The sequence below is a fragment of the Patiria miniata genome, unplaced genomic scaffold (assembly GCF_015706575.1).
Source record: "Patiria miniata isolate m_02_andy unplaced genomic scaffold, ASM1570657v1 HiC_scaffold_24, whole genome shotgun sequence".
NCBI lineage: Eukaryota > Metazoa > Echinodermata > Asteroidea > Valvatida > Asterinidae > Patiria > Patiria miniata.
Window position 1 is genome coordinate 11,757,355 of NW_024037063.1, and position 60,948 is coordinate 11,818,302.

Sequence of the window (60,948 nt, forward strand, 5' to 3'; positions counted from 1 at the left end):
GGTCATCATATACACCAATATTTAGGCGATTCCGACAAACTTCGCCACAGACATCTATTCAAAATACAGTTTTGAAAATTTTCAACCTGCCGCTAGAGGGCGCTCGAAGATTGCATGACATCATCGGTAGATGATTTGAAGAATACTATCAGCCAAGAGACTAACACAGTTAAAACCAAGTTCATATCTATTACCACTTTTAAATAATAAGCCACTTCCGGTTTGAGCCTTTTTCGACCGGAAGCAAGGGTCACGTGATTTTACACACACTGAATGAAATAAAGACCTCAACCTACTCTACCACTTGCCAGCAACAGAATGCTGCGGACGCGTACGGTTGATTTCTTATGCATTTTTAAATATTAAAATTGTCACAATTTAATTGCCTATAAATAAACACCGGATGACGTCATCATGACGTCATCATTACACAATGTTGTTTGAATTAGGGTCTTTGCTTGGACAAAGATTGGTGTAAATGAATTACTGGCAAAGTGTCGAAAATGCCCTCTGAAAATTGACACTTTTTTAAAATTTCTGTGTACAAAGTCTATGGGAAAAATTAAATATTCAAAATTCTATAATAAATCACATGATGACGTCAGCATGACGAAAAGTTTCAGTGCACATCTTCAGATGGTGGTCTAAGTGTGTGCCGGGTTTGAAGTCGATCGGATTTGAAAAAAAGCCAAAAGTGACTTGTAGAACGAAAACACGTGTTATCCTATGAGAAAAAAGTCAAGAAAGAAAAAAACTAGAGGTTTATGTCTGTTCAATCAACAGAACATAAGGCTTTTTCGCATTGTTGATTGTTGTTGTTGATTGTTGATTGTTGATTGTTGATTGTTGATGTTGATGTTGATTGTTGATTGTTGATGTTGATTGTTAACGTTGATTGTTGATGTTGATTATTGATGTCGATTGTTGATGATGTTTCTGATGATGATTGTTTAGTTGGTTATTGATGTTGATTGTTGATGAATGTTGATGTTAATTGTTAATTGTTGATTGTTGATTGTTAATGTTGATGTTGATGTTGATTGATGATTAGTTGATGCAGATTGTTGATGTTGATGTTAATTGTTGATGTTGATGATGTTGTTGTTGAATGTTGATGTTAATTTTTGATATTGATCTTTGATGTTGATGTTGTTGATGATTGTTGAAGTTGATTGTTGATGTTGATTATTTATGTCGATTGTTGATGATGTTTCTTGATGTTGATTGTTGATGTTGGTTATTGGTGTTGATTGTTGATGATTGTTGATGTTAATTGTTAATTGTTGATTTTGATTGTTGATTGTTGATTGTTGATGTTGATGTCGGTTTGATGATTATTGATAGTTGATAGCTGATGCTTTTGGTGTTGATTGTTGATTTTGACTGTTGATTTTGATTTTTGATTTGTTATTGTTGATTAGTTGATGGTGATTGTTCAGTGATGTTGATGTTATGTTTATATGTGTTTTCAACTATCACATTTTTGATGACGTCAGGATGACGTCACATTCTTTTCATAATTTCGTGTATATACGTATTCCCTGTCAAACCAAATACAAAAAGAATTTTGAATTTTGCATGTCGCGTTCGTGTGATATGGCTTAAAGGGTCCAACAACTCATAAAATCATATAAAATCGTATGATGACGTCATTATGACGTCATTTCAATTTGTACCTATAACACATCCCGGTCTACCTACATACCGAGTTTCAATCCAATCAGACTTACTGTGCTGTAGATATTGGGCTTTGAATTATGAACTATAAGATGACGTCACGTGACCCATGATGACGTCATTATATCAATACTTGGCGGTGCTCATTATTCTTTTGTGGATTTAGCCTGTACCAAGTTTGAAGCGACTTGGATGAATAAAAGTGTTAAATTTCGTAATCAGAATAAAATAGTAAATATTAAAAAAATCGTTAAAAAACTGTCGATGACGTCATCGTTACGTCATTTCATATTTTGTGCACTGGTACAATTATCTACCCACCCACCAAGTTTCAGTAAGATCGGACATTCCCTTATATGTGTTTTACAAAATCGCATTTTTGATGACGTCATCATGACGTCACACATTTTTCAAAATTTTGTGCATATACCTATTGCTTAACAAACCTAATACAAAAAGAATTTTGAATTTAGAATATTGCATTCGTGAGATATGGCTTCAAGGTCCAAAACGTCAAAAATCGATATAAAATCACACGATGACGTCATGATGACGTCACCTCAATTTTTATCTATAACACATTCCGGTCTACCAACATACCGAGTTTCAACCCAATCCGACTAATAGTTCTTTAGATATAGGGTCCTAGAGTTTGCACATTTCAGATGACGTCACGTGGCCCATGATGACGTCATGATGACGTCACTTTTCCATGCACGAGTTCACTGTGGGTTCTGACTCTGTGCCAAGTTTCATTAAGATTGAAGTATGTTCAGGGTCAAAAGTGGGGTCCAGAATGAAACATGTGCAAAGTCAATGGGATTTGGGATAGAAGAACAAGAAGAAGAAGTAAGAAAAAAAAAAATCAGAACAAAAACAAAGGCTTTTTCGCTGATGGCGAAAAAGCCAATAACAGAAACAAGAGCTGTTTCGGTGTGTACACCGAAACAGCTAACAAAGAAGCCAAAAAAAAAATCTTAACGAAAACAAAGGCAAAGGTGCAGAAACAGCCAACTAGAAGTTGCAGGAACAAACACACGGTGTTGGGCCATAGATGACCACAAACTTTGCATGAAACGGCCCTCTTAAGAAAGTGGCTAATTTCACTCACCATTTTGGACCTCTGTTGAAAGCCCCTGGGGAGCCCTTATGTAAACCAAACTCCCCTCCCTGCTCCACAGTCCAAGCGAGATAATGACTTGTGGTTAAATGAAATACCACCTGTTAGCCACACTGCTTTCTGGAACTTTACCTTCTGGTGAATTGCAGTTTTATGCTAGCATAACAGGAACAGATCGTTCTCAGCCTCTTATTCACATATTTTCACATTTCAACATATAGAACAAGTTAACATTTCAGGTACGTCATTATGATAATACTTTTGTTGGCCGACAGATTAAATTTAGCAACCAAATATTATTGCTTGAAATCTCACAGGCAGAGTGACCTTCGCTCCTTTTAGTAACCAATTATAGGATAAGTGCTTATAAATATCTTAATCCCCTTGGGCAGGCTCCCCAAAATGGGTTTGTCCCAAACCGAGTTGCCTATATGGTTGGTCGGGTTGGTCTTAGGAGGAGTGTTCACGTCATGCCACACATATCAACTCAAAATATGCATGTTTAAATCAATGTTTGACTTTTTCAACATGCCGCCAGAGGGCGCTCTAACATTTGACGTCACCTGTAAAATTGTTGTACAGTACTGCCTAGGCAGACGCTCACATCGTTGAGAGCAAGTTCGCATCTTCCGCCAATTTCAAATAATAAGTCAAGTGATTTTGCACTTAAAACCAAAAATGAAACCCTGCAATATTGTATCGATTGCCATGAAAAACAAAAATCAAATCTGTAGCAGTTGATTTTATATTGATTTCAATATGATACTTGATATGATACTTGATGACGTCATTGTGACGTTTTTACCAGAAAGTGCAAGAGCTATTCCAAATGTGCTATAAATAGCCAAATCTTGAATATATCTATCACCGTTGATTTTTTTTTTTGGCAATTTTTAAGGTTTAAAGGTCTTTTTGTTGTCACTTCCGATCTGATGACGTAATCAATTTCTTTTTGCATATACATTAATTTTGAAGCGAATACCGCAAATTTCGCCACAGACATCAAGTAAAAATGCGTTTTTGACGTTTTTTAACCTGCCGCCAGAGGGCGCTCCAACTCTTCATGGCGTCACCCATTATTTTTTTTGAAAGGTCGATCAAGGCAGACACCAACATCTTTGAAAGCAAGTTCATATCTTTTTCCACCTTCAAATTATTAGGCACTTCCGGTTTCGACCGGAAGGAAGGGTCACGTGATTTGACGCGCACAGGATAAAAGGAAGAGCATGTATTATCATGTCGATTTCCACAAAGTTGAAGTTGCGGTCTTTCACGGTTGATTTAATATTGAATTAAATTTATTAAATTTTCAACTGACGTCACGTGACCCACGATGATGTCATGATGACGTATTTACAAAAAATGCACCTCTGCAGTGGGTTGGCCATTCGTGTATTGACAATTCAAGTTTATATCACTTTCCATTTTGACAAACAGTTCTGCAGAAGCATTGTGTCTTGGAGAAAAAAAACCCATCGAACCCTTACCAAAATAATAGGTTTTGGGCTAAAGCCCAACACCTAACTATAGGTGTATGTCTGTTTGAAAACAGAACACAGGGCTTGTTCGCGTGTTACAAATATTTATGTTTGCCCTTCAATGACGTCATCTTTACCATACTTGTTTATGCATCACTGTGGTCTTGGTTTATATTAAGTTAAGAAGTCAATCCGATGAAAGGAAGTGTTAAATTTTGAAAGCAGCATAAAATTGTATATACTAAAAAGTCAAATTAAATCAAACGATGACGTCATGGTAAAGTCATTTCGGATTTTGCATACTAGTGCCATCTTGTTATCCACCAAGTTTCATGACGATCGGAGTTTCTCTTATATGTGTTTTCTAAAATCTCATTTTTGATGACGTCATGAGGACGTCACACATTTTTCAACGAACGAACCAAAAACAAAAAAGAATTATGAATTTTGCATGTTGCATTCGTGAGAAATGGCTTCAAGGTCCAAAAAATTAAATATTCACATAAAATCGCATGATGACGTCATCATGACGTCACCTCATTTTATTTTACCTATAACACAATCTGGTCTACCCACATACCAAGTTCCAACCCAATCGGACTAGCAGTTCTGTAAATATAGGACTTCAAAATATGCAAGTTTGTGTTGATGTCACTTGACCCATGACGACGTATTCATGACGTCAATCTTCGGGACACAACTTTGCCATAAGGACAATGAATATGCTTCTTAGTTGACTAATATATGACAAACTTTAATGCCGAAAGTGACGTGCACTAAAATCGTGTACAAAGTCTATGGGGTTTTTGGAATAAAAAGAAGAAAGAAACGACTGATGAACAAGTGTGAAACCAATCGGAAATGTACTTCAGGAGATATAAGGCTTTGAAGTTTGCACCTTTAATGCCATGTCACGTGACACCTGATGACGTCATTATTTCAATGTTGTTGTTAGACCCTCTCTTGCTGGTGGACTAAGAGTGTTCACCCAATATAATATAGTCAGTCACACGAATAATAATGCCAAGGACAGACTGTTGTAAAAACATGTACAAAACCTACGGGGAAAAATAAAATATTAAAAAATTAATAAGAAATAACAGGGTGACGTCATTAAACCGTCATCAATTTTGCGTCAATTTTCTATCAGGGTCTTTGTTGTCTGTAACTTTGATGACGATTCAAGATTGTTAAGTTAGGAAATAGTGCCTTGAAAACATGTACAAAGTCAACGGGCTTTAAAATCCCATGCAGAAAAACTGCACCTTTGAATTCAAGTCGCGTGATATCCGTGTAAACTGAAAAATTGTTATGAAATATTACTTGATATTTTGACTCTTGGGTATATTTGTAATCGAACAAAAGGAAAAATTTAGTCTGATTTCTCTTTCCTTCACAAACTAATTCCCGGATGAAGTTGAGAACCTCTCAGCAAGATCGATAACAGTGTTGTATAAAAAAACGTGTACAAAACCTATGGGAAAAAATTAAATTTGCAAAAATCAATACAAAAATTAAGTGATGACGTCATCATGACGTCATAGTCTTGGCATTATTTTTGTATGAGGGTCTTCCTTGGCTGTAACTTTGATGACGATTCCAGATCGTCAAGTTCTAAAAATGGTGGCTTGAAAACGTCTACAAAGTCAATGGGCTAAAAATCCCACTGCAGAAAAACCGCACCTTTAAGTACGTTATTTGCCCTTTAAACTTAAACATCTTTATAAAATATTACCTGATATTCTGACTCTTGGGAATATTTTCAATCAAATGACAGAGCGTAACAATTACGATTTCTCTTTCCTTCTCATAGTAATTCGCGGCCAAAATTCAGAACTACTCAGTAAGATATATCAGTGTTGTGTTAGGAAAATACTTGTGGAGAAAGCTGTGTACAAACTCTTTTATTAGAAAAATTTATTATTCGTCAATCCATAATAAATCACTTGATGACGTCATCATGACGTCATCACATTGCTAACATCTTTGTTGTTGTAACTTTGATGACGAGCAGAGTTTGCGAAGTTTCCAAAATAGTGTCTTAAATCTGTGTACAAAGTCAATGGGCAAAAATATGTATTCAAAAATCTATAATAAAATATTAACAAAACGAAAGGCTTTTCCGCACTTTGTGGAAAAGCTAAAAAAAAATGACAATAAAAAGAAAGGCTTTTTCGCAAATTGCGAAAAAGCCATACAAAATCAAAACAAAAAGAAAGGCTATTTCGCAAATTTGAGAAAAAGCCAAAAAATCTGAACAAAAAAAATCTTAACGAAAACAAGATCTGTTTCGGTGTTTTACACCGAAACTTTGTTTCGGCTTACACCGAAACAGCTAAAGAAACAAAAATGAGAACAAAAATTGGCTTTTTCGCTACTATGCGGAAAAGCCAAATGGGAAAAAAAATCGGAACAAATCAATGTTTAAAAAAGAAATAGTCCATTGACTTTGTGCACGTCATTTCTGGCCTCCACTTTTAGCATTTATCTTGTCATACATTATTCAAAATCAGCATAGGCATAGTCCCTATGACAAAGATGTGTCCCGAAGATTGACGTCATGGTGACGACATCATGAGTCACGTGACGTCATCATTCATGTGCATATTACAAAGTCCTATATCTACATATTACAAAGTCCTATATCTACAAAACTGTCAATTTCATTGCGCTTCCCAAATTTAACAGTTCCTTTCATTGGATTGACTTCAACCTTTGTACCAACCAAGACAACAATGCAAAAATGTGCATTGACAAGTGACATCATGATAACGTCATCATGGGTCACGTGACGTCATCTTAAACGTACAAACTTGAAGACCCCATATCTAAAGAACTTTTAGTCTTGGTATGTAGGTAGATCGGGAAGTGTTATAGGTAAAAAATGAGGTGACGTCATAGTGACGTACTCGTGTGATTATAAATCTGTTTTGAAGTTTTGAAGATTATCACCATATCTCACGAACCCAACATGCTTAATTCAAAGTTTGTTTTGTATTAGGTTTGTTATGTAATAGGTATCTGCACAATTATTTTGGAAAAATGTGTGACGTCACGATGACGTCATCAGAAACGCGATTTTTAAAAAGCTTATAAGGGTAAGTCTGATTGTCTTGAAACTTGGTTGATAAGTAGATACCGTTAAAAAGTATGCAAAATCTGTAGTGACTTCATAATGATTCATCACCATGCTGATGTTGTCATAGTAGGATATGTGACGTCACCAAATGCCGAATCCAAAGTGATGTCAACATGACGCTATCAACTAATCTCTATACATTTTATATCTGTTAGCTATACTAGCTCAATATAACTTTTTCTTAACTTTAAACCAAAAAATAATTTTCATGACTCCATATTAGCAAAAAAAAGCATAAAGTCATACAAAATAAAATCAGCAGAATAGCCCTATGTTCTGTTTTCAAACATAGATCTCTCGTCTTCTTTCTTCTTTTTGTCGGAAGAAAATCCCATAGACTTTGTACACGTCTTTTCTAGCCTTCACTTTTGCCATTCATCCTTGTCATACATCCTTCAAAGTTACCATATGCATAGTCCCTATACAGCAAGAATGTGTCCCGCAGAGTGACGTCATGTTGACGTCATTAAGGGTCACGTGACGTCACCTTAACAATTTCTAGATTTAATTATGAAAATCCATACTATAATTCCAGGAATCTGTGTGTATGTCTGTCTGTCTGTCTGTCTGTTGATTATCTCCAGAACTGGGCACTATATGAAGTTGAAAACCAGCGAGCGTGTTGCTCGGCACCCCAGAATGTGCAGTGTCAAGTTTGTAGTTGTTTAGACGAGCGGTTCTCAAAAAAGTTGCAAATAAGCAGTATTTTTTGCGGGCAAACGTGCCAGAACACCGCGCATTTTTGTTCTTTTCAATTGTTTACGTCATGTTTAAGCTAAAGCGCGCGCGCTCTATATGACGCAAACAATGCACGTGCATTAAGGGCGATACCATTGTCCAGTATGGGTGAATAACACTGCATACCATGTTTCCGTATATATACACGTACGTGGTGGCGGCACGGGTACGTTATTTTTGCAGTCGACTAAGCGACAATTGTAGGCGGTCGACTGAGCAACCTTACTGTGGGGCAATACCATTATCCAGCAGGGGCGAATATCTGCGCTATTTTTGCAGCTTTTTCGAGAACCACTCGCTCAAACAACTTCAACCTTGGCACGAGCAGTTCTCCATTGGTGTCCTCCATCGTTTGCATTGGTGCCCTCCATCACTTGCCTTTGTGTAATTTTCCCATTCCTTGGTGCTCATTGGGAATTTGAGTCACGTGACGTCATCATTCATGTGCATATTACAAAATCCTATATCTACAAAAATGTCTGTCCGATTGTGTTGATATTTGATTTGTAGGTAGGCTGATGGGGTGTGTTATAGATCAAAATTGAGGTGACATCATGTAACGTTGTGTGTCATCGTGTGATTTTATATGATTACGAATTTTGGACCAGTAAGTTGAGGTGGTGCGGCAATCGAGATCGCTGTTGTAGCTACCACAGAAAAATTTGGGAAAAAAGCTTGACGCACATGATTAAAATCGACCCGCACGCTGACCAGAGATCGATATTTTTTTGCCTTATTTGAAAAGCTGTAGAAAATTATATCCATTTGTTCATGAACATCTAATTGCACAACAAAAGATGATACGCACCTTTAAATTAGCATACTTTAATTTAGCCTTCTATACGGGTGCAACTACAATTTTGTTTTTTGGCCAACCGATGGACCCTAATTCAAACAAATGAGACCCATTATAAATAAAAAGGAAAGCCATAAGAATTATATTCGGTGTAGTCTGGTGCCCTTTTAACAATGCAAGTCAATATTTGATGTTTTAGAATGCGGTGTCCACCAAGAAAACGATAAAAAGTAATGAAATTCGTCGTGGGGTCAGATCGAAAAACAGACATTTGTTTAAAAAAGTTCAAATGCGATAATCGTATCCATCCAACATGCACTACTGAACTAAATATAATACTGAGTATATTAAAAGATGAGGGAAATAAAATGCTCAATGAATCACCGAGGGAAGCTCATTTTACTGCACAATGATCTTAAGCCCTAATTATTTGTTTTGTTTTGGGGTTTTTCACACCTCTCCCACAGTTTCTGCTGGATTTTAAGTGATAACTGATTATTTCATTCTAAAAACAACTAACTGTTCTTCTATTTGAGTTTAAAATTAGTTTAAAATTACGTGCACTTGTCCAAACTACCCATTCACAATATGATGGACCCAGTTTCGGCCAGACACTTGATGGGAAAACACTTCCAAAAAAAAACAACTCTGATTGAGACATTTATCGGTGTCTCAATTGAAACGAAAGTTACGATCACAAATTGAAGGATACCACTGTGGTGGTAGACATTAGAGAGAAAAACCTCCAATGCAGCCTCGTACGTAGCAATTGAATTATACATAGACTGAATGTAAATTCAGTAACGGCGCCATGCAGGGGGTGTGTGAACAGAGCCCCATTAGAAGATGGGACCAGTCACCCCACCCTCACCACACCCCAGTGGCCTGAAATGGAAATAGGTCTCTAAACTTCTTTTGTTTCTGAATTAGAAGACTGCTTTAACAACTATTACTCAAAACTATAAAACATGTACTCTTTAACGATAGTCTCGGGTCAGACTCGAGTTTGAATCCGGGTCAGATTTGACCTGACACTTTTTCCAGGTCAAAATTACTTTTCTCTTGGTAACCTTCCGGGTCATTTGACCTATAAAAAATTAAGTTCTGCACCTGGAAATCGGCATTTCAACCAACTTGAGTTACAGAAAAAGAAAGTAATGACCTAAATTGAATCAGAAAAACTGGTTTTTTTTCCCCAGGAGCTCTGAAAATATATGTTGTACCAACTGCGGATGGTCCGGACGTTTCTAGTGTGGAGCCGGTGCTCAATCTGGAAGGGGAACAGACGGATGGATTTACGTGGAAGGAGGCTGTGTTTAGCATCACTCAGGATGTGAACTTTTTTGTTGCCATCGAAGCTGTCAGAGGCAATGGTGTACGAGGAGATGTTGTGGTTTCAGAAGTCTCCATTTTGTACAGTGAGTTGTTTGTCTTTATACATATCGTCACCGTTTGAAAGAAGTGACGAATCTGTGTACACAGCTGCAATTGAGTTTTGCAGAAAAACATCGCAATTGAGTTTGAGTTCCGGAACAAGAATTGAAAAAAATATATAACAATAATGCAATAGCCCAGCAGTTAATTAGCTAAAAAAAACCTCTGTTTTCATTAAGCTATGTTTAAATGATAGACATTAAAGATATTCGTCACTTCTTTCAAAACGGAAATTGTACTTCGTCAAGAAATGTAGCATATTTTTGCACACACTCCCGCACGTATATAAAATTTATAAATTTATAACGCATATTCGTGAATATTAATCAAAACGCAAGTGGAGGCTACATAAATCTAAATATAGCACGTATGTAAAGTCAATGAGACTAAGTGATGACAGTTTCCTCACTTCGTCAAAAACAAAAACCTGAGGGTGTTGCACTTTCCTCACTTTGTTTAATTAGCACAATGAACGAACAATATGATTTTGTGTCTCAATCTTGGTTATTATGAGAACATCATAAAATGATCTCAGATTGCTTAAAATCTTGGTTTTTGACGGAACCGTCACTTCATCAAAACGGAGACGATATATGCAACTGTGAATATCAGCCAGATCAGTTATTGACTGGCCAGTCATCTGACAGGCCAATCAAATGGTTCAATGAATGCGCAGATCTAAAAATGGAGGAAAAATCTACAATAAAAAACAACAACAATGTTCTAAACAGAAGTAAACAGGAATACAAAATACACTAGAAATGTTACAACGAAATCGGTCCTTCAGTTCTTTATTAGATAATATAAAAAGCGCCTATGATGCGACGACACTTGACAAGTAATGACGTCATGGTGAGGTCACTTAACTTTTCATCTATAACACATCCAGACAGGTACATTTTTGGTTCATATAAAATTCCAACCAAATTCGACTTATGGTACTCTAGATATATAAACATTTGAAAGTGACATGTTAATGTGAGTCACATGACTTGGGATGATGTTATGATGACGTCACATACGATTTCATCTGTAACACATCACGTACATATCAAGTTACAACCACATTGGACCTATGGTTTTCTAGAAATAAGCTTCAAAAACCTTCTATAATGTCAGGTCACATGACACTTGATTACGTAATGATAACGTCATGTGAATGTTCATAGGTAGCACAAAGTGGGTGCGCCACTGCAAATTATGTATAGTATCTAGTCTGGTTAGATCTCATTAGCCCTCAACTTGAGAGATTTCCAAACCAAGAATAGTTTTAGTAACAATTGAAACAGAAGAGTAAGTTGTGATAGTGGATTTCTAATGTAAAGTCTATAAATTGACTAAATTTGTAACCTACCAACATTACAAAAATAGTCATAAAGTTGTAAATTTTGAAGACCCTAATTTCTGTTTCGTGGATTCTGATAGAGGAAGACATGCTCTATCAAGTCATTTTCATTTCGTTATTTTTCAGGATTGATACATTATTACAATGATTGGGTCAAAGGTCATGGTAATATTTTAAAGGTCATGTCGACTTACTTTACACAAAATTTAATTTTGGCAAAAGAGTTGATTCGAGCATTCGATTTTCAAATCAGATTTCCATATATTTGATAAAAACGGACATGGTTATGACATATTTGTACCAAAAGGGTGGTATTTAAAAATCGGAAGACCTCAGGTAAACAAAGTGCGTTTGGTCTGACATGGAATGACCCCTAGGCTTTAATCCTTTATGGGACTCAATTCAGGCTAGCTGCGACAAGTTCACTCTCACTTGTTTATCTAATTGATGTAAAGAGTGTGGAGTAATCAGCACGCATGTGCAGCTCATGTTAACCGGCATCAACAAAGTTATCAATGAAGACAGTATTCAGCCATTAATTGCGTGAGGGATGCATTGATAGATGATTTGTCCAGATGCAGAGAGAACAACGTTAATGGATCTTCCATGAAGGCAGCTTTGCAGCCAGGTTAGCAGCCGTCCAGATATCCCCATTGCATCTCAGATTGGCACAGGGTCCATTATGCCAGACTTATTAAATGTTTCTTTGACGTTCAGGACAACGACATGTACATCAACATTCTTATCCATGTAGGTTTTCCACGTCTGGGAAAGGATGGCGCCAAACTTCCTGTGTGCATGAAGGCGGTTCCAAAGCAGGTAACTTTGCAGTTGTTTATGGACTGCTGCTTTTATTACCTTGCTGGTGATGTTTAGCAGGAATATTGGGCGGTGATTAGAAGGATCAGCTCTTGAATCTCTCTTGTGTACTCTTGTGTACAATGGCTGTCCTCCATGGGTGCGTCTGCACAGCGGACTAACCACTTGTGCGCTGAATTCCTTCAAGCGCCTGGTTGGAGTCTGGTCAGGACCGGATGCTTTGTCTGGTTCAAGTTGCTATATCATCCTTCGGATGTCCTTGGACTTGAAAATTTTCTCAAGTTTATTGGTGTTGGTAAAAAACTGACTGGCTTCTACAAGTTGATCATCAGTATTTGATAGTCGGCACCTTTGTACAAATGCCTGGCAGAAAACATCAGTTTTGACCCTAGTTGTTGTGTATGCAACTCCATTGTTTTCGATGACAGGAATATCAGAGTGACCGTTCTTCGATGGAGGGAGAGAGAGAGAGAGAGACTTTACTGTGCTCCATTATTTCTTGCTGCTGATATCATTGTCAGTTTATCTGTTCTTAACTTGATGTCACAGGTTTTTTGTCTTGACTCTGTGTCTGATTATATGTTCGTCTTGTTGTGTAGCCTAAATCTCTGCATATTTTCAGGGGTGTAGCATATATTTAGCTGAAAGTAAGTGTAAACCTTTTTTTCTTCCTAAACGGGATATAAGCCTAATTCACTTCAAGAGCCATTATAAAATAGTATGTCAGAAACATTAACGTTCTGTATCGGCCAAACAACTGGCATATTTAACCTGTTGACGTATCATGTCTTTCTTTAAAACAATGCCAAACTTATCCTTTATTTTTAAGTTTCAAGTCGAATCATATTTTGCTGATTGATCAAGCCCTTTTGTTTGTTGGTAAATGCCCAATCAAGTGTAGTCGTCATTAAGTCATCATTATCGTTTTCGTTTAACAAAAATTCAGTTGGACCGCCAACCGGAATGGAACCAACACTAGACCCAACCACCACGACAGGGATAGCGACAACTACAGATCTTACAACCGAACCAGATATAACATCGAAACCTACGACGACTCAGCAAACAACTTCTCTTGAACCAACAACCACGATGGAACCAACACTGGACCCAACCACCACGACAGAGATAGTGACAACTACAGATCTTACAACCGAACCAGATATAACATCGAAACCTACGACGACTCAGCAAACAACTTCTCTTGAACCAACAACCACGATGGAACCAACACTGGACCCAACCACCACGACAGAGATAGTGACAACTACAGATCTTACAACCGAACCAGATATAACATCGAAACCTACGACGACTCAGCAAACAACTTCTCTTAAACCACCAACCACAATGGAACCAACACTAGACCCAACCACCACGGCGGAATTAGATTCTATCACTACAGAGGAATCGTCATCTACTGCCAGGCAGACAACCCTACTGGAGGTAATTACAACCTTGACGCAAACAACCATACAAGGACCAAGAACCTCATCCGCGCTTACTGGCACACGAGAACCAACATCAACATCACAACAAACAACGGCAACAGAAATAGGTAAGCATACAGTGTTTTTTTCTCTGTAGTTTATCAGCTTAGAATTTATGTTTCGAAATCGCGGTCTTAAAAATCGAGACAGATCTGTCGTACCTGTACGATTGCACATGCAGTAAACCCAGAAAACGTATTGTCCATTTCCTGCATTAAAACGGCAACATGGCCAGACTTGAGATGCCAAGATGTATGACGGTGTGAGCGCAAAGACCCTTAAGGGTGTCTCTTTAGTCTATGGCGTTGCGACCATAAACCAGAAACATGTTTGATCGACGAAGTACAACACAGTGCGACGCTATACGATCTTTGCGCGGAACCTGAGTCCTCAAAACGCTTATTCCCATACACGAAACAACCTACACGAATACAACATCTACATTGTGGTCATTATTAACAGATTAGCGTAAGGTGCGTGTGACGCCAGAGGCTTGACAATTAGTAGGTCTGCTAATTATAATGTTAAACGTTTAAATTTGATTTTTTTTGTCGCATGTGCCAACGCTACAAGGCATGCCCCGTGTGGCTAAAAGACGGGTTTGTCATACACGGCAGGAAATAAACGAACTGAAAAGAACAAACGGCGAAGAAAAAAAAACAGATTAGACAAATTGAACTACCAGCAATGATGCAAGGCGAATATAACCTTGATTTTAATTAAGAGAAATTAAAGTGCATAAAGTCGAATTGTTACCCAACGTGAATCAAAATCACAATAACAATTCAGATAATTTAAGCCGATTATTACGTCAATGAAGAATGAGCGACTGCCCGGTGAGTAAAGAGCACAAAGGCTAGGTTGCTCTGACAGTCGAGGATTTCGTGACGTACGGCGTCACGTCGTACTTTCGACAAAATGAATTTTTGACTGTCGAATTTGTATTTTTGAAGGTCTAACGTAAGATCTGATGATTGGAATGAATTTCCAATCGAACATGCTTCTTTTCAAACTAAATGCAATCTTTTGACTTCAATTCTGTCAGCACAAACATATGAAGACCCAAAGTGTTGAGGGGGCGGCCCTATCCAAACAACCCTGTCCAAGTAGCTTCAGAGGATTTAATTAAACATCCGTCTTTGGATCGGCTGGCGCGATCCAGGAATGTGAATTGTTATTTACACCTGACGTTTTCTTAACATATTTTTTTCAATGATTGTCTTTTCCAAGTTGAAGCAGGAAACGGCGGCACTATAGCCATTGTCATCATTGTTTGTGGGACTACACTCCTCTTCATTGTCGTCGCCTCACTCGTGTACTCCGCCGTCTTCAATGCTTCCCAGATGAGGCTTGCAGCGAATCGGGAAGCAGCCATGGAGAGCAGACTTAGGAGCAACGGCCGATATACTGAGGTGAACCTTCCTAAACCTTCCTATTTGGCGAATTGAGCACTTGACATACATCATATTGTGCACATGTATTGTGCACATATTGTGCACCGTGTATCACATCATTCTCATGCACAGATTGCAATAAAGACTGTGGAATTTAACGTGTATTTTCATTTAGATTTTTTGAAAACGTGCGCTTTCATACAGATTGTTTCTTGGCTCTAAATACATTGTGGACATGTATTTCAACTCTTGTACGAAATTTTACGTTAATTTAAACTTTAGACTGGAAAGCCCTCCAATAGATAAGAATGTCGGTTGAAACAGATAACTACCGTTTTTACTCAACACATTGCCTTTCCCCTGTTTGAAAGGCTCGAATTGTTTTATACACTTGAAAACTACTGTATTGAAGGGAAATAACCTTAAAATTGGTAATACTGTCGAAGTTTGATTCAAATGAAAACAAAATGCAGCTTTTTCATTTTTTATCCAAATTTGAACAAAGGAATGACCGGATTGCAGTTTTAAACTGCAGCCTCCTGATTGCTCTTCCGACGCCCTACCACCTGACGTATCGCCCTTCAAACTGACTTATCAAACCCTTCGTTGGCATTTCCCTTGTGGACTATATCTTTGTTCAAGGGACGTTGGTCAGAAGCCATAACCCTGGATATGCCATGGTTCCACGTTATTGACAAAATCACCATGCCAGAAAAAATTAACAATGCTGCAAACCTGGGAAATAGCAAACGAGGATAATATAATGTGATGCGATCAAGCTAAATGAGTCGTTGTTGACCTTGGTAATTTTTCTCTTCATATTTTAAAAGAGCACAATCTCAGCATTACTGCTGTGAAAACTGCATGCTGGTAACCAGTTAGTAACAAATTATGCAAGTCGGAACACCAAAGAGATGTGATGAAGTGATGTGATGAAGTGGTCCTATTTTGGCCTGAATCTCCAAATGAAAGTTCTCTACAGACGACTCATTTAGCTTGATCGCATCACATTATGTTCTAATAAACCGCAAAAGGAAAACTGACAAATTTTACATTAACATAGGATTGGACAGCTCAGTTGAGTTTACAATATCGATAGTGACTGTTTTCTTTACTTTCATTGATTTTTTTTTGATTTCCTCTCTTCATCAGGATATAGAACTAGTAGATCTTCGAGACAATTTCACAACCCCGTACATCGTTCGTAGCCCCCTTCCGGTAAGATTAAAATCTGAATGTAAAATCGTTTGTGAAAATGTTGAAAATGACCTCCGTAAGTGTTCAGTTTAGCGGCTCCCTTGTCAGCTCTTATCATCACCATGCGTCGAGTTTGATCTTGAACATGATTCAAACACCCTATCTGTTTAATATTAACGGGGGGGGGGGTCTTTTTCGATATTTCTGTCTATTTGTTGGCTTTTTCGCAATTCAGCGAAAAAGCCTTTTTTTTTTCTTTCTTCTGTTTGATTCACGCAAACCCCCTTAGACTTTGTACACGATTTTAGTACACGCCACTTTTGGCATTGAACCTTGTCATACATCATTCAAACTAGGCATATGCATTGTCCTTATAGCAAAGTTGTGTCCCGCAGAGTGACGTCATGATTACGTCATCAGGGGTCACGTGACGTCATATTTTGAAGTCCTATATCTACAGAACTGTAAGTCCGATTGGGTTGAAGCTTGGCATGTGGGTAAACCGGGATGTGATACAGATTTTTGAAAATGAGGTGACGTCATGATGACGGCATCATGCGATTATATGAATATTTGAATTTTTGGACCTTTCAGCCATATCTCTCAAACGCAACATGCAAAATTCAAAATTCTTTTTGTATTAGATTTATTAGGTAATAAGTATCGGCATAGCATTTTGAAAAATGTGTGACGACATCATGACATCATCACAAAAGCGATTTTTCAAAACACATTCCGATCGTGATGAAACCTAATGGGTACGTAGATAATGGTACTTGTATGCAGAATCCGAAGTGACGTCACGATGACGTCATCATTTGATTTTTTAATGATTTTTTTAAACATAGTATAATTTTATTCTGCATCCAAAATTGCACAGTTCCTTCCATTGTATTGACTTTAAACGTGCTTCAAACCAAGACAACAATGACAAAATGTGCATCGAGGATGGTTTTCAAGATGACGTCATCGCAGTGACAATGTTATCACCTGCGAATGTTCACCTCCGGGTTATTCTTTCATCAACATTCCCTGTGGAGGTGCTGACTTCCATGGAGGCATTGGTGTGATTTATAAAACCCAATTGAATCTCAAGATCGTGCCTGGACCAATTACTACAACCACTTTTGAGCATGTCGTGCTGACGGATCAAACAAACCTAATGTTGTTTGTCGTCATATACAGACCTCCACCATCACAGTCCAACATGTTTAAATCTTCAGATTTCCTGACTGAATTTGACAACTTTGTTAATGAAATTGCCATCATTCCTGGCAAGCTTCTCATGCTTGGCGATTTTAACGTCCATATTGATGAGCCAACAAAATCTGAGTCTTCAAAATTCCTCGCTACACTCGCAAGTGCAGACCTTCACCAATTTGTGTCGGGCCCCACCCATAAATATGGCCACACGTTGGACCTGGTCATTGATCATCTGGAAGCAAGTTGGTCCAAAACTGTTCTGTGCACGAGAACCTGATGTCCGATCACCATGCAGTGCACTTTCAAATTAACCGTACTAAACCGGATGCACAGATGATACACTCTGAAATGCGTAACTTTAGCGATATTGATACCGACGCGCTTTCCTGCGATTTCAAGGAGAGACTCGAGCCTCTACTTGAACTTAGAAATGTCGATGATCAGTTTCATTTCTATAATGAAACTATTCGACAGATCCTCCACGAGCATTGCCCCGTCAGACAACTCGACCGTGCTGTACGGCCAAAATCCCCCTGGTACAACCGCAACATCCATGGAGCAAGGGGCGTCAGGCGTCGACTGGAGCGGAGGTGGCGGAAAAGCAAACTTGACAGTGATCGCGATGCCTACTTGGCGCAACTGTCTTTGCTCTCCGAACTTATCCAGTCAGCCAAGGCGTCGTACTTTAAAGATAAACTAACCAATTGCAATGTCAAAGATATCTACCGGACCATTCAAAAACTCCTTAACAATAGTTCCACTAAGTTCCCTACTGGTCATTCTAAGAGGATTATTTGTGATCGCTTTGCCCTGTGTTTCAGTGATAAAGTTGTTCAGATCAGACGTGGCCTTGATAGTAACATTCAATCAGTCCCCATGCATACCATTCCTGGCCATGTTTCTAATGTTATCACCCATCCACTCTCTGAATTTGAATGTGTTGACGAACAGGAAATTATCAAATTCGTCACTGGTTCCTCTAACAAATCCTGTTCTCTTGATTCAATGCCTACTTGGCTGCTTAAAGCAAATGTCCATGTTCTTGCGCCATTCATAAAACATATGATTAACTCTTCCTTTTCCACAGGTACCTTACCGCATGACTTGTCTCAGGCTATTGTCACCCCCATACTCAAAAAAACCTTATCTGGATGTAGACGAGCTAAAGAATTACAGTCCAGTATCCAATATTCCTTTTTTTATCCAAACTCATGGAGAGAATTGTATTAAATCGTGTCAATGACCATGTCAACGACAATTCCCTACATCAACCTTTTCAATCTGCCTATAAGAGCACCCACAGTACTGAGACAGGTTTATTGCGGGTGAAAAATGACATGATGCGTGCCATCGACAACAAGATGGCGGTTCTACTTGTCATGTTAGATCTTTCGTCCGCTTTTGACACCATCGACCACAATCTGTTATTAGCGAGACTTAAACATCTTTTGGTCTCCATGGGTTAGCTCTGAATTGGTTCCACAACTACCTTGGAGGACGCCAAAATCGTGTACGTGTTGCTGGGGTGCTTTCGGATGAACAGCCTGTAGATTTTGGCGTTCCCCAGGGTTCAGTTGTTGGGCCTACACTCTTTACTTTCTACACCAAACCGGTTTCTGACATCATTGAGAATCATCATCTGAACTATCACATTTAATGCTGATGATACACAGATTTATACCAATTTCAATCCATCTATCTCTGGAGATTCTAAATTAGCTCTTGACAAACTATCAGCATGTATCACTGACATCAAATTCTGGATGTGTGCAAACAAACTTCAGCTTAATGATGATAAAACAGAATTTTTTATTGCCGCTTCTCCCCGTAGCATCAATTCTCTCTCTGCCCTGACACTTCAAGTAGGATCTACCACTATCAAACCTTCACCTTTCATCAAAAACCTTGGTGTGGTTTTTTACTCTACTATGTCTATGTCACAACATGTCACAACAATATGCAGATCTGTCAACTTTCATCTACGCAATATAAATCGTATTCGGAAGTTCATCGATCAGAACACTTGTCACCATGCAGTACGTTCGCTAATCACATCTCGCCTTGACTACTGCAATTCTCTTTTATACGGCATAAGTCAAGGAGACAGAAACGGTTACAAAAACTTCAGAACCGTGCAGCCAGACTCATTCTCTGTGTAGGCCGCTCTACTGAGGCCTCACCGCTCCTGCATCAACTACATTGGCTGCCGATTGAATCACGTATTCTTTTCAAATTAATTATATAAGTTTACAAAACACAACACTGTCTGGCTCCTTCCTACCTGACCGATTTACTGTCTTTGTATCAATCAGGTAGGGCGGGGTTTAGGTCTTCAACAGACACTTCCCGATTACATGTTCCTATTAACACTAAAACCACAGGTGACAAAGCTTTCTCGATTGCTGGCCCCAGGGAGTGGAACAAGATCCCTCAACACATCCGACTTGCATCTTCAATCATCACCTTCAAGAAATCTCTCAAAACACATCTGTTTCTTTAATCAATTCACCTTCATTTTTACCTGTCATTATCTCCTGGTTCCCTTGAGTTATTCTTAAATTAATTTGTTTGTTGTTTTTGTTTGTTTTTTTGCCTTGTTTATTTGTAGATTGTATTTTTGTAGTTTTGTACTGCGCTTTGATCTTTGTTAAAAGCGATTTATAAATGCTCCATTTATTATAGTGCATGTGACGTCATGTGACAAAGCTTTTTTTTAACTCCCATAGACAATGTACAGGATTTTTTTACACGCCACTTTTGGCATTGAACTTTGTCATACATTATTCAAATTAAGCATATGCATTGTCCTTATGGCAAAGTTGTGTCCCAAAGGGTGACGTCTTAATTACGAAATCATGGGTCACGTGACGTCATCACAAACGTGCATATGTTGAACCCCTATATCTACAGAACGGTAAGTCTGATATGTTTGAAACACGGTATGTAAGTAGGCCGGGAAGTGTTATAGGTACAAATTGAGGTGACGTCATGATGACGTCATCATGCAATTTAACATGATTTTTTTTTAATTTTGGCACTTTTAAGCCATATTTCATGAACGCAACATGCAAAATTCAAAATTCTTTATGTATTTGGTTTGTTAGGTAATAGGTATCTTAACAAATTTTTTAAAAGTGTGTGACATCATCATGACGACATCAGAAATGCAATTTTGTAAATCGCATATAAGGGAAGGTCCGATCGTCATGAAACTAAGTGGGAAGGTAGATAATGGTACTAGTATGCAACGTTTGAAGTGATGTCACAATGACGTTATCGGTCGATTTTTTTATGATGTTTTCAATTTTAAAATGGTATTCTGCTTCCAAAATTGTACACTTTCTTTCATTGGATTGACTTCAAACTTGATACAGTCCAAAACCACATTGACGACATTTGCATTGACATGTGTTGTCAAGATGACGTTATCGTAGGGCATGTGACGTCATGTGATACAGCTTGATTTTTGAAGTTATTCTAAGCGGTATCAAGCACTTTCAAAAGTGCTGCAAAAGGATGAACATAACATAAACTTTTGTAAATTGCGAAAAAGCCTGTTCTGTTCATCGAACTGACATAGCTCTAGTTTTTTCTTTGTTTCATGACGTTAATCGGGGATTTATTGATACAAAACCATATCCACTAAATGAGATCGAATGTGGCACTTAATGATATATGGAGAGAAGACAATCGCGCTTGTTATAAAGGAAGTCAGCCAATGAATAGTTGCATAGCGGTTTGGATGTCGCCATGGGCGTCGCCGGGATTTTTTTCTAGAGGGGGGGGCAAAGCACATTTTCCCCCCCCGAAATCTTTGTACATTTCCAGCGTATTCTTGATCAATCATTTTTCGAGGGTGGGCAGAGACATTCTCCCCCCCCCAACCCAACTGCACTATGACTTTGCGCCACTTTTCCTCCCCTTTTTGTTTTCTTTTTCCCCCTTTTTGTTTTTCCGGCCCCCCTTGCGCCAACTCCCCCCCCCCTTTGCGACGCCCTTGGATGGCTCCTCAGGTAGCGTATTGGCCGTTAAGCTAAGTTGATAAAGCGTTACCATGTGAAACATTAATTTAAATATTCACATTTCACTTTGTTGCAGATAATGTAAATGGATGGTATTTGGCAAGAAGATGACTTCTACTACTAGCAGCCAACTGATGAACAGAACACGCTGAACCGCGAAGAAAGAGTTTGAGCTTGCTTGAGCCACAATTCTATCTTTATGATTGGTCTGTACATAATACAGATGTCTTCTAATATGATTGCTGTAAACTCATTACTGTAAACTCATATGCCTTTAAGTAAATCAGCTTTTTTCGTTTTCGTTTTAAGGGTACTTACTTAAACAAAGTGTATTATGCAGGCACTTAAGTTGCACGCCGATTCGGAAATGTGTATTTTGGGCATCATGTAAACGAATTATTCCTTTCGAACATTGAAAAATTTCCTAGGTTAATTTTATCCATATAGTAAGGGTGAAAACTACAACTACCTAAAATTACTCAATTGTTTGGGCTATAATTTCTGTTAAATTCAGCCAAAACTTGTGGTCATGCAAGACCAAAATAATGTGGTCTTTTATGACCACAAATTTTATTTGAATTTTTGGTAAAATTAATCTGTTTCCCGTAAGAAATAAAGTAAGAAAAGACAAATACACAAGAAAGCCTATATGAAACACTGTCTGAATGTGCGAAAAATATATAGCTGTAAGACATAGACCGAAATGGAGGAGACTCCCAATTTGGGTAAATAGAATGCTATCCTGTATTATTTGTGGTATACTATTTTGGAAAGGAATGGTTTTATATTGTTTTAAGCCCGGTTTATGCTTCGCGTTGGTGCTGGGGCGGGACGGGGTTCGTGACGGTCAGTGATGCGTACACTGCGCATTGTTGGCGACATGAATTTTGCTTCGCACTTGTTTCCGTGTGGGTCATGAACCTGGCTTAAATCTGAAATCTTTTTTAAATATACATGTACATTTCATTGTAACTTTTGTCTGTGTGGGTTATGAACCGGGTTTGAATTTTTTAAAGCATATACTTCATTGAATTTTTTATTCTTGTCTTAATTGTTTTTATGGAAAGCGCCAAGGAGCATGATTTTTGTCATGGACGAGAGCTATATAAATTTTAACTACTTCTTCTTCTTCTTCTTCTTCTTCTTCTTCTTCTTCTTCTTCTTCTTCTTCTTCTTCTTCTTCTTCTTCTTCTTCTTCTTCTTCTTCTTCTTCTTCTTCTTCTTCTTCTTCTTCTTCTTCTTCTTCTTCTTCTTCTTCTTCTTCTTCTTCTTCTTCTTCTTCTTCTTCTTCTTCTTCTTCTTCTTCTTCTTCTTCTTCTTCTTCTTCTTCTTCTTCTTCTTCTTCTTCTTCTTCTTCTTCTTCTTCTTCTTCTTCTTCTTCTTCTTCTTCTTCTTCTTCTTCTTCTTCTTCTTCTTCTTCTTCTTCTTCTTCTTCTTCTTCTTCTTCTTCTTCTTCTTCTTCTTCTTCTTCTTCTTCTTCTTCTTCTTCTTCTTCTTCTTCTTCTTCTTCTTCTTCTTTCTTCTTCTTCTTCTTCTTCTTCTTCTTCTTCTTCTTCTTCTTCTTCTTCTTCTTCTTCTTCTTCTTCTTCTTCTTCTTCTTCTTCTTCTTCTTCTTCTTCTTCTTCTTCTTCTTCTTCTTCTTCTTCTTCTTCTTCTTCTTCTTCTTCTTCTTCTTCTTCTTCTTCTTCTTCTTCTTCTTCTTCTTCTTCTTCTTCTTCTTCTTCTTCTTCTTCTTCTTCTTCTTCTTCTTCTTCTTCTTCTTCTTCTTCTTCTTCTTCTTCTTCTTCTTCTTCTTCTTCTTCTTCTTCTTCTTCTTCTTCTTCTTCTTCTTCTTCTTCTTCTTCTTCTTCTTCTTCTTCTTCTTCTTCTTCTTCTTCTTCTTCTTCTTCTTCTTCTTCTTCTTCTTCTTCTTCTTCTTCTTCTTCTTCTTCTTCTTCTTCTTCTTCTTCTTCTTCTTCTTCTTCTTCTTCTTCTTCTTCTTCTTCTTCTTCTTATAGGAGTTTTTCAATGATGTATCTACTAGCATGACATTGTCCCATGTTGTCCAGTTTCCCTACTCAACATCCATTAAAAACAAAGTAAATCTTTGGCTATGCAGCCATAAGGTAAACTGATAAGGCTGGTCAGGGCTTTTCTTGGGGTTTTACTTAGCTTTAAATTAGCGTCATATGTTTCCTAACCCTGTTCTGTTTGTTTGTCTTCTGCACATCATAATCGCGTTCTCTCTGCTCTATCTCCTTGCCGCCCTGCCCTTTCATCATGCCAGTTTCTTTTTTTTTCCTTTCGAGGACTTCACGATGCAGAGTTGGAATTTTGCTTCTTGTTTCTTAGTCATTGACCGGCTAGCGTAGGCGTTCACTGATATAGACAGTTTCTTCAGCTCCAGACCATACCTTGATCTTCTCCGGTATAATGCGCTGGTAGTTGTATCACTGCTGCAAGATACCGGCCCATCTTATCTTATGAGATACTTGAAGCACGTATAACAGTCTCTAGTTTCTCCACAAAGCTAATTAGGAAGTTGTAAACAGTAAACTCCCATGTAAGCCGTGGGAGGATTGCATTATCACACATCCACAGCTTCATGATTCCAGTTATCCAGCTTTCGTGTGTAACGTCTAGAAAACCTTTCAGCTTCTCTAACACTTTTCAGCATCTTTCAGGTCTTTCTAGATAAGATTCCCCAGAAATCGGAGAGCAGTCAGTGGGCTTGTGGGGGGCCGTATGAATTTTGGAGACACTCTTTGAAAATCACAGGATTAAAACAATCCTATGATGCTAAGTGTTGTTTTTATAAAATTTTATTTGGTATAGTGCAATGCTGTTAAGTAAAACCAAACTGTCCAAAAGTCAGGAAAAAGGTGACTACTCATTTGGTTTGCAATCGGCAAAAGAAAATCTTGTATTACTAAACGTCTGTAAAGATTTATACATTGCTATATGTTCATTTAATGACAACTGTAATTGAATAGACATTTAAAATGGACTGTACAATCAAAATTATTCTTTTCTGGCTTTTTTTCATATTTTTTTAGCACACCCTAAAGTATTCCATTGATGGACTGAATTTTCTTCAAGAAATAGACGTTCAAGTTCTGTTTTCAACTTTAGTTGAACAAAATTGAGTTCAAGGTAAACAGTTTACACTTACAATTTAAGTCAAAATGCAGAAAACAAACTGACAAGAGTTTGGATAAATGTTGTTGTTTCTTAAAATTTCATTTTTCCCTCCGCCCAAATTATGAGAGGTGTCCCTACTCCTTAAAAATAAAATAATTTTGTCCAGACGTTTCTTTGAACATGTAATGTAATTGTAAATGTAACGATGCTACTCATCTTCCTTCTCGCTACTGATTTGTGAAGAGAAAAAGAGCGCCCCCTAGCATCGAATGATGTACAGCCCCCGCTCCTCCACTTAACGATGCCACTTACCTTACTTTACTTTACTTTATTCCACCTCGTGGTACAATGCAAAAATATAAAAAGGATTCTTCAAAATAAATTAGGTATGTCAAAACAAATGAGATAAGAAATAATGTACTAGTAATTAATACCAAGAGGTGCAGGGGACCCACAAAAAGCAAGCTTGTCGAGTGCGAGTCCCCTGAACAACAAAAACAATAACACAATTTAACAAGGTACACAATAACAACAAACATAGACAATACATATACACAGAGACAATACGAGAATGTAACTGTCAGGGACAGTGAATGTGAATTATTGTAAAGAAGCATTTAAAAAGATTAATTAATTAATTTCATTTCATTTCATTTCATTTCATTTCATTTCATTTCATTTCATTTCATTTCATTTCATTTCATTTCATTTCATTTCATTTCATTTCATTTCATTTCATTTCATTTCATTTCATTTCATTTCATTTCATTTCATTTCATTTCATTTCATTTCATATGGAGTAAGCTAGGGCCATAATAGACACACAAAAAATCACAATGGCGTTAAAGAAAATGGCAATGGAGAAAAAAATGGCATGCTTGAAGCAATATTAGAAGCATAAAGAAATAAACTGAATGACAAGACGATGAATTTAACAGAAAATTTAAATAATGATATAAAGCCACATTTTTTTACATGGCTCAAAATAGACCATGGCGCTATGCGAGAAAAATATAAACAAATAAATTAAATTAATGATATGGCTTACAGCATTACAAGAGCACAGAGTAACTTAGATAAATAAATCAAAAGAAAAAATGTATACCAACAAGGGATAATAATAGGGCTCTCGATCATGAATATCTGTTGAAAATAAGTTGTTTGACCTTAACTTTGAATGTAGAAATGGATGGCGATTTCTGAATAGATTTGGCAAGGGAATTCCATAGTATTGGGCCTTCAAATTTAACACTTTTCTTTGCAATGGATGTCCTTATTGAAGGCAAATGGAAGTCATTGGTCTGTCTAGTTAAATGGGTATGTAAAATTCTGTTACTGTAAAACATCGATGAAATGGATTCTGGAAATTATTTTTTGTTAGCTAAAACATAAAGATACCAAGTTAATAATAATATAAATCATTCATGTTCATTACCCTATCTTGTAGAAAAAGCGGATCTGTATGGGCAAGGTAGCTATTATGATTAATAAATCGTAGAGCTTTTTTTGTAGTAACAATAATCGGTTAATTGATGTTTGAGAAGTGTTCCCCCACGCTAACATTCCATAATTAATGTAAGATAAAATTAGAGTGTTGTACAGAGATAAGAGAATATACTTAGGGACATAGAACTTGATTCTATTGAGAACGCCGATATTTCTGGAAACAATTTTACATAGATAATCAGTGTGATTATTCCAGGATAATTTGTTATCAATATATAAACCAAGACATTTAGTACATTTGGTCACAGTAATCTTGTTTTGATCAATAAGAATATCCCTTGGTAATGATTGCAAAGAATTTCTAAACAACATACAGTTTGTTTGTTTGTTTATATTTAACGAGAGTTTGTTGGCTTTTACCCAGTCTGATATCAATACAAGCTCAGAATTTACGGTGTCAATCAATTCATTAATGTTTTTATTACTGTGGAATAAATTTTAATCATCGGCAAATAAAATAAACGATAAATGCTGAGAGACATTGACAAAGTCATTTATATATAAAAGAAATAATAGTGGTCCAACAATAGATCCTTGAGGGACTCCACATGTTAAGGGTCGTATATCTGAGGGAGTGTCATTTACTGATACATATTGTTTTCTATTAGAGAGGTAACTTTGAAACCAAGGTAGAGGGATTCCCCGGATACCGTAATAATTAAGCTTATGTAACAATATATTATGATCTAAAGTGTCAAAAGCTTTTGAGAAATTGAGGAAAATACCAAGGGTGTGTTCTGAATTGTCAAATCCTGTTACAACCTTATTAATAAGATGAAGAATGGCATGAGTGGTGGAATGTTTAGCTCGAAACCCGAATTGGAAGTTTGATATGATATTAAATGTACGTAAAAAATTAAGTGTACGTATGTAAACAACTCTCTCAAAAATTTTTGAGAAGAAGGGCAAGATTGAAATAGGCCTATAGTTGCTTATTTGGTCGGTGTCCGAAGCCTTATGAATAGGAATAACTTTAGCTATCTTTAAGTTATCTGGTACTATACCGGATTGTAGGGAAGTATTAATAACATATGTTAGAGGTTTTATAATGGCAGGGAGAGTCTGTTTGGGGACAGAGGAATTAATTGAATCAAAACCACTACTAACTTTATTTGGTAATTTGTTTATAATATCAGTAACTTCTTCTGTTGTAGTTGGATGAAAATAACAAGAATGTGGGTTTGAGTTAAGGAGATAATCAGTGAATGCATTTTTGCATTGGGGAATATTCCTTGCCAGATTTGGTCCTATGTTTACAAAAAAAATATTGAATTTGTCAGCCATAATTTGAGGATCATCAGTTGGATTTCCGTTGACTGTATTATTAACGATTCTTGTTGTGGGGGCGTTTTTATTAACGATATGGTTTATAGTTTTCCAAGTATTTTTTATGGTTTTTTTTTTCTTTTTCAAATTGAGAGCAATAATAAGTCTTCTTAGCAGTGCGTAAAACAGAAGTTAGAATATTTTTGTATGTAGTATAACTGACATGGCTAGTTTCATTACGTTTAGAAATAAATTTGTGATACAGCTTATTTTTTAGTTTGATTGATCTCAAAAGGGATGGTGTGATCTAAGGTAATTTGGGATTGGCCTTATTGTTCTTCTTGTTTTTACACGGAACATTTATATCATGATGATAATTAAAAACATTTGTAAAATTATTAAAAGCTACGTTTGGGTCTTGAGAGTTAAGTACAGAAGACCAGTCCGCCGAGTTTAGATCTTGTGTTAGTTTATCTAACTTATCTTTAGTATAATAGCGATAGTTGGTTTTTCTATTGACTTTTGGGGAAATATTGGCCATTGGTAGTGAGGTAATGATAGGAAAATGGTCAGTAATATCCGAAGTTAAAATAACAGAGTCTGGTATCGGCAAAACGTTGGTGAATATATTGTTATAATAAGGGAATAACAGTGTGAGGAGCCGGTCTTCACTGCGTGATAATGACCGGGTGTGGGGGTGACCGCTGTTAATGGACCGAGACGAAGTCGAGGTCCATTAACAGCGGTCACCCCCACACCCGGTCATTATCACGCAGTGAAGACCGGATCCTCATACTGTTATTCCCATTAATAAATACCTTTATAACGAAATAAACACTTAAAATGCTCCTATTTTGTGACTTTTTTTCCGGCGATATTTCCAGACTTATTTTGTGTTCATGTTCATGGGCCATATTTAAGCTTAACAGCTATAACGACGTAAACTCACCAGAAACTGCTGCCGTAGCGAAACAAATTACAACAATGTTTTCATCATATGGGGCGGATTGCAATAACCGGTCTTAAAGCTGGCTATGCGTATTAGACAGTCTAAAAGCTCGGGCTGTCAGTCAGTCTATAAGTAACACCATTGCAATGACACAGTTTAAGTAGTAAGACAGTCTTAAAATAATTAGCCTGGGTAAGGCTGGCTTAAAATGGTCTATAGTTGGGATTTTTGGAATTCACTGGTGTGTTGAATTATTCTTTCCCAATATATATATTTTTTTACAGTTGATGAGTGTTCGATAATTAAATCTTAAAATAGCAGAACACTGCTTGGAGGGAAAGTTCTCTGGGATAGAAGGGATCTTCTGGAAAAATGTAATGACACTGAGTTGTACTGCAAATACAATTTTCTGACCATAACATTTCGGAATTGACATTTGACTTTGCATGATATGAATCACACAAACCTAAAACAAAAATGTGCAGTCTCTCCAGTATTCGCCCGTAACCATGGAATGTTTGTTTGTAAATCACTACTCTAAGCGGGCTTTTTTTGCAATGGGCTAAGTTTGGTGTCTTAACCCAGACCGTCTAAGAACAATAGCCGGCTAAAATCGGACTGGTTTAGCCAGCCGACTAAGACCGCGTTATTGCAATCCGCATATCTTTACCAGCTGGGGCGGATGGCAATAACGCGGTCTAAGTCGGCTGGCTAAACCAGTCCGATTTTAGCCTGCTATTGCTCTTAGACGGTCTTGGTTAAGACACCAAACTTAGCCCATTGCAATAAGCTGGTCTTTACAAAGCCCGCTTAGAGTAATGATTCACAAACAAACATTCCATAGTTACGAGCAAATACCGGAGAGACTGCACAATTTTTTTGTAGGTTTGTGTGATTCAAATTATACGAAATCAAATCTGTCAATTCCAAGATTTTATGTTTTATGAGATTATTGCATTTAAATTGCAGTACAACTCGGTGTCATTAAAAACATTTCTAGAAGATTCCTTCTATCCTGGAGAATCCTCCCTCCAAGCAGTATTCTCTTCTTTTTTTTTTTTTAAAGATTATCACACACTGATCATCAACTGAAAAAAAAAACATGTTAGGAAAGAATAATTCAACACACCAGTGAATTCCAAAAATCCCAACTATAGACCATTTTAAGCCAGCCCTACCCAGGCTAACTATTTTAAGACTGTCTTAATACTTAGACCGTGTCATTGCAATGGTCTAACTTATAGACTGACTGACAGCCAGAGCTTGTAGACCGTCTAATGCGCATAGACAGCTTTAAGACCGGTTATTGCAATCCGCCCCAGCTGATGGAGGAAGCTAAAATCTCGTTTACACATTCCTTGTGTCCGGAATTACAAAGATGCTTGGTTTAGGAAAGGTAAATATGTCGGTGGGTGAAGTGTTTCAAAGAAAATAAATCGTAGATCTACGCTTTCGTCGTAAACATCCTCAGTATATACTGCACTGCTGTACGATGTCGTTTCAAAACTTCCTTACGCGCGCGCACGCACGCATCCCTAGCAACTGTGTTGCGTACGCGCGCGTCAGTCTCACGCGATGGGGGTTGATCGCATGTGCAGTGCTCAATTGTTAAAAGCTACCGCAGGACTGTTACTATATTTTGACCAATCATTGGCTTGCATGGGGCTGAACGGGGCTGGATCAATGCTGATTCAGGGGCCATTTATTCGCTTGATCTTTGAAGCCGGTCCATTATCACCGTTAATGACCGGCCACGTGATCGAGTCTCGACCTATCAGAAACCATCAACTCTCCAAGGTATTTATTAATATAGAATATAGAAGGTTAATATTAAGGTCTCCAGCAAGAATACTTTGTTTATTTTCAGTAGAAATGCAGGTGATTATATTCTCAAAATAATTCATGAAATCCTTATATGAAACCTGTGGAGGTTTGTATAAAACAACAATTATCATATTTTTGGATAATGTCTGTTTTAACTCAAAAAACAGTGATTCCACTGAGTTGTTTGAATAATTCAGATCACGGCGATTTTATACTGAATATCATTTTACACATAAAGGGCAACGCCATCACCATTTTTATCTGTTCTATTATTGGTAATTAGTTCATAACCCGGTAAAGAGAACCTCGTAGTAATGTCGTCTTTAAGCCATGTCTCAGAGAGACCAATAACTGAAAATTTACTGAATGATTGAAGTAGAAGTTTAAAATTATCGAAGTTTTTGGGGAGGCTTCTTATATTAAAATGAATGAATTCTAGTTTCTGGCTGCCATCAATGTTGGAAAGGGGACTACAGAAATCATTTTCGGTGGAGTAGCGACAGTGATGGGTATCTGGTACAGGTATGGCGGGGTCTATCGTATGTATATTTCTAAACTGAGGCAACTTAAAAAGTAAGGGGTCAGAAGCTGTATTCGCAGTAGTATCATCATCATTGAGATTTGCAAAATCATGAATTACGTCTTGAAATTCTGCATTGTCTAATGCATTAAATGGTAGGATGGTGGCTAAGCATGTATGGCAAAACCAGGGTTGTGAACTGTTTGATAGGTTAGTGTATTCCAGTGTAGTAAATGATGTATATTTCAAGTGAACCCAGGTATTACAAATATCGCAAAGTAGTCCACATTGATTTACTTTCACAGGACGATTACAAGATACACACGGAAACTTAACAGGCATAACGAAGTAACAGAAAACAATGTCAAAAACAATAAAAGACAAAAATTAACTGACTTAAATTAAAGTAATCTAAACACAACAACAAAGAAATGATACCGAACAAGTATTACTAACAATTAAAGAAGCAACGTAACAACTAATCGACAACAGCTACAACGTATATACAATCAAACTTACGGTCCTCCCAGGAATCGAGATGTGGCGGATCTACCAAGTCCAAAATGTCTATGGCGATTCAGGGACTGGGATGTGCTTCTTCCCGTTGATGTAGAGATCCCCGTTCCTGAAGACGGGATTCTTGCCTTCTCGGTATGCCTTTTGCATGATGTCACGCAATGATCTTTTCTTGGCGACATCAGCAGCAGGCATGTCTCTCAGCACGAAGATACCAGACTTCGCCAAGGATACCTTCATGGCTTTTGCGCGATCTAGCACTGTTTGTCTTTCTGACCGATACAGGAACTTCGCCAGAATATGCCGTGGTTTGTCTGATGCCGATTTGGGTGGTTTGCCGGTTCTGTGGGCACTCTCTATCTCCACATCTGTCATGCCGAATCGATCTGTTAGCAGTTCTTTTATCTGGTTGATTGGGATGACCGGATCTTTTGATTGTGACTCTGGTATGCTACCATCTGGCTTGCCGTTCTCGCCATTCTTTCCAGTAAAATTTGGACTCCAGATCGTCGATGGTGGATGCTGAGAAATTCAGAGATTCTTCCATGGCCTTCCGTTTGCTTTCAATCTCTGATACTCTCCCGAGTAAGACTCCTGGTTCAGGAGAGCTTTATCGACCTTCGCATTGAGGTCGGCGGCCAGGCTTCGAATTTCGCGCCTTAGACCATCAATGGCGTCGCCATTTTCGATGTTGGGCGATCTGGCTGCTGGGACAACGGATGGCGGACTTATCGAACCGTCTTGACCGGTTGAAGCCGATGAAGCCCCTTTGTCCCCTCGTCTCGGCATGATGAATTCTTGTTATCGTTCTGATAAAGACCTTGGCATCTATTGGTCACACTTGAAGTGATTTTTTTGGGACGATCCCGGGAGCTCGTTACACACACGTCCGTCTACATAGCTAACCTCCTGATCCTGCGTTAGCAAACCACGGGCATAACGGGAGTTGTTTTCTTGCCTTTCATTCTTGGCAAGTTTTACTGTCTTTATTGTTGCCCTTGCGATCCTGAAGTAGGACAGATGATTTACCCACAGTGAAATCACACTAGACGTGATATAATGTTATACAGGGTGTTTAAAAAAACAGGAAACCGAGCTTATTTTGTTGATTTCTCGGGTATGACCAATTATTTAGGAAAATGATAACCACCATCTGTTATATAACCATGTCTTCTTTTTCTTGACACCACGAACTCCATTTTACCGTCACGGATGACTGAGCACCAAGTGAGTCAGCTGACGTGCCAAAGGTGGCCTTGTACCACATGCACCTTAAAACAATTGACGGTTATCAGAGAGAGAGAGAGAGAGAGAGAGAGACTTTATCAGGAATGCGTTCACAGCAATGAGAACCAGGGGGGAGATTTGCGTTGAAAGGAATTGGGGCATTGCGCTGAAAGACAGTGGGGTTAACGGGAACAGTGATAACTCTTGATATGTTTTAGCAATTGAATAAATGACTTCGATAATGTACGTCCTGGATTTTGTTATTTTCAACATGCTGAAAACTGTCAATTGGTCTTATGGTGCATGTGGTATTAGGCCTTTTCTGGCATGTCAGTTACATTACTTGGTGCTCAGTCATCCGTGACAGTAAAATGTAGTTTGTGGTGTTAAAAAAAAGAAGACATAGTTATTTAACAGCTGGTGGTTACCATTTTCCTGAGTAATTAGTTATACTAGTCAACAAAGTAATTAGTCAACAAAGTAAGCTCGGTTTCCTTTGTTAGAAACACCCTGTATTGCTCACCATCTCCTAAACAAAATATTCTACATGCAGGTCGTGTGGAAAGCCATATCTTGTCCTGTCTCAGAGACAGTTTAGGACATGACAAGATGAATGTTACCATTGTCGAGCCGGAGGCAAGCAGCATTCAACGCTTCCACGATGAAGTTGCTAAAGAGCCTCTACGTGGCGTCAATTTCGACTGGAGATGCCAGACTTTTCAAAAATACGCGAAATCCGAAGAGGCGATGAGCGACAAGTTTCACATTATAATTTGCATCAGTAGTCTTTACTTCTTGGGAGACCTGGACGAGGTTTTGACGAATCTGTACGGCAGACTCGAGGATGGTGGTATTCTACTACTTGGGGTGTCACAAGGTGGGCCTAAATACTGACGTGCGCGCATAAATTCACCACCACGCGCGTGTGCACGAGCGCCCACGGTGCATAGATATAGAACTTAAAATAACTAGATCGGACGCGCGTTCGAACACGCCATTCACTGTGCACAAAACTTCTGGGTTTGTTATGGACGCGCTGCAAAGTCACGTGAACAGGGCCACGCGCAAAGGACAGCTGCTGAATGCTGGACGAAAAATATCGCCAACACCCCCACCTGAATTCAGCTATGCGTTGAAGTTCTTAACAACAGGTTGACATTTTTAACTACGATTTTTGACAATGTGACATTTCACATTTCTTAGGGGCCAAATTGGCGACTGTGTTGAAGGTAATTGATTTTCAGCCAAGAATACTAATTTGTACCGAAAAGTAGCCACATTGTGTTCTTATATCTTTAACAAAGGCAAATGTCAAAAGCGTACTTAAATGTCAACCTTTTTCATGAGATTTTCCCCTTTTTTTAAATGTGCAATAAAAATCAACCGTTACTTGCCTATCAGACAAAACATAAACTTTTAATTTTACCAATATCAAAATGAAATAACAGAAAATTATTTTGTACATAAGCAACGATAAGGCCAAAAAAAAGTCTCCGGTTTCTGGTATGGAGCTTGCCCAAAATGTGGTGCGGCGATTTTATTTTTTACCTGACTGTTTTGCTTCAAATATCGGCTGATGACTGCAAATGGTGCCCGACTAAACTTAGTGCAAACATGGTGCAAATGTATTGGAGCCCAGAGAGGCCACATAAAGCTTATACTCAATCATAACCCCATCTAAAAACACGTTAAAATTGTGCAGCAGCAGGATTCCAGTCAAACCAGTGAGTTTGGCGGTTTTGAGACATCATCTTTCATTGAAAAAAAAACTTTTTCATTTTGCCGACGCGCATGGCTACGGCGACGCGCGCGCATACCAGAAACCGGAGACTTTTTTTTGGCCTAAAAATGGGCACTCGAAATATTGCGTTGCTTTATAATAATAATAGCTTTATTTACAGATGGTAGCCGTATCACCTGACAGATGATTTTCAATGGGCCATCAATTAATACTGCTAACCTCAATAGGAACATTACATATGAAATGAATGGATGACTACAAAAACAAGTCTTTGGCCATCTGTTGTGAGTACTGAACAAACGAATACTTAAATAACTTTTAGGTAATAAGCACTATGAAAACTTACTCGGTAACTAATAAATAATCTGATGAAATGGCAGTTCCATATCCATATCTATTAATCAAGATGTCAAGAATATCATTGCTCATGAAAAAAATATATTTGGTTGTCACCATCCGAATTTTTATGTGAAGGTCTAGCCTATGCAACTACCAGCAGGTGAGTATTGCTTCCCATAAATTTATGAACCAGAATAAGTAATCCAATATATCTTCCTCATATGCATGAACGCTATAGAGGGCTATTCAATCTTTCAATTTCAGAGGAGCAACAATAAGACGATAGCGAAATACTAAGCGAAACTTGTTAAATTTTAGCTATGGTTCACGCACGAGGCCTAGTGATGCATGCGTGGCTAGCTATCTCCTCACTGTACGCACAGTCGGCAGTGCAATCTTCTTTCTGACGAAGACGTACGCTTTTGTCGAGCAGTGCAAACTTCTTCATCTGTTGATTGTGATTCGTTGAGCAAGGCGCAGTTTTCACAGCTCCAGTAAAGTGACTTCCAATTGCAGAATAGGAAACTGTGTTCCATCTTCGGCCGTGTCTGGAGTAACAAGTTGCTCCTCTTACAGGCCTTTTACCACCTCTCTGACGGATGATAAGATGCTAGGCCTTTAAATACATGACAGTTATTATCGATAGCCTATCCTGGCCCCAAGGGCCAAGGCTCTTTGTAATACTTCCAGGCTTCAAATGAGTCGGGTAGTCTTCAAAGATTGACGGTACGGCATCGACACGCAGACGTGTTTTCCCCCCATTCCACCTTGAAGCACTCTGCAGGGAAATGGTCGCTGCAAAGACGATCGTGCTTTGTTGGATTCCATTTGCTGCCATTTGGAATATTTCTCATTGATGTTTTCAAACCAGGAGAATGGTGCATTTTCTTTAATCACCCACATCCCACAACAAAAAGTGACTCCTAATCCTCTTTCCCCCGCGGAGTCGGACTATTATTAAAAAGCAGGAGAGGGAGGGTGATGTTAGGCCAGAAATAATTGTTATTCGATGTTCAGGATCAGGAGTACCATCTTAACTTTTAAAACAACACCCTGAAAATATTTTAAGTAGGCCCTACGCGGTTATTACAAAATTCGGAGGATCCTTTGGATCACACACGGGGGACTTTTCTCCACACCCATTCCTATGATTTATGCCCATTTGGCAATGCTTAACGAAGCCTATATGGAGTTAATTTTTATAAAAACTGTCTTGTTCGAAATGTACTCTCAAGAGATAAATTCTGCGTATTAAGTTACTCACATATGATGTTAACTTCTTGAGAGACTGTCCTCCGGGTCCCTTTCTCCGTCTTAGTTGAACTTTGCTGCCGCACAGATTGCCACCATTTTCAAGCAGTGATGGAGTACAAGTGATCGTCATGCCGAAGAAATGCGCGTTTAAATTTTTGACCCTATTCACGTGACCAATGGCAGCGTCCTGTCAAAACGCGCGTATCATACGCGCGTCCGATCTAGTTTTTTCAGTTCTATATCTATGATTCCGAATGGCTCATTTGTCAAATTTACGTGCAGTATCTGCACGCGCGAGACGTGGAACGCAAGGGCCCCATTTCACAGCGCTGCTAAGCACACAAAAAATGCTTAGCACAAAAGAGTCTTGCCTAGAAAAGCCGGCTATCAGCCAAAACTCCATGTGATTTTCATGCTAAGCAAGCAACAGGATATATCATGTTGCCAAAACTCCAGGTGATGTTTATTGCTCATGATTGCAATAAACATCACCTGGAGTTTTGGCTGGTAAACTGCTTTTACTTGACTATTTTTGTGCTAAGCAAATGTTTTGCTTAGCAGTGCCGTGAAATTGGAACTGAGCGTGAGCATGTGATCCTTGTGGCGATGCTGGGTTTTATTTATCACCTTTCACCGTTGAGTAGGTACTTGAGTAATGTTGTAGTATACACTTGTTGTCCATTACTTTTTTCCCAAGTACCGGGTACTGTCGAGTGTTTAGGTTGCCAAGTATGAGTAAGAGTACGAGTACTTGTTCTTGCGAATACGAGTATGTGTACTTGTACTTCTGAATACAGCCTTACTGCAAATGGTTCATTGTGCCTAATTGGCCAAGGCCGAGTCAGACCGATATACAGACCCACACACGACTAGCTGTTAAATGTGTTTGTCCGGACGTGCACAGAGGAAAATCAGGAATCCTCGATTTCTCCACAAGCCAATCTACCATTTTAATTGAAAGTATCGATAAAATAAGGTCGTGGTATTAGTCAAGCTATCCGCTCCGTCCACAAGTACCCCCTCACCGGCAAAGAAAGTACAGTTGGGGGTGACCGAACGACGCCATTTTACCTGACTGCAATTCATTTGCTGCGAAGCGCGGCCACTGCGCGCACATAGCACAAATCTTCTAGTGTACGTGCGTCGCACACACTCGGAACAGTGCGCGTCAACCAGCGAAATGTCCCACCCATGGGACGTCGCAACCTCGTTCCCCATGGGAACGATCGCGCTGCGCCATTTTGTTTCCCATCATGCCTTGCGCGATCCCTGGAATTGTGTAATTTAAAAAATAAAAAAATTCCAAATATGGCACATTATAATTAGGCTGCAGTTTATCCGTTTTACGTGCTGACGCCATCTTTAAAATGATAAAAGTTGGGATTTTGAAGAATCAATCCTTTCAAACATAAAGTTAGGACGTTGCGTTATGTAGTAAAGATTTGTATTAAATTAGCCCTGGTGGACTCCCTTTCCTCCCTACGTTACGGAGGGAGTCCTGAGTACACATGTGCTCACAACCGAACGAAAACATTTCTTACCAATAATTTCAATATGTTTACCTTGTTGGAGAAGCTAATTTTACGTCGTAGTATTCTATGTGTCCTTATCTGTTAGCACGCTGGGTTCAGGAATTCCATATGCGATGCTGACTGACGTCAATCAGGAAAATAAACTCGAAAGCATCGTTAAACTTGTACGTGTTTAGTCTCTTTTCATCAGTTTCTCACCGCCGAGTCTATTCTAGTCGTACATCATACCATGAACGTCTGTGCAGCGTGTAGTCTGGTTCCCTAGACCGGACAATTATTCTCGACGCTCATATCACATCTGGTCCGAGGGACAGACTATGCCGCATGAATATGCAGTGCGCACGCGCGATTTGCTTAGTAACCACCCTCATACGCATAAACAAATGAGGGCGCTAGCGTGCGTGCGCGCTTTCGGATCGTACGCACGTACATTTGTACATGTACATTGTACATGATGCATGACGTACGACTCTGGGAATAAACTGATGAAAAGAGACTACAAACACGTACAAGTTTAACGTTGCTTTTGAGTTTATTTTCCTGATTAACGTCAGTCAGCATCGCATATGGAATTCCTGAACCCAGTGGCCAATAGATAAGGATACATAGAGTATGTAGGCGTGAAATAAGCTTCTATAACGAGGTAAAACATAACAAAACTCTGGTAAAAATGTTGGGATGGTTTCATGTAGAAAAGTCTTGTCCTGGACGTTAGTCGTATTGCAATGAAGACTTCGTCCAACCTGGGCTAGTATTAAATGTACTTACCCCTTTCGTCCCTTTACAATCGAAGAGACAGGGTTTTTTTTTGGCGAAAAACGAGGCTGCCATAATCCATATCGTATACAGGCATCGCGACTTTGAATAACATTTTTTTTTTTCGTACGTGTTACCTGCAAAGCGCATTATGGGCGCGCCCGGCGTGCAATCTTCGAAATGCGCGCGCAGTACGCTGTGAAAAGCGAGCGTCATTTACGTCATCATCACGACCAGGTGTTAGTGTAAGGAACGCGCACGCGCCCCTGGAGTCGAGGCTGGGGACGTCGTTGCTATGTAAAAGGGCGCCTCCAAGCAAAATAAAAAAACCTTGCTCCGGCGTGGCTCTGCATTCTATAGTTGCTCCCTTAAAGAAAACATCACTTCAAGTTGGTGTCTGTCATTCATTTTTGTAAAGGGTATCCTTAAAGTGTCTAATTTTGACAATTATTGGGACGAAACATATACGCCTTTTCTCGGTACATGTAAGGCGCCATGTTGTGTGACGTCACGGGCATCATAATCCATCATTGGAGTTAACAAAACCCGAACCAACACATTACAGACCCTTTTTTTTGCGTGCGCGCTGTGCAATGTGGAACTGCCGTGTAGTGTCACATTTCCAACGAACAAGGCCGATGTTCTATTCAATTGTTTTATTCATTGGGTTCGAATGTCGATATGTGCAGTATATACGTATGCCTGAATGCTTTCTGGGATAGAGGCCTTACTAGAGATTTCCTCCATGGCCAGTGATAGCGTAACGCTGAGTGGCGATTTGCATGTACTTATTCGTGTACATGCATGTACAGCCACAGGCTCTTCATGTAGCGCGCTAGTGCAGCCATGGCCTCGTGACTTTTGAACATGCATAATGCATGATACTTGGTGAAATTTGTCCAATCGGCGGCACTTAGCTGTGCGCCCATAGCGAATATGTGGTATGGAAAAAAATCGCTAGCGGATACCGGGAAGCGCGACATCCCGCTAATGTACATAAAGTATTCACATTTATGTCAATTATGTGCCATTTCCGTGATAAGGGTATTCAGGAGCACATTTTGGCACTGCCATGTAGGGCCCACCGGCTGACTTCATGTGTCAGAGATAATTATGTCGGTATCTATAGCACTCACGTTTTCCCACCTTGGGATGGATAAAATGCAAAGTTTCGTTGTGATGGCCGTAATCTTAGTATGCACAAACGCCAAACATTTTTGTAATAAGAACGGAGGGTAAATAGTAGAAATGATTTGCTCAAAAATGCGACGGAACGACGCGTATACGCAAATTGGACCAAGACTCGGGTTATATATATCAGAAAAATAACAGTACGGTCCATTATTAACAATATGTGGCGTGCGTGCATTACATGAGGGTGCGGGGGAGGGGTTTATCTTGCGCCACCTTACATACATGCCTTCTTATATGTTGTCTAGGGGCTAGACGTTGTTTTGATTTGATACGCGATAACCCGCCGTCGGGAGAGGGCGTTATCACAACCAACCAATATCACCCACGAACATGTCAGGACCAACGTCGAGGGAAATTCGTATCTATTGTGTTATGCGTGCGCACGTGTTCAGCCTAAGGGCCCTGTCACACTACTGCGTATCCTAATTCCTTATGAGTTGCGCATTGCCTTTTTTTCATACGCAGTCGTACGCACAATACGCACCTCATATGCATCTCTATCGTTTTATGTAAGTTTTATGTACGCAGGCATACGCATGGTACGGCCCAGTACGCTGGATAGTTTTGGGCATGCACAAAACTACGCTGCGTACGCTGTTACGCAGGTCATAAGTTAAAAATACGCAGCGCATCGGTCCCGCATCGGTCGAGCGCGGTACGAGTGCGCTATGTCTTCGTGAGGGATAAGCCGTTCATACGCGGCAATACGCTGATCTCCTATATTGGACGTATACATAGCGACGTATTGCACGAATTAGTACCGCTCGTCCTGCGAGCGGGCAGCGCATTGTACTTATTCGTAACTTATGAGAAACGCACAGATGGCGAACTTGCGCACTGCATACGCAACTCATACGCATCTCATACGCAGTGGATGCGCTGAATTTGTTACTTGTTCGCTAGATGTGCGTCGCACATATGTCAAAGTAATCAACAAATTTCGACGTTTTTGATCGTACGGCTGCGTATTGAAAATTGTTGATAAGGAACTCATAAGGAATTGGGATACGCAAAAGTGTGACAGGGGCTTAATATAAGCAGTGCGCATTCAAAACATTTCACTTTAGCTCTGAACCAAACTCTTAAATTTGAACCAAACTCTGAACCAAACTCTTAAAAGATGCAGCAAAACTGTGCAACTTCGCCCGTCAGCTCCTTTGTTGTGTGTAGTGTGCGAGGGACTGAAAATGAACTGGGAGGGAGATTTTAAGTCCGACGCCTCATAAGTCCGACAAAATCGCATCCCCTAACCAAATAAAAGGCCCATACGTCCGACGCCTGAAAGCTTCAACTCCTCATAAGTCCGGTCCCTCATAGCTCCAACGCCTCGTAGGTTCGACAGATTGAACGCCTCGTTTTTTCGAAGTCGGACTTATAAGGCGTCGGACCTATTAGTGGGGCTGTTGAGTGATACGATTGTGCACTTTGTGACTAAAGCATGAAACTTCGCATGTTGGTTCTTCATGCCATGAAAACAATTTTCAGATGGGGAGCCATTTTATATTTTACCTCTGGTGATCTTTGAGAGGTCAATGACCTTCACATACAGTATTTATAACAATTGTTCTTGAAAACACCACTTTCCTATGACCCAAGTCTATGTCATAGGTCTAGGCCATGAAAATAAAGATCATATGTGAAAGCAAACAAAAATTGACCTTTAGTGACCTTCCAAATTTCAATGACCTTTGTATACATATTTTGTCGTTATTATGATTTACTCTTTAAACCCCAACTTTTTGAAGACCAAGTCTAAATGTTAGGTGTTCATACTATGATCTTTTGTTTCACATGTAGGGCATTTCATGTCTGACCTCTGGTGACCTTCAAGAGGTCAATAAACTTTATTGCCTTTTTTATAGATATTTTTTAAGATTTATTATTCAAAACCGAACTTTTTCAGGACTCAAGTCTAAAAGTTGGCTCTTTGTGACATGAAAAGAATTTTCAGATATTGGGACATCATAATCTGTACTTTGGTAGGTCAATGAATTTTATATACCTTATTTTTCGCTATTGTTATATTTATTCGTCAAAACGCCTTGTTTTCGTGACCCAAGCCTTAATATTGCCCCAATAATTATACAGTCATGTAATGAATTCAAAGCCCGCAAACAAATTGGTGTGACATCTGACCTCCATTTCCCGCAACATGTTGCGACTGGGATAGAAGACTGTTGGACTTTCTTTTACAATTTAACATGTACAAATGTCTAACAATAGTTACTGTTATGTACTTATTACACTCTGTGGTATCTAGATGGACTTGGGTCACCACATTTTTAACCGTTTTACCAAGCCCACACGTCACTGTTAGACTATAATTATTGTCCAATGTACCTGTTGTAATCTGTTGCGCCCCTGTCTACCCTTCAAAAAGGGAAATGGAGATCAGAGGTCATTACAAAGTTGTCCTTGGGATCTGAATTCATGACATGCTGTAGAAGAATACTTAAAATACACCTGTTTTGATCTATTTAGACTTGAGTCATGAAAAAGTGGCTTTTGGAATATTAAATATGATAAATAGCGGCAAATAGGGTATAAAAACTTTATCGACCTCATAAAGGTCACCAGGGGTCAAATATGAATGTTCACACATCTGGAAATTCTTTTCATGTCACAAAGAGCCAACTTTTAGACTTGGGTCATAAATAAAGTAGGGTTTTGAAGAGTAAATCTTATAAATATATTCAAATAGGGCATACAAAGTTCATTGACCTCTTGAAGGTCACGAGAGGTCAGATATGAAATGCCCTTCATATGAAAATGCTTTTCATAGCATGAACACCTATACGTTAACCTATAGGTTATTGACCTCTGAAAGGTCACCGGAGGTCAAGTATGTTTTTTTTCACATCTGATCATTATTTTCATTGCCTGAAGACCTATGACATAGACTGGGGTCATAGGAAAGTGGTGTTTTCAAGAACATTTATTATAAATACTGTATGTAAAGTTCATTGACCTCTCAAAGGTCACTAAAGGTCAAATATGAAATGTCTCCACATCTGAAAAATTTCTTCATGGCATGAAGAACCAACATGCGAAGTTTCATGCTTTATTCACAAAGTGCACAGTTGTATCATATATTTGACCTTAAATCAGTGTTATGCCTCTTAAGTCCGACGCCTCATAAGTCTGAATATGAGGCGTCGAACCGAGGCGCCGGACTTATGATACGGCCCGTGTCTGTCCCCGAAAATTGGCCAAAAGTATATTGTTTTATCATGCCATCGGCGTCGTATCTTTATGCTCTGGCAGGGATCGTTTTAATCGACTTCATACAAGACTTCTTGCAACACGGCCGTAGCTTATTGTGCACTCGCGCTGTTTTTTACTAAAAACACTACTCCTTCCAGGAATTGCATGGCACAATGACGAGACTCATGGATGAACACGAATTCGTTGGCCCGCAGATATTTCCGATTGAGCTTGTTTTCGTGAGTGCCCTATTCTTCATGAGTGTTTTTGTTTCCCTTTAACAATTTAGTGCCCCTTTGAAAAAATACATGTGTAGTCATTGAATGGAGTCTGGTGACCTAGGCTGCCATTTAAAAAAAATTAATTAGTGTATACTTGTCAACCAAAAAAAACTTCATCAGATCGATCGATGAAGGCTTATAGAAAAGAAATGAGGCGGAACGGCACACAATAATGGAACGAGACGCAATTAAAGTGGAAAACCGACTACAAGTCACCGAGTAATTAAATCTACCGCATCAATGGAGTTCGAGTCAGGGTTAATAGGACTGAGCGGAATGCATGCCATTTTTCTGGTATAGACCTTATTCACGAGGAAGCCATTTTCCACCGTGTTCCCTGAATCAATTTGATACATTGTAAACTGTTGAATGGCATGGTGCCAGACTTATGATTGGAGTGCGTGGCAAGCCTCACTTTCATTTTTTTTATGTGGCTTAAAACATAAGGGTATGTTTAATCACAAGTTGCGCATTATTCATTTTCGCAGACTGGTACTAATTTGTAATGAACTTTAATTGCTTTCATTTTTACTTGCAAGTTCCAAAACTGAAGAGTTGACCTCGCTTTCAATGTACTATGGCCGAAGTGAGGTTTCGTTTCCATGATTTTTTAATATTTACAGTTTAAAAAAAAACTACCTTAAAGTCTAAAAACTGAATTGTATTAGTATTTCTAGTTAAAGTTATAATATTCTATCCATTAATAGCTGAATCGAAAAATCAGTTAGTTTTAGAAAACTACTAGAAGAAAAACATAATTTAAAACCTGATTGGTTTACTGCAACTGTAGGTTTGTGCATAAACTGCATGGCTCGTTTGTCATCTATACCCATGATTCAATGAGAATGTCAAGTATCAATATCTCGTGCAATAATTGAATCATGAACATTTGTCTAGTCTCCAAACAACATGACTAATTTCTTGTCGTTTTTTGCATGTACAATGCCGACTCACTTGGCGAAAATTGTGTTGTCACTTTGGCGCTTCCCATCTCGAAAAAAAGACAACTTGCAGTCCCTCACTCAGGATACGCGTTATGTCCTTTTGGAAAAGACTGGGTTTTTTCCGACGCTTTTCAATGTTTGGCGGTGTCAAAGGTGATTTGCCAATTGCCATGGAAACGGCAAATCGCATTATAATTATGTAATGGGCTATTTCCAAGAGTCGACGCAGATCAGTTAGCTGTAGAGTGATCGTTAGTCAGTGGTGTCGACGGGAAAAAGCCTTGAGGTCGCATCAAGAGCAAAACTAATTGTATTTTCCGTCATTTATTGGGTCGCGGACTCGTCGTCTATGCTGCTTAGAGCCTGGGAAACTTCATCTGGAAATGCCGTCGTTTGCTTGTACTGTCCTCCTGGTGACGTGCATTGTGATCCTGCTAATTGTAAGGCTTCGCGGGATTCGAGGTAAACTATTTGATTGGAAACTAATATGTTGTCTCTTTTTCACCTCGCCAATAGCTGTATAGAAATTTCAAATATAAATGCCATTTTAAATGTCCCCAATTCTGTTTATTTGTTTAAATTGTTGGTATGACATAATGATAGATGTAAAAGATTTGACTGTTTTGGTAAAATTGATAACATTTCGTTACAATGTTGATGTTCATTATTACCAACTGGTGTGAAAAGCACTGTCTGCTGCATCTGATGGGGCTACACTTTTGCTAACTTATAGTTGCAATTGTTCTGCATTATTTATTACGAGACGCGTGCATGAGATAGAGTCGGCTTTTCAGTTCAGGAGGCTAAGACTTTTGTTAATTAAACCATCATAGCGTTTTGGCAAATTTGAAATAAATTTGGCGATTATCAATATCTTTATTATGGTAAGTATGAAATCAAAACTAATGTTGTGAAAGGTAACAGTGGGCATGGCTACCCTTTTTTTAATGCTTTACCTAACGTCGAGTCAGTTTGTATCAAATAAAGGGAATTTTAGCATACTCATTCATTCATTCGTTAGACATAGGCATTTGCCCTTGGTCTCCTCCTCAAATTATACACAGTTGGGATCACTGGCGCCGCTCCCTGTTACATACAAAAAGCCCCGGTTAAGTGACCAATCAGACTGCATGCTTGGAATCCAACTTGAATTGCGTTTACTGTTTCGACCAATCCATAAGCTCGATGTACGTTTTCTTCACCTCAAATAGCTCACAGGATTGTTGGGAATGAATAATATATTTTTTATGTTTGAAATGGGTTGTGCCACATATCTCCGGGCTGTATTTTGTTACCCACAACACGCCAACTTTCTGTTTGAAGTACTTTTCATTGAATTCAAAGATGTTTCGGTGCATGATTAAAGTTCTTCTAAGAGAAAAGATAGCGTGCGTTTCCTTTTGTAGGTTGGGGTATAGTATCATCCCTATCAAGTGCATCGCAAGAACTGCCTCATCTTGTGGGCAATTGTGTTCATGGAAAGTATCATTAAGTGCATTTAATAAGAACCGCATACACCTCGACCTTTATCGAATGCTTACTTGATATTTTCTTGTCTTTACAATGTGTTCTGCTTTAGTTATATTCGGTTTGAAAGTTTAAAAAAGTCTTTCCGGGTAATTCCTCCAAAGAACATTCAACGTATGATTCTAGGTTCAAGTTGAAGACCGGAGATTCCAGGTTCATAGAAATTTGTTTGGTCCATCATTTGTAATTTGTGCATTTTGTTCGTTTGAAGCAACAAAAGTGCTGAAGATCTAAATAAGGGTGCTGAACAACTTACCCAATGAAGTTTCAGCTCACCTTTAGGCAAAAAAAGTTCAAGTTCCTGGTATGGAGCTTGCCCCAAAAGTGGTGCGGCGACGCGGCTTTTGTTTCTTTTTTTTCCCTTTCAATTGTCGGCTGATGACTGGTGCCCGACTAAACTTAGTGCAAATGTATTGGAGTCCAGAGAGGCCACATAAAGCTTATACTCAATCATAACCCCATCTAAAAACACGTTAACATTGTGTAGCAGCAGGATTCCAGTCAAACCAGTGAGTTTGGCGGTTCTAAGACATCATTTTACATTGAAACAAAAAAAATTAACCGACGCGCATGCGTACGGCGACGCACACGCACACCAGAAACCGGAGAATTTTTTTTGTTTGGCCTGAGCTTTTTTGGGGGCCCTTGCATTTTACTGATGAAATGCATTTAACTGATCATCACCCCTGGCGTGTACAACCAAATTAAAAGGTGGACTTATCTATGAGCCATGCCCATGCCAGCCTGGCTAGCTAGCGTGCCATGTTTAAATATACTGGATACTGCAGTCTGTAAATCTTTAGTCTATGTAATAGAGCCATGGTCTATAATTTTTGAGCAGATTCGCTGATTAATTCTGCAAGACAACTGCATCTTGACCACTAGGTTTTGACAAATCAGCGGGCGCGTTCTATATCGGGTCTTCGGTCATTCACCTGTTGTCTTGTCATAGACGTGGATTTAAAAAAAACCTAGACACATCAACAAAAGCTGTGGTCACGCGCTCTGCAATATATGTTACGCAATATTCGCCTGCCTAATGATGTATTTCAAAACACTGCATTCAAATTGACCAATCGCATGTTTAGTCCTGATTTGGAAATGAAATGACGTCATGATTTAGTAAAGTCAACCCAGATTGGCTGAGGAGCGAGATCGCATAAATCTGCATGCTTTGATATATCAGGCATTATACGGAGACGGGCTCCGCGGATAAGGCCCCCCCCCCCAAAAAAAAAAAAACAAGTCTCCGGTTTCTGGTATGCGCGCCCGTCGCCGTAGCCATGCGCGTCGGCAAAATGAAAAGGTTTTTTTTTTCAATACAAAATGACGTCTCAAAACCGCCAAACTCACTGGTTTGACTGGTCTCCTGCTGCTGCACAATTTTAACGTGTTTTTAGATGGGGTTATGATCGAGAATAAGCTTTATGTGGCCTTTCTGGACTCCCATATATTTGCACTAAGTTTAGTCGGGCACCATTTGCAGTCATCAGCCGACATTTGAAGCCAAAAAAAAAAAAAAAAAACAGGTAAAAAAAAAACAAACCGCGTCGCCGCACCACTTTTGGGGCAAGCTCCATACCAGAAACCGGAGACTTTTTTGGGGGGCCTAACGGGTGATACTCAGACTAGTAAATTATCAAGAGTCAGCTTGTGCTCTGAGTGCACGTGCAAATACATGTGTAATCATTGAATGGAGTCTGGTGACCTAGGCTGCCATTTAAAAAAATGTTAATTAGTGTATACTTGTCAACCAAAAAACTTCATCAGATCGATCGATGAAGGCTTATAAAAAAGAAATGAGGCGGAACGGCACACAATAATGGAGCGAGACGCAATTAAAGTGGAAAACCGACTACAAGTCACCGAGTAATTAAATCTACTGCATCAATGGAGTTCGAGTCAGGGTTAATTAGGACTGAGCGGACTGCGTGCCATTTTTCTTGTATAGACCTTATTCACGAGGAAGCCATTTTCGACCGTGTTCCTTGAATCAATTTGATACATTGTAAACTGTTGAATGGCATGGTGCCAGACTTATGATTGGAGTCGTGGCAAGCCTCACTTTCATTTTTTTATGTGGCTTAAAACATAAGGGTATGTTTAATCACAAGTTGCGCATTATTCATTTTAGCAGACTGGTACTAATTTGTAATAAAGATTACTTGCTTTCATTTCTACTTGCAAGTTCCAAAACTGAAGAGTTGACCTCGCTTTCAATGTACTATGGCCGAAGTGAGGTTTCGTTTCCATGATTTTTTTAATACTTACAGTTTAAAAAACTACCTTAAAGTCTAAAAACTGAATTGTATTAGTATTTCTAGTTAAAGTTCTAATATTCTATCCATTAATAGCTGAATCGAAAAATCAGTTAGTTTTAGAAAACTACTGAAGAAAAACATATTTTAAAACCTGATTGGTTTACTGCAACTGTAGGTTTGTGCATAAACTGCATGGCTCGTTTGTCATCTATACCCATGATTCAATGAGAATGTCAAGGAGGTTTCTCGTCTATACACATGCAGAAAAAAAAGTCAGGAAAGCAGACTACTTTGAAAACTAAAAGCACCGCCAAAGATAGTGACTAAAAACAATAGAAGGCCTCTGGATGTAGTTGTTTGCCTATCCTAGATGCTTGAATGGCAGACACTTCTCTTGATTTTGTTCACTCTCAAACTCTGCTTAATTAAAAGTATCAATATCTCGTGCAATAATTGACCGGTTTGTTGGCATTACGCAGGATTTTAGTGTTGAATCATGAACATTTGTCTAGTCTCCAAACAACATAACTAATTTCTTGTTGTTTTTTGTATGTACCATGCCGACTCACTTGGCGAAAATTGTGTTGTCACTTTGGCGCTTCCCATCTCGAAAAAAGACAACAACTTGTAGTCCCTCACTCAGGATACGCTTTATGTCCTTTTGGAAAAGACTGGGTTTTTCCGACGCTTTTCAATGTTTGGCGCTGTCAAAGGTGATTTGACAATTGCCATGGAAACGGCAAATCGCATTATAATCATGTAATGGGCTATTTCCAAGAGTCGACGCAGATCAGTTAGCTGTAGAGTGATCGTTAGTCAGTGGTGTTGACGGGAAAAAGCCTTGAGGTCGCATCAAGATCAAAATTAATTGTATTTTCCGTCATTCATTGGGTCGCGGACTCGTCGTCTATACTGCTTAGAGCCTGGGAAACCATCTTGAAATGCCGCCGTTTGCTTGTACTGTCCTCCTTGTGACGTGCATTGTGATACTGCTGATTGTAAGGCTTCACGGGACTCGAGGTAAACTATTTGTTTGGAAACTAATATGTTGTCTCTTTTTCACCTCGCCAATAGCTGTATAGAAATTTCAAATATACATGCCAATTTAAATGTCCCCAATTCTATTCATTTGTTTAAATTGTTGGTATGACAAAATGATAGATGTAAAAGATTTGACTGTTTTGGTAAAATTGATAACATTTCGTTACAATGTTGATGTTCATTATTACCAACTGGTGTGAAAAGCACTGTCTTCTGAATCTGATGGGGCTACACTTTTACTAACTTAGTTGCAATCGTTCTGCATTATTTTAACTAGGAGACGCGTGCATGAGATAGAGTCGGCTTTTCAGTTCAGGAGGCTTAGACTTTTTTTTAAGTAAACCATCATAACGTTTTGGCAAATTTGAAATAAATTTGGCGATTATAAATATCTTTATTATGGTCAGTATAAAATCAACAGTAATGTTGTGAAAGGTAACAGTGGGCATGGCTACCTTTAAAAAAAAAAAAATGCTTTACCCAACGTCGAGTCAGTTTGTATCAAATAAAGGGAATTTTAGCATACTGTTACATACAAAAAGCCCCGGTTACGTGACCAATCTGACTGCATGTTTGGAATCCAACTTGAATCGCGTTTAGTGTTTCGACCAATCCCTAAGCTCGATATACGTTTACTTCACCTCTTCGCAAATGGGACAGGTTTACGCCTTAGCCTTAACCCTAAAGTGGCCGGGTTATTTTGACCATCTCTCAGCAGGGGGGGGGGGGGGGGGGGGGGGGGGGGGAGGGGCGGGGCGGATCCCCCCCCCCAAGATCTTGGCCATCGAGTGAAGAAAATTTTTGAAACTCGGCACATGCATAGAGCAACTCCTCCTAAACATACCCAAGAAATTTCATGACTATAGGGGAGAGGGTTTGGGAATTATGGCTAGTTAATTATTCATATGTACGAATGGCAATTCTGCTCTGTATACACAGAGGCGGATTCCGCCCCCCCCCCCCCCGGCCCCTTTAGGGTTAACCTGTCCCGAGACTCTAACAAGAGAGTGAGCGGTTGTAAGGAAGGTTGTTCTTGTTGGCAGATCGTTTTTCAGCGTATTAAGGCCTTCTACATGCAATGTCTTCGTCATTTTCAAAATTATTATTCGGTGGTTCGATTTAATTTCCAACGCAGAAGTTAATCAGCAAACAGGGTTGGGAGTTTTATCTTAGAAGTTTCTTGGAGGCGGAATTCCCTTTTTGTGCTGTGAGGCGTCTCCAAACTCCAAGGTGAAATCTGGTTCAGTTTTAGCGACGGTTTCGCGTACTCTCTGCGCAGTCTTCGGAAATAGTCTGCGTAAGCTAACCTCGATAGGGAAACCAGGCTTAATACTTTTTAGGCATGCGCGTTGAAGAGGCAAGTATCGGATTGAAGGGTCAACAGATGTGGTATAGAGCTTACAATCCCGGGACATACCGTTATTTCGTTTTACCGTTTTGGATTTCCTCAGAAGCAAAAACAGTAAACGAGCCATTGACTGTTTTGTCGTTTTACAGTTTTGTAAAACGGTCAAACGGTATTAAGTCACAAAAAACAATTACCTTTTTATTGTTTTTGTAAATTGTAAAAAGTAATAAACGGTTAGTTGCTTTATTTTTAGAGTGTTGTTTTACAAAAACATGACAATGTCAAAACGGTCAATAGTCTTGTCGACCATTTTTTTTTATTCAGGTTTAAGTTGGCAATTATAGCAATGCGGCACCTTGGAATATTAATGTGTCCTTGGGATCAAGTTACTGCCTGTCAAATTGCCCTCCTTACATTTATGTCGCTCTAGTTCTCACGACAGAATTTGAGAATATTGGCTATAGTATTAAAGAGCCGCGCTGGCCACTCCAATTTCCTTCAACATATCTGCAACTTCTTCGTACATCTTACCACCCTGTAACTATTCTGAAATTTCCTCCATGAAATTTTCCAGCACCATTTTTGTTTGCAACTCTTCAAGCCCCACCAACTGAATCGCAGTAGATGGGGGTCAAGGTCACGCGAGGAATCACACCACGCATTAATTATGCCGAGGTAACACTTCTTCGTGCACGGCATGGTCCCCTCCACCCTCCTCCCCCTTGCCCACTGCCACAAAATGCACCACGGACTGTTAACTATGACACTGAAATAAAAAAAAAGAGTCTGTATTCAATACTGACCGTTTTGCTGTTTATCAAACTTATTTGTGTAAAACTGTAAAACAAAAATCATTGATCGTTATGCTGTAATGAAATTTACTAAACTGATAAAACGGATAACCGTATTTATCTTAATACCGCGTTTGCCGTTTTACGAAACTGTAAAACGACAAAACGGTCATCGGTTCGTTTACTGTTTTTGTTTTAGAGGAAATCCAAAACGGTAAAACGAAATAACGGTATGTCCCGGGATAGCTTACAGTGGACATACCTATTTACTATGTTCGGAAATCGGTCTGAATGGCTTTTGTGTGCTATTGTATTATTTTGTTGATAGCGATGTACTGCGAAATAGGCCAGGAGCCGGACCCCGCCTCCCAAAACAGGTACCGTTGGGTTATCCCGGTGAAGGATCCCTGTCAGTGCACTGAGGTCCGTGTCGGCTCACTCAACACTCGGGCCCCCTGTGGACCATTCGATGTCAGGTATTATGACACCTTTCTGCACAGCAGCAACCAAACAGAGATTCGAAAATGGCTGAATTGTTCCGGTGAGTTCAACTTCAAGGTAAAAGTGTTTCAGAAATGTGAGTTGCTACTGGACTTGAATGACAAAAGGCTACTGTCCTTTGAGTCACTAGCTGAGGAAAACTGACTGAGACACTGACTGACTGAGCAAGTGACTGACGGGTCACTGACTGAGTCACTCCCCGATCCATCGAGCTGACGGAATAACTGACTGCATGTTACCATAAACTGCCTTAAACTGAACATTAACCACTGTGTCCTGCCCTTCGTATACCAAAAGCAATACGACATACACCAGAAGCCTGAATCCTAGATCCCTGGGGCCGTATTCACAAAACAACTTCAGTCTTAAAAAGCAAGCATCCACTTAAATTTGCAACTTAGACGAGTTTTAATGTTTAATCAGTATTCATGGAACATGCTCACTAAGTGCCTCTCTTATTTTCGTGACTTAAATCTAAGGGTGCACCCTTAGATTTAAGTCACGAAAATAAGACCACCCGGGTGGTCGGACCTGTCTTAAGTCAAGTTAGGTGGGACACTAGGGTGTCGATGGCGGCTTCTTTGTCTGTCTGTTAGTTTGTATGTTTTGGGCACGAAATTGGACTTTCTATATACGGGCTAAGGGAAATCTCGTCAATATCGAATTATTGTCAAAGGAAGCCCAAATAAATTTAATGTATGACAGCTCTAGAATTTTAGTTCGTTGATATTTTACCGGATACTTAGAGTGCTTAGATTTAAGACTGACTCAAGTATTCTCTTAAATTTTGTGAATACAGCACCTGGCCTAAAGCAATGGACCTAAGGCCAACAAAATTGTCGGTCTCTGGTCAGCGCGCGCATCGATTATGCTCATACGCGTCAATATTTTTTTCTATTGAAATTTTCCGCGGTAGCTACAATAACGCCTCAAATTTTCGTACCAAGGAATCGGGAGGGGCACGAAGGCAAACGATGGAGGGCACCAATGAACATGATGGAGGACACTAAGGTATATGAGGACACAGAAAGGTAAATGGTACCAACCTTGTCTGTACAATCCAAGCTTGAAAAAAAAAGGAAGGGGAAAAAACCGCATTGCCGCGTCAATTCCGGAACTTTGGTCCGACAAGAGACAGTTTTTGACCAAAACCTCGGAGTCTAAAGCATGAAGCTAAATGCCTCAAGCCCTTTTCACTTCCTATTAAAGTTTGATTGATGTCTTGTAAACCTGTGACAAAATCATGTCCAATATAAAATTTACCCCAAGTCGCATTTTGATTGCCGTGGAGACTACATACGCACCCTCTCTGAGTTAATTGGCTGAGACTGTCCAAATGAAAGACAGACTAACTAAAGCCGTCCAGTTGAGACTGACCGCTGACTGCGGTCAAACTGTCCAATCCAAATGGACTTATGGTGTGGTGTGCCTTTTGTTGTTGGATGTTCTTGTATTGTAATGTGTTTCAACAAAAAAACGTTTGATTTTTTGTTAATTGTTGATTGAGTTGTGTTGTGTTGTGATGTTTTGTTACGAGTTGTAACAGGTTAGCTGTAATGCATTTTGGTGTAACAACGTATTATTTTGAACAGTGTCGTGTTTCAACAGGTAATTTGTTGTGTTACTACGAATTTCTGTTGTGTTACTACGAAAGGTTCTGTTCTGCTCTGTCTTACACCAACGTCTAAAACAAACTGATTTATGTCCCCCATAATCTGTGACAGAGCAACCAACTCCATGTGCAAGTGGCACTGTGCAGAACCCAGCCACCTCATGCAGTGAGATACTGGAGGTCTGTAAACAGCCACCCAGCGGTGTGTACTACCTCCTCGTACCTGGAAATAAACAGGTAAAGTAGAAAGCGATGTACAATAAGGGTCCCTGCCATGAATGTTACTGTAAATTAAGTGCTAATATGCATTTCTTTATACCGTATGAAATAATGACTGTAAAATGTTTGGACTTTTTGTTTTGTTTTACAATTTCCGTACCCTTTTCTGTAATAAAAGGCGGTCTTGCTGCCGTGTCCCTTCAGAAAAAAAATTTACAGTAATAATAAAGTAATAAATAAGGCTCACTTGGGTTGTTCATACACATGTTATACGTTTACTGCCTTTCATGTACTAAATTAACAAAGAACATACAGCAGAAAGATTACCACAACCAAAAATACCCCAAATCTGGCAACTTTTGATTATTGAAATAGCTTTGATCATGAACATATAATTTATACTAGCATAACACCCCCCTAAAAAAACACCAAGAAAACACAACAACAGAAAAGACCGAAACATCTTAGAAATGGCAATGCCAAGTTCAAAATGAGGTTAATTGGACCGAAACGTGCATTTTAAAGAATAAATAGGCCTAAAGTTTGTTTTTGCAGAATTAATAGTGCTTTATTTTGCTGAACAATCTTTAACCTTTACAAAAAAAAGTGCACAAGGCTTGAACGTTATAGTAACTACTTTATAGGCATGAATTTCACTTCCTCTTGGAAACACAAACTATATCGAACTCATCCATAAGCCAACACTTGGTGACAACTATACTACCTCCAGATGATTTAGTTGCCAAGACCTGACAGGCGCACTATAATCTGATTTCCTTGGCCGCAGTATCCCGTGTACTGTGAGATGCCTGGCGGCTGGGCACGCTTCGGAAAAGGCAACATGCAGTCGGTCTGGAACTACAAAGACGAAGATGAGGCAGAAATCAATCTCGATATCATCTCGGATGATGAGATTGAAGCGATCAAGAACTTACCCTTCACTGACTTCATGATCCGCACCGATGTGACTTTTTCTTTACAAGCAGACGACTCCAGGAATCCATCTACCGTGCACGCCCTCTATCTGCCCTCGCTCCAGACTGTTTCTATCAACATACCACTGCGATATACCAATAACAATCGGCTACAGTTTAACGAAGAAGGTAACCAGTTCATTGGATTAAAAACAAATTAGTTCGATTGCAATTCTTGGCGTTTTTTTTTTGTGACCTTGACAAAAGGTCCATAATTGGCTGTCAGGCCTTGCAGTTCTGTTAATAACGTGTTTCATTTATTATCTATTTCATTTGTTACTAATGAAAGATTTACCGCGTCGGCCATATTAATTTTATCGTCCGTCATGCATCGCGTGTACATGGGACAAATTACTTTTTTCTGCAACCAAGTATGAACATGCATAATGAGCATGCGTCAGTTGGTAACGGAATTCTCGGACTTTGCTTCCTTTAAAAAATCCTCTAGAGTCACGAATCTGAAAACATCTATTTCATCTATCAGTATGACTTGACAAAAAAAACAATCAAAGGAAGAACGTTCACTTTTTGGGGAAATGAAAAATACGTAGAGTTCTAGGGATTCAAACCCGCAAGCTGCAGCATTGTGACCACGCGATCTCACGCATTAGGCTAGAGTGGTGCCGCGCCTTCCACCGTATAAAAAAGTATATGACATTCTTTAAAATCACACGACATTTGTATTCAATGACGTGACATGTTTCACGCATGCGTATTAACATGAATTACTTCACTAGCCAAAACACATTTTTCCACCTGGGAGAATTTATTTTATACAGTTGATGGCATTTTATGAACATTTGTATCATAAACTGCGCACCTAGTGTCACGTGGTGTCCCCCTCTCGCTTTTCAAATTTCAAAGGCCGGGCGATTATTTTTTTATATTTTACGGTATGGTCATCCCCCACCCCTTTCCTCCCACAGACACGACTTTACGCCACTCACTCGGGATATTGCACGAAGTTTGGACAATACCAACTTCACTCATGGGTCATTCCATGTCAGACCAACGCACTTTTTTACCTCATGTCTTCCGATTTTGATAACAATTGCTATGCCTGTAGGTCCTGATCAGCCATGAATGCACACCAATTATTAGCCCGATCCGACCTACCATGTGGTCAGGGCAGAAACCCCCAAAACCCGGAGTAAAATACCACCCTTTTGGTAGAAATATGTCAAAACCATGTCAATTTTCTTCGAATATATGCGAATTTGGTATTGAAATAATAAGAATTACATGCTCAAATCAACTTTTTTATCAAAACTAAATTTTGTGAAAAGGAGGTCACGTGACCTTTAATGTGTTATCGTGACCTTTGACCCAATTTATGTAAAAATGCATCATTCCCAAATTCAACGAAATGAAAATGACTTGATAGAGCATGTCTTCCTCTATCAGAATCTACTAAAATCAATTGGGGTCTTCAAAATGTACAACTTTATGACTATTTTTGTACAGTTAGTGGGTTACAAATGAGTCAATTTATAGACTTTGCATAGAAATCCACCCACACAACTTACTTTTCTGTTTCTAAAACTACTGAAATTAATCTTGGTTCGGGATTTTCTCATGTTAAGTGCTGATGAGGTCTAACCAGACTCATAATATAAATTATCAGCAGTGGCGCACCCAGGAAATGGCTTTGGGGGGGGGGGGGCTCATAGCTTTCTGTTGTCAAATTTCTGTAGAAGATTGAAAAAAAAATACCCTAAAATAAAACAAACAAACTGACAACCTTGGAGGGGGGGGGGGGGTTCCAGCCCCTCGAGCCAGCCGGCTGCTGCCCCCCCCCCCCCCGTGCCACTGATAAGGCCAAAAAAAAGTCTCCGGTTTCTGGTATGCGCGCGCGTCGCCGTAGCCATGCGCGTCGGCAAAATGAAAAAAAAAAATTCAATGAAAGATGATGTCTCAAAACCGCCAAACTCACTGGTTTGACTGGAATCCTGCTGCTGCACAATTTTAACGTGGTTTTAGACTGGGTTATGGTCGAGAATAAGCTTTATGTGGCCTCTCTGGACTCCCATATATTTGCACTCAGTTTAGTCGGGCACCATTTGCAGTCATCAGCCGACATTTAAAGCAAAAAAATTCAGCTAAAAAAAAAAAAAGCCGCGTCGCCGTACCACTTTTTTGGCAAGCTCCATACCAGAAACCGGAGACTTTTTTGGGGCCTAATTAGTTATCCTACGAGTGTACTTTGAATTGAGGCCACCCACCCCGGGGTGCCACTGATAATTAGTTATCCCACGAGCGCGCTTGGAATATGTTACAATGCAATGCTGCTGTGACCCATATGCCACCCGACGCACTACATTATTCCGTGTTCCAAGAGTGCAAGTGGGCTAACGAATTTATCTTCAAGCAAACTTGACGTCGAATGCTTGAGAGTCGATTGTCGTCAGCAATTACTGTTTAGGGTACGCAACAGCTCTATGCTTTTTACCCGGACCCAGTACAGCGGACACACATCCAGGTGAAATTTATCTCAAAGGAAAAAAATGCCAAGTATGTGAGACTCATTAAATTTCAAGAAGCACAGTGATGAATGAGTAAGGTAACTTTGATTGCGATATTGAGTATTATCTTCAAGCAGCCTTGCATCCTAGACCCTGATTAGTCCATCTATAGCAACAACTGTTTGAATTGGCCAAAAAAAATAAGTCTCCGGTTTCTGGTATGGAGCTTGTCCAAAAAGTGGTGCGGCGACGCGGCTTCTTTTTTTTTTTACCTGACTTTTTTGCTTCAAATGTTGGCTGATGACTGCAAATGGTGCCCGACTAAACCTAGTGCAAATATATGGGAGTCCAGAGAGGCCACATAAAGCTTATTCTCGATCATAACCCATCTAAAAAAAACACGTTAAAATTGTGCAGTAGCAGGATTCCAGTCAAACCAGTGAGTTTGGCGGTTTTGAGACATCATCTTTCATTGAAAAAAAAACTTTTTCATTTTGGCGACGCGCATGGCTACGGCGACGCGCGCGCATACCAGAAACCGGAGACTTTTTTTTTTTGGCCTTTGATATATTGCACAGTTAAATTGCACCCCAGATATCGAATGTACATGTACTTGTACATGTATGTATTGTGTTCTTTTTATTTGTTGCTGAACGGTCCGATACACTATGCACCTACATCCCTCACCACGTACAATGTACGCATTCGACGTCAAGTTTGCTTGAAGATAAATTCGTTATGGCTCGTGGAGCACGGAATAATGTAGTGCGTCGGGTGGCATATGGGTCACAGCAGCATTGCAATGTTTCATATTCCAATATTCCAATATTCCAAGCGCGCTTGTGGGATAACTAATTATAGCTATAGCACCCCAGATAATAGTTCATTAAATTTCAAGAAGTGCAGTGATGAATGAGTAAGGTTACTTTGATTGCGATATTGAGTATTATCTTCAAGCAACCTTGAATCCTAGACCCTGATTGGTCCATCTATAGCAACAACTGTGTGATTTGATATGTGGCATATGGGTCACAGCAGCATTGCACTGTTTCATATTCCAATATTCCAAGCGTGCTCGTGGGATAACTAATTATCAGTGGCACCGGGGGGGGGGGGAGTCGGGGGGGGGGGGGGGGGGGCTCGAAGGCTGTCTCCAAGGTTGTCAAATTTCAATCTTCTACAGAAATTTGACAACAGAAAGCTATGAGCCCCCCCCCCCCCCAAAAAAAAAGCCAAATCCTGGGAGCGCCACTGCTGATAATTTATATTATGACTCTGGTAAGACCTCATCAGCCCTTAACGTGAGAAACTCCCAAACCAAGATTAATTTCAGTAGTTTTAGAAACAGAAAAGTAAGTTGTGTGGGTGGATTCTAATGTAAAGTCTATAAATTGACTCATTTGTAACCCACCAACTGTACAAAAATAGTCATAAAGTTGTAAATTTTGAAGACCCCAATTGATTTTGAGTAGATTCTGATAGAGGAAGACATGCTCTATCAAGTCATTTTCATTTCGTTGAATTTCGGCATGATACGTTATTACAATAATTGGGTCAAAGGTCACGATAACATATTAAAGGTCACGTGACCTCCTTTTCACAAACTTTGATTTTGACAAAAGAGTTGATTTGAGCATGCAATTCTTATTATTTCTGATATTTCAATACCAAATTCGCATATATTCGATTAAAATTGACATGGTTTTGACATATTTCTACCAAAAGGGTGGTATTTTACTCTAAAAAAATGTCCGCTTTTTGTGGTTTCTGCCCTGACCACGTGGTAGGTCGGATCGGGCTAAAAATTGGTGTGCATTCATTGCTCATCAGGACCTTCAAGCACAGCAATTTTTATCAAAATCGGAGACATTAGGTAAAAAAAGTGCATCGGTCTGACATGGAATGACCCTCATATGTTATGGTCTTCACTTTACGCGTCCTCAGGAGATCGGGTGATGTGTTTGAGTGGTTCTTCTATCAACCTATGCGGACAGGATGGCTTGCCTCGCAGAAACGAAGCCACGGAGCGTCTGGTTGTCACCAATGTCTACTTCGGTCCACGAGCCGTTGACCGCGGAGCAACAGCAACCAGGTCAGAGTGGCGTCGCAATAGCTACACCTGGGATGGGTCTTTCTATTACCTCCTGGCAAAGTAATCAGCCCCTTTGATGGCACGATTTGGAGGTAGTTATTTTGAGAAAATCCAAATATTGCGAACTCATACTGAATAATCTGGTGAAACATGACACAGTGGTGAGTCACAGGTGTCAAATATGCAGGGAGCGAGAGGAGGGGCACTCAATGGGCTCATTGGCTTCCTTTCCGATTGAGAAGGGAGAGGACAAGAAGGGCAAAGACCACGAGCTTGGGCATTACTCACTGCTATCATCCCCCTTAGCTCAACGAATTCGACTTTCCTCTCCTAGCAAATTTTCAACATATTTTAAAGAAAAAAAGACTCGCATGAGACCCACCATGTGAGTACTCTCGTCCTTACATAAATAATTCTGATACCGGGCGGGAAACAGTGAGTGAATGAAGTTATCATCTGGCAGATAGTATTAGGCCAAAAAAAAAAGTCTGCGGTTTTTGGTATGCGCGCGCGTCGCCGTAGCCATGCGCGTCGGCAATTTTTTTTTTTTTTTTCAATACAAGATGATGTCTCAAAACCGCCAAACTCACTGGTTTGACTGGAATCCTGCTACTGCACAATTTTAACGTGTTTTTAGATGGGGTTATGATCGAGAATAAGCTTTATGTGGCCTCTCTGGACTCCCATATATTTGCACTAAGTTTAGTCGGGCATCATTTGCAGTCATCAGCCGACATTTGAAGCCAAAAAAAAACACAGGTAAAAAGAGAAAAGAAAGCCGCGTCGCCGCACCACTTTTGGGGCAAGCTCCATACCAGAAACCGGAGACTTTTTTTTGGCCTTAGGAACCGTTGTTTATTATTGCAGATGGTACGTATATAGCTCGGACAAACAAAATCGCTTGTTATATCACCATTTTCGTGTTATTTCATCTGGTATACCACAGTAAAATCGACTTTCATAATTATACAAATGATGAGATGTATATGTTTACGTATGTGTGAGTTTGGTGAAATAACCACTAATGATGATAGATACAATCGACAGCTTGTTTTTCCTCTGGGCCAACTATGAACGTGTGTAATTTCTGAATAAAAAATGTATTGTTAGAAAATAGCTATTGAAAAAAATGAATCGGTTTATAGTATTGGATATTACATGTGTGCCTTTTCAAAACCCTTCTTTTATTCTTGTATTTTAGTTATACATGTATATATATATATATATATATATATGCAGATTACTGTGTGTAATTAGTTTAAAAGTATATATTGTCACTGATTAAATCAGAAAAATACATCGATTTTGCGATTTGGTTTTAAGGAACCAGAGTAGGCTTAGCCCCATTTTATAGAGATGACTTTACATGCTGGTAAAGAAGAACAATTTAGGGGGACACTGCAACACAAGCATTACATTTCAATTGTTTAATTCATTCACATTTATTTCCATTTCACATCTCATAAAACGCAAGTAAATATAGATCAACACTCGTTGCGTAACAAGTGGATATTAAGAAGTTGGTTGAAACGAAAGATGAAAACGGAGGCATGTCCCGGCAAGCGGTTGCTTGAGCTGGGGATGCCAGGCAAAACGGACAGATGGACAGCTCGATAAAACATTTAGACAAACAGAACACTAAATCACGAACAAAAAAACCCAAAACACCTTAAATTATTACGAGCCTAAATAATATTATTTTATGGATTAAACCAATTCAGTAAGGTAATACGGATAAGAATTTTACAAAGAGCATTTGTGCAGGTGCATTTTGATTTAAGTTTTAAATATATAAGTGTAGTTGAGTTTCTGATGTCATTGGGAAATTTAATTCAGTTGATTGCGCCAGTATATTGAATTGTGTGTTGAAAAAGTATTGTCTTTTGTTTTGGAAGATGAATGTTAGTAGAAGTTCGTGTGTCGTAGTTATGGATGTTGTAATTAAATTGAAAGAGTATTTGGAAGTGGGCGGGGAGTTGTTTATTGAAGCATTAGTACATACAGATGTTCTGATGATATAGGATCTACATTAATATTTCCAAGGTTGCGTAGTTTGAGTTGTTTGAACAGAGGATCCGTGTGAGCAGTGAAATGA

The 60,948-nt window shown here is 39.2% G+C and overlaps 1 protein-coding gene across 1 annotated transcript; it reads left to right on the plus strand.

Annotated features, from left to right (window-relative positions):
• Positions 1 to 33,389: 33,389 nt before the first annotated feature.
• On the plus strand, positions 33,390 to 59,212 carry LOC119731954. Its single transcript, XM_038205278.1, has 5 exons — positions 33,390 to 33,657; positions 51,322 to 51,534; positions 53,219 to 53,343; positions 54,113 to 54,428; positions 58,706 to 59,212. Exons 1-5 carry the CDS (start codon positions 33,390 to 33,392, stop codon positions 58,915 to 58,917), a joined length of 1,134 nt encoding a protein of 377 aa, XP_038061206.1. The 3' UTR covers positions 58,918 to 59,212.
• The last annotated feature ends 1,736 nt before the right edge of the window (positions 59,213 to 60,948 follow it).

Coding starts and splice junctions, on each gene's coding strand:
- LOC119731954 (XM_038205278.1), top strand. CDS start 33,390: ATGAATGTTACCATTGTCGAGCCGGAGGCAAGCAGCATTCAACGCTTC. Junction 33,658..51,321: donor ACTACTTGGGGTGTCACAAG/GTGGGCCTAAAT, acceptor TTTTGTTGATAG/CGATGTACTGCGAAATAGGC. Junction 51,535..53,218: donor AAAATGGCTGAATTGTTCCG/GTGAGTTCAACT, acceptor AATCTGTGACAG/AGCAACCAACTCCATGTGCA.